The following is a 72,089-nucleotide window of genomic DNA, read 5'->3' on the forward strand; positions in this document are numbered from 1 at the left end:
CTGAGGGATAGTAAGGCTCATCGCTAGCTAGCTTGCCTTCTAAGTTGTTTATATTACCACCTGTAAATTCATCATACCCAACATCTGGCCCTTTTTTTTTATGTTCCTAACTTGACATGATCAGGCAATGGAGCTCTTTCTCCCATTTTCCTTCTCTTTCTTTTACTCCTTTCCTCCCTAAAACTTCTTAGCTCATTATCTACATCACTCCCATTAAATCCCCCATCCAATGATTCTCTATCTGAATCTTGTTCATTAGAAGGAGGACAGGGATATGAATTGGATCAGAGGAAGGATGGACAGGGTCAACAGTTGGATTAGTAGAAGGATGGATAGGGGTTGGAGTTTGATGAGTAGGAGGAGCAGTATTTGGAGCAGTGAAATAGTGTACATGGGAATATGTATTTGAATTGGCAGGGACAGAGTTTGAGACATTTTCTTAGGCCTCATGTGTTGGTTCTAATTCAGCATCAAAAGATGCATTAGGCCTACTGTTTTGAGATACTCCCTCACCTACTCCACTTTCCCCATATTCCAATGAAGGTGGGACCAAAACTGGATCAACGACAAAGTGACACACAAAATAGTCCAAAATATCTCCATGACTCAAACACTTAGCAATTAAAGTAGTATCATAGTCAGATTTAATTTTCTAACATAACAGTACTTCTAGGAAGTTTCACATACATCACACATTGTCCAAGTTCATACCCCAACTCTTTCAGACAATCCCTCAATTCAAAATAAGACAACCTATCTATATCAACATCTAAGAACACATAAACTCCTCCACCATGATATGGTTTCCCCTTGTATCCTTTCTTTCCAATCTTCATAACATCACCGTGGTAAAATCTCAAAGGTATCAATTCAAAAGACATTTTAACCTGAAAATAATGTTAACAGTTGACCCTCAACAACAACGACAAAACACATACAACAACAAAATTCATACAACAACAAAGGGGAATCATGTGAATGAAAAACGACATATAGTAAACTTGAAAAAAAAAAGACGAAATAACCCTAAGCTAAAAAGTATGAACTATGAAGTAACCCTAGAGATGTCTTCAGATATGGAGACGACAACACACTATGAACGATGAACACCTCGATTGTAACCACCAAACCCTAGTAACCACCGATTTGCTTCCACCAAACGATGAACGCCTCGATTGTATACACAAATGTTCTTCAAATATGACATTGAAAACTTGATTAGATGATTAAAACTACAAGGATGCTTCAAAAACACTACAGAATCGAAGAAATCTTTAGCTAAAATTAGGATTTACGGACGAAATTTTCGATTAGGTTTTGGTGTTCTTAGAGAAACGAAATGGGTGGGTGAAATAAATGGACTAGGGTAAAATAAAATGAATTTGGGTGAAAAGAAACAGGTTTGGGTAAAAAGAAACGGGTTTGGGTCAAATCAATCAGGTTGGGGTCTTTTACTACGTGGCTTCACTAGGAGGCGAGTGGCTCTCACTCAATGCATAATGTCCTGGGTTGGGTGATGGAAGGGGGAAATAAATACATTTTTATGTACTTAAGGTGTGTAATAGATTGCCCCATTAGTTAAAGTGTGTAAGTGATTTTTGGGTACAAGTTTAGGGGGCAATTTATGCCTTTTCCCATTAATAATTCAAAGAATTTTTATACATGATTAAAAATACTATTGTTCCCTCAAAGCCTTTTCCACATCCTTTCCATCATAGTTGTGGAGGGTATTTTTGTAAGAAAATATTTTTTGAGAAATTATGCAATGCATGCATGTTATTTTTAATACACCAAACCATCTTAGCATAATGAATGCAAACATTTATAATACACCCTACCAAACAACCCCTTGAGTGACCGGTCAAGGGCAACAAATTATGATAAAGACATTGATGATAATTCTGATACTACCAGGACACAAGTAGATTGGTTTGAACAAGTTAATTTTTTTGATTGCTCCTTAATGAGGCAAGACACACCTCCCTACTCTTCTTTTGTATCTTTTGGATATTAATAAATGAGGTAGGTGTCTATGCCTAACCCCTCATCATCCCAGGATAACTGGACGGATGGTTTTATTAAAAAAAAATGATTGGTTTGAACAAGGGGACTGTAACAACAAATATTTTCACAATTTGATCAAAGAGAAAAGAAACAAGTTGAGTCTCCATATAGAATCAAAAACCAAAGGAAAATGGATTCAAGGGGAGGATAACATACAAAAAACAACCATCAAATATTTTGATTAAAAATCTTTAACCAACAACAAGCTAAATTAGACATGAACTTGATTAACTGCCTTATCAATTGTATCACTAAAGAGTAGGGTATGCATTTTCTGATTAAATTGAAAAATCAAACCAAATCGAACCGAATGTTAATTAATTTGAATTGGTTTTTTTTTTATTATTTTGGTTTTTGTTTGGTTTTGAGTTAAGAATTCAATTACTCTTTTTTGTTTGATTCAGATTTAGAAAAACAAAATTGATAAACCGAAAAAAACAAATTATTTATTTAGTTATATATTATCTCAAAAGTTATTTAGTATCCAACCTCATAACTGAAAATCAAAGTGATTTAATTTTGTGAAAGGAATGTCTATGGGAAAAACTTACCCACACCTGGTATACACCCACCAAATTGAATATCATCCTACTAGAAAGTACTGTTAATGTCATATTGAAGTGAACATATGGGAGAAGAGGTCTGAAAACACTCTATGGGCAGTAATTTTTCCAATAAGAGAGTGTGACAAATCATCACTGACTCCCTACCCTAGAATGAACTTTATAAACCATGTGTGACATAGCAAAGTTTCATTTAATATATCATTCCTCTCTTGGAGATTGTTGAAAAGGAAATTACCTTCTAATGAAATCTAACTAAATTTGGTAAACAAGTGTTAGTAAATGTTATAGTAACGCTTGTCGTGAATCTTTAGAGCATCTATTTGTATAGGCAATTGTGGAGCTTCTTTGGATCACTACTACTAGGAAATGGGAATCAATGCTCCTATGTTAAATACCATATGCACTTTGTAGAATTAGTGGAGGATTAAACCTCTCAATGGGATATACAAAACATAGCTCTTATCATGGTCAACTTGGAGATGTGGAAAAACAAAGAAAAATTGGGGAAAATATGCAACATCAATATTTTTGAAATTTAAATAGAGCAATTGATAATTCAATTTGTCAATGCACTCGCCACAATCAATATATATAGGTAAAAGCTTCCTTACTTATACTAGTAAGTCTAACATATTGGTGTCAACTTTCTAATCAGGCTCTAGGGAAATCTTAATAGTTCAGTTCTATTAAACTAGAACAAACCCAAAACAAATAAGTAAAAATCAAACTGTTTGTTGTCAATGACTATATCTTGAGCTAGGTCATCTCCATTAGCTTCGTCATCCTAATTAAAATTGCACAATATTTTGTTCAAACAACTTTTTTTATTTCCGAAAACGAATAAGGAAAATAACTAAATTAATTGTTATTAATGACCATAGCTTGAGTTTCGGATTCATCGTCATCTCCGCCATCTCCATCTTGAGCTTCGGATACATTGCCATGTCTAGCTTCAAATTCATTGCCATCTCCATTTTCGGATACATTAATTTCCAGCTTGAGATTCATCGCCATTTCCAGCTTCGGATTCATCGCCATTTCCAGCTTCGGATACATCTTCGTATACAACGCAATCTCCAACCTCTAACAACATCTCATCGGAACGCCTATGCACTTCTGTTATCGACACTGTTAAGTGTGTAGTCTCTGGTATAATGATAACATGAAAAATAAACTTCACTCCATCTTCCTCCATATGACTTCCACCATCATCACCCTTCATCTCCACCACTTTCTTCATCTTTCTTCTCACATTGTTCGTCCACTGGCATCTTATACCTATAGATCGGACACGATCCATTTATCCCCAACCACTTGTCAATACAAATCGAATGAAAATGATGTTTACAAGGCATCTCCTTAGCTTCCTCGCTAATTTCAAAACCCGACAAACATATAGAACAATCAATCCCTTCACCTAAAACCTTAACCATCGGTATCGCTTCAATGGAAAATCTTGATGCAGGTACAACCTCTTCCAAAATAGGTTCTACATTAATAGGACGAACTTGGATGAAGGAGATTGAGTTGTTTATTGCATTCACCAGTACCACAACAGTATGTACAAATTCATGTCGTGAATTAGAGATGGCGAATCGGAAAATATAAGGAAGATTCATTGCTCTGGCTTCAGTTGGGGTTAGCCCTTCGACAGATGGAAATAACTCCGATGTCACCTCCATATTCGTACCTATAGTTTACTGAAAGTTGACGAGAGAGAGGAAATTTTTTTGTAGAAGGATGGTGTTTAATTTATAGGTTGTATTGTTAGCTTTGTGAGGAAGTTTCCAGAGCTTGGGACTAGGGCCCACATTGAGGCTTGATTTGGTCGTATTTACAGTGTAGGTTCATTTAAGGGGTAAATGCGTAAAAAACTCGTGAATCTCTTGTTTTATAGTAGGTTGTTTTGTTAGTTGTATGGGGATGGTTCCACATTCAAGCTCGATTAGTTTGTATTTACATGTCGGTTCATTTAAGGGGAAAATGAGTAAAAGTTTCACGAGGCACGTGTTTTATAGGTTGTATTGTTAGTTGTGTGTGGCCGATTCTACAGCTTGGACGTGGCTTGCATTGAGGCTAGATTAGTTCGTATTTGCATCACATAAGTCAATTTTAGGGGTAAATGTGTAAAAGTTTCACAAGGCACCTATTTTGTAGGTTGTATTGTTACCTGTGTACGGAAAGTTCTAGAATTTGGACCAAGCCCCACATAGAGGCTCTATTAGTTGGTATTTGTATTGTGTTGATCAAAATTAAGGGGCTAATATGTAGAAGTTTCACGAGGCACCTGCTTTGTAGGTTGTATTGTTACCTGTGTGCAGAAAGTTCTAGAACTTGGACCAAGCCCAACATTGAGGCTTAATTAGTTCGTATTTGTATTGTGTAGGTCAATTTAAGAGGCAAATATATATATATATATATATATAAAAGTTTCACAAGGCAGCTATTTTGAAATTGTCATTTAAGTTGTATCCAATTTTAGAATTGTTTAACGGGCACCCTCTTTTAACAAGCTTCAGAAAAAACTACTCCTTTAGCAACACCACCATTGCAACCACCCGTCGTCATATATGTTTGAATTAGGTCAACTGACAAAAAATAATCATTTATAGATAATCCATAAACGTAAAGTTAATACTTTTATCTAAATTCAGATACCCAAACAAAATATTATGTGCACTATTTAGATTTGGTAAAAAAATTTACAGAATTAGAAAATCAATCTACTTAATTAAAATTTGCACAAAACTTTTAGCGCTTTTTTTTTTTTTTTTGCTTCAATTGGCTTATTGAATTTCGATCACATGTGTATGAATTTGGGGCAAATACATGCCCTGACCTTATGCCAAAATATCTAAATTTGGCTTTCATTCAAGGGACATACTTCAGTAAAAATGTCTGGAACTAATCTTTACAAGCCATTATATATGTGAAGTCTTGCTAAGGTAATAACCTCAATCAAACATATTCGAAGTTTGATCTTCTCAGGTCCATAATTTAGTAAAAAAATCTCCACTGACCTCGTCAAGGACACAGCTTCGGTCAAAAATATCTAAAGTTAAGAATCACCCCATAACTCTAGAAAAGATCTCAAATTGGACTTGACAACTCATACCAAATTAAACTTCAGGAAAAAATGCTCAATGCTTGTCCTTCACAAGATCATAATTTAGACAAAAATATCTAAATTCATATGCGATCTTTTCAACCTAAATCACGTACGAGTGATGTTGGGTCTAAAGCGAACAAAGTTGCAAAACAATAAACCAACATTGAGTATAAATTAAATTGGGGGGCTAAGAATAGGTATTTTTCACTCACAGTATGTATGTTGTCAATTAGACAAGATTACTAAGTGATAAGATTAGGAAGGAAGATATTTGGGATAAGATGTGTGTGGCCTCTGTGGTGGATAAGATGAGGAGAGCGAGGCTTAGATGGTTCTTGTATATAAAGGCTTAAATGCAAGAGGTTAATTGTAGTGGATTTTATAAGATATAGGGATAGGCCGAAGAAGTATTGAGAAGACTTGAAACACTCATAGCTTACCGCGGACATAACTCTAGATAGGAGGATATGGAGGTCGAGAATTAGAGTAGAAGGTTAGTAGGTATGTAGTCTCACACTATAGTTTCTCTTATCAGTGATATAATTTTTTTTTTCCAACTTTCTTGTACTTTGATTCTATTATTACCAATTGTTTTCTTTGCTTGATTAGGGTAGCTCTTTCTACATTCTTTGGGAAATGCACACCCGTTTTACCCATTTTGAAATGAGATGGAGAACTCTTTTGTTCTTTAGAATTGTCTGGTTTTGGTTTTTGTAATGGTATTGTTTGGTTGATATCAAACTGTAAGATCTTTATTCTTTCTTCTAGTAAGGGGACATGTTGGGTCAATCTTTCCTTTTCTTTTTCAAGTCTGTCAATATTTTGATTTTGTCTTCTAAAACCTTCTGTCATCGAAGAACAATTATCAAAAAATATGATTTTGTCCGTGTCTTTCTTGATATTCTATTGTATAAAGGGACTTGTGGTTTGTCTTAATGCTGGACTTATGAAGTAATTTGGCCCCAAAGTTCCTCTTGCATAGTCTAAGGCTTCGTTTAAATCATCGAACCCTTTGAAGAGGGGGGTTGGGAAATATTTTATCGAGTCTATTACCTCAGTCCATGTCGAAAAAATACCTTCTAATCTTCCTTGAACCACCACATCGAATTTGAACTTTTTATTCTCAGTTTTTCGGTAAAATAATGGCATAGTGAATTTAGTACGGAAATGAAATAGTTATTGTCTCGTGGTATTTTATTGCAAGCTATCCATAGGTTATCTATTAAATATCTTTGAGGTCTATCTATTTTTGTTTCTGGTTTTACTCGAAAACTTAGGTTAGATGGGGGATAGAATATCAAATTTTGTTTTCCAAAATATAATCTTTCTATGCTTGGGGTATTTAGTCTTGCTTCTTCCAATTTTGTCTGTGGCTTAAACAAAGTGTTTCTCAACAGAGTCTGTAAATATAAGTCTTTGTCCTTTGGGTTGTAGCACTGCTTGAGCTTGAAGCTCTTGCTTTGTCTTTTCCTGTATTCATGCTGAAACCAAATAGTTAGTTTTTATAAGCCTGCTAAGTTGATCTGCTAAAGAATTATCCTTTCCTTTTATATGTTCTAGAGTAATATTATTTATTGAAGTAGCGTCTAGAAAGTTTAACCATCATCTCTTACTACTACTTTTCCCATTTACTTTTTGGTGAAACTTTACAATGGCCTCGCAAACAGTTCGTACTAGGATTTCTTTTTTATTTATAATGTATATTTTAAAACTGTTTAGACCGTAAATTATCGCTAGTATCTGCGTCTATACTGCTCATATTTCCATTTTCTTTGTATTTTCCGCTTTGATAAGCGCAGATTTTTTCATCTTTTTTGTCTTCATATTTATTTTTCTTTGTTTTTAATACCGCTCCCCATCCTTTTAAACTTCCATATGTTTCTACTATTGGATAGTCTGTTTCTGATGGGAGAGATAGATCTGGTATGTTTTTAACCATTTGTTTTAATTTTTGAACTAATCTTATATCTTCAGTATTGAAAGTCTTTTGTCCATGCGCTATTTTTTACTATAGAGGTCATGCTATCTTTCCTAGGTCTTTTATGAAGTTTCTTGCATAATTTAAGATTCCTAGAAATTTTTGTAATTCTTTAGTGTTGTCTAATTTATCTGGCATATCTAAGACTTTTTGGCTATATGAGGTTGTAATTTTATTTTTCCATTTCCAATTTCTAGCCCTAAAAATTTTATGAGGCTTTTCCATAACTCCAACTTTTTCTTACTAATGATTATTCCATTGTCTACTAATAGTTTAAATACTGTTTGTAAATGTCCTAAGTGTTCATTAATAGTATGACTAAATACTAAGATATCATCTACGTATACTAGAGTAAAATTTTTATATTCCCTAAAAATATTATCCATTTTTCTCTGGAAAATTGGAGGGGCTATTTTTAATCCAAATGGCATCACTAACAATTCGAAGTGTCCTTCTGGGCAAGTAAGCAGTCCATTCTATGTTGTCTTCATGCATTTTAACTTGCCAATATTCAAATTTACAATCAAACTTGCTAAAAAAAATTATTCCTTGTATTCGATTTATTAGTTTTGATTTATCTGGTAGCTTATAGCCATCCATTCTAGTATTGTCATTAAGTCTCTTATAATTTATTACCATTCTAGCCTTTCCTCTGACTATTTCGCTATGATTTCTTACCATAAATGTTGCTGACCTATGTCTTGAAGTTGATCTTCTTATTACTCCTAATTTTAATAATTCTTTTATCTGGTCTTCGAACTCTTTCAGGTCTGCATTCGTTGATTCTATCGAGGCCGTTTTAACAGTGTATTCTGGGTTAATGATGTCAAGTTTGCAAGTTATATGATTAGCTTCCCAGTGCTTCAGGGGTCTGTCTCCAATTATTTCTAACTTATCTAGAATGAAAATTACTTTATCTAGATCTTTCTGATTTTTTGTTACTCATATATGTTGTAAACCTCTTTTGAAATTGTAAAGTTCTGTATTTATTTCTATTAAATTATATCTTTTTTCTATATGTGCATCTAAAAGGCTCATCTCTAATAATTCGATTTCTTCAATTTTTTCTTTCTCATCTATAATATGTATCTTAATACAAGTGTATTCTTCTCCTTTAGTGCATTTCGAGGAATTTGTGTTAGGCTTATTTTCAAGATACCTAGATCTTGTTGGAATGGATTCCGTTGGTATTGCGGTCTGAGTAGTATTTTTAGAGAAGATTACTCCATCTCTAGTAAGGAGACAATCCATTGTTATGTAACAAGAAGTCTAATTCTAAGACAAAGTCTACTCTAATATTTAAATCTCTAACCCATATATATCTTTTCCAACTTATACGTGAGTTATAAAAGTCTGCACATGTGTTTAAAAAATTTATTTGTGCATTATTAGCATAATGCTTATATACATTTGAGGATCCATCCATTTGCATGGCGCTTTGTGGTTCTGAAAATTCTTTTATTACATCTAGATGCAGGATACTTCTATTTATTATACTTTTTGTGCATCCTGAGTCTACTAAGGCTAGGGTTTCTATTTCACAATCCTGAATCCTTATTCTAATTAAGATTTTTATGGTATTAATTTTCTTGTCTTCGTTACATATTAATCCTTCAAAAGACTTGTAGTCTTCTTTTTCATTTAGAAGTTCTATTTCTGATTCTGATGTTTTATGATTAATTTGGCTGGTGTCTTCCATGGTTTCTTCTTCCATGGTGTCTTCCAGGCCTTTTCCTATTGCTACATTTCCCCCTTTTTCTAGTTTACTCATTCTTTCTTCTAAATTATCTATTCTATCTTCTAATAATTTTAATGTTTTTTCTTTTGTGATTACTATCTCATCTATGATCTTAATATTGAATATTTTGTCAATGCACCGAATGCAACCTTCTACACAGCAATTTACGCAATTGGCTCTTTTGTCTTTACTTGGCTATCCTGTGCAATTAAAGTATCGTTGACTATCTAATCCTTTCCCTTTGCAAAGTTGATGATCACATTGTATATTAACAAAGGTATAATCTTTTATGTTTAAGTCTATCTTTTTTAATCCTATTTCGTTTATTAAAGTTTCTTCTTCTGAATCAGATAAGATCTTGTCTTCCTCCTTCTACGGCATCTATGCTTATTACCGAATATATACTCTCGTTATCTGACTTATATTCATCTACATTTATCAGGGTCTCTTGGAAGTCTTCTATAAGCTGGGCATTTCGTGTTCTACTGTTATTTCTACCTGGACAAGTACTAGCTAGATGTTCTTCCCTTCCTCATGTAAAACAAGCTAGTCTATTTTTGTAAATTCTATTATTATTATTTTTTCTTACATGTCTATCTTTATTTAGGTAAGGCTTTCTTGCCGTTGATTTCCTTAGATAGTACTTTTTCCTAGGTTTGTATTCTTAGGTATTTTGATATGTTTTTCTGTAATTTCTCTGTGGTTTACTTTGATCATAACTTTGTGTTGTATATATATTCTTACAAAAATCAGTCTCATTCTGTTTTAATTATTTTTGTAATTGTATATTCGTACATTTCTCCTGTAGTATTTCCATAACATGCTGTATTTTATGTCCTATGAACCAGTTTGCATTTGGATTTTGCATTAGACCTTCTCTTTTATTCCATCTTTCTTCTATATCTCTTCCTAAGGCTCCAGAGAGTTTATTGAAAAGCTTTTTTCCTAAACTCTGATCAAATGCATTTCCACTTATGGCATAATAGTAAAAGTAGTCTTTTAAGAAATTTTTTATATGGCTCCAATTAGTTATGCTAAGCTGTTCTAATTTTATTAGCGCATTCTTTTGCAATACTACCAATCCACTATTTGGGTCTGCTCCCGTTATTAAGCTATGTATTTTATTTGTAAAATTATACGTGTTTGGTCTCATGTTTACTAGTTCTTGGAATTATTGAGGGTAAGCTACTTTGTATGCTTCCCACACTTCTTTAATTGATTCTCCTAGAAAGGTCTCCATGTATCTATACATAGTTTACGCATCGGTTTCACTATAATGGTGTATATAGTATGCTACTACTATTCCTTTCCATACATCGTTCCATAATTGAGGGTCATGAGCTGCTATATTTAGTATTTTTCCTCTATCTCCTCCATCTTGGAGTTTGATAGGAGCTTCTATTGGCATTCTTATTCCTATGGGTCTAAATATTTCTGGTTCTGTGGCCGGGTCTTGTCTGAAGACGCGATGTCGTGGTAAATTACCTATAGTATATTCTACTGGTGGTACCAGGGTTGTCTTTTGAAAGGGGCTTGAACTTGTAGAAGCGGTTTCCATTAATTCTTTTAAACTACGTGTTGTTTCATCATCGCTTTCTTCTTGTGCATCTTCTTTTTGTCTATACCCAAAATTGTCTGTTCGAAATTTGCATTCTCTAAAGTGTTGTTCTACTATAGAAAATTATATTCCTCCTAATTTACAACCTTTACATTTAAATAATGTTGTTTTATCTGATTCATGTATTTCTTTGGCCTTTGCTATTGATATATCTACTTCATATTCTTCTTCTTTTATAATGTGAATGTTCATTCCTTTCATATTTATGGTTGTTTCGTTGTCGTCTAAATCTTCATCTATTTCTTTTTGGTCTGTATATTTGTAGTCAGTGAACCTGATTGAGGTTTTTCCTTTATTATTAGTATATGTAAGGTGGTCATTGGGTCTTAATACTTCTTTTTACATAATTTTTCTAAATTTCATTCTCTACCTGCATATTCTTCTGAGTCTATTTTTAAAGGTTTCATTAATTCTATCCCTTTATTTCCCATTAATCCTACTGCATCATCTATTTTAATTTTGAACCTTGAATTGCTATTAGTGGCTAATTATTTCCGCAGTTCATTTCTTCGTAACCTTTAGTCTGAATCCCTATTTTTATATATTTACCAAATTCATTTGAATTTATCATGAAGTTTGGACTACAGTAAAAAATTCCTCCATTGTTGGTCATATCTACTTCTGTTAAACCTATTATGGACCTTTTTGATTCTGACCATCTATTGTCGTATAGAGTAATTAATACTTTAGTACCTAAATTTTTCCTAGTTAATCCCTTAAGTCCTATTACTACCAATCCCATATGCATGAGATTCATTCGTCTTTTTTGTATTTCTTTCATAGATTCTTTGCTACTTAAACATATATTTTCACTATTGTTTTCTGATACACACAATTGTTCTTCCCTATAATGTCTGTATAACTGTGTTGTTGAAGAAAATAGTCATGTATTATACAGTACTTGTGGATTTAGTAGTCTTCATCTATTTTGTTGGAAAATTTCTATCTTTGTCTACGTCTATTATTTCATCTAATTGATGACTACTACTGGGTTTGGATGAATTCATTATTCTAGCTAACATATTGTTTCCTAATTTATCTTGAGAGAAACTGGCCCTTTGTCTTTCTTGGGAACTTCTATTCCTGTTTGAGAAAATGTCCATGATTTATCCTTTTTTGTTATTCTTGGTTTATCTTTTTGTGGAGTTATTTCCATCTTTTAATTTAATTAGTTCTTTTCTAATTTCTCTACTTTCTAATTTAATTATCTTCTAGAATTAACCATTATATCCAACAAATTAGATCAGAACGATACAATAGGAAAGGTAAAACCTTGTACTTAGCATATATATATATATATATATATATATATATATATATATATATATATATATATATATAATGACGCATGATCTATTCGAAATAGCACAATTTTATCTTTCATTTTATTATTTTTGACAAGAAAAATATCGTTGTCTTTAGCCAACTGGTTAAGAAAATGCAACAAAAAACAATGATCTATTTGAAAGAGTTTAGAAATAAAACTATAGTAATTTTAAAAAGTTGTACTGGGATACATGTGCAACGAACGTATTCAGAAATTAGTCTTGAAAATTATGATATTCATTTATATGTAAAAGTAATTTGATTTGATAAAAATATTAATTTTATCATCAATACCATGATATCGCCATATAGGGATGTACAAAATCGAACCGAAAAACGAACCAAACCGCAAATCGAGTCAAACCGGAAAAAAAACCCGACTATATTTGGGTTGGTTTGGTTTTAACTAAAAAAAACCAACGTGAGACGAAACTAACCCGACATTATATATGTAATTTTAAAATTTCATTTTATACATAAAAATATTTACTTTGATATAATTTTAAAATATTTCTTATACTATTTCATAGTTTTTATCTTTTAATATATTATTTCAAGTTTAAAACTTAGAATTCGGAATGGTCCAATAAAGATTATAGTTCATAGATGTTGATAATTATAATAAAACTCAAATCAAAATCAAATTAATACTAAGACAAAAAGAAAATCAATTCAACACTAAGAATGACAATAATATTGAATATTTGTTCTTTAGTTTTACATTGGTTTAAACAATTAAAATACATAATCTAATTTTAATTTTTCTTAAATATTTAGTAATGTAACTAATACTTATTAAACTTATTTTAGCATGATTTAGTACTTTTAAATTATGATCATTTTCATTATGACTTTGCAATATATGATGATTTCATTATTATTTTTTATTGAATATTTTAGTGTCATCAGTACTCATCTCATATTTTGTGTTATTTTCTTAAGAAGCACCTTAGATAATTGTATTTTGGTTGAACTAAAGAAATATTTGGAGTACAAGTTAATTATATGTTTGTATGCAAACTTTACTGAAAAAATCCATAAATCTGAAGAAAAAATTCGAGGTTTATTAGTTTGGTTTGATTTATAAATTTAAAAATTTGACACAATGATTTGGTTTAGTATTTGAAAAACCCAAACCAACCCGAGGTTGAAAAACCCGAAAAAATCTGAATTTTATTAGTTTGGTTTGGTTTATAAATTTAAATTTTTTACACAAATGGTTTGGTTTGATATTTGAAAAACCCGAACCAACCCAATTATGTACACCCCTATCGCCATTCAAGTATAATGCTTTGTTTATATTATAATTTTAAAAATATGTATGTAAAATTTCGTACCCAATCAAATAGCATTATATAAAATGAAATAGAAAGTATTATTTGAGACAATATCAAATATGTGGAACAATAGTTTTGAACGCAAATTTAAAGGGGGGAATATAATTCTCATGAAAGGTAAAATATTCATTTGACCGCATGTTTATTTACTTTGATGCCCACTTAAAATAATTACTTGAAATGTCCATAACACCCTTTTTCAATCAGACGACGACATCGTGATGTGTGCTCTAATGTTGGTGAAGTCACGGAGAGCATGCATGTAATAAGTGTTCCTTCCATTTTCGCAAAATATTCATCTTGACCATGTTTATCTACTTTGAAAATGCACACTCAATATAATTACTTGAAATGTCCATAACACCCTTTTTCTATCTGAGGTCATCATGATATCATAGTGACATGTGCTCTAATTTGTTTGTGAAGTCACATGGAGCGTGAGTATGTTTATTCACTTTGATACATCCAAAATAATTACTTGAAGTGAAAAGGAATAAATTTTCTTTGAACTTGTTTTAAAAAGTCAGTTACAGGCTTAAACTATCATAACGATCTATTACACACTCAATTTTGTTTAAAGTGATATTAATTCCACCTTCGGTAAAGACAATCTTAGTTTTTTGTGTGAAAAAGTGTTATACACACATTTTGACACGCAAATAATATTATTTTAGTTTATTTAAACCTTTTTTTCTTAATATATTCTTAGACTTTTGCAAAAAAGTAGAAACCTATGTATTCTTCCTCTTCTCGCCATACATTAATATTTCTTTCTTCTTTATTCTTCATTATTCATAAATTAAAGGGAAAACAAGAAATTTGAAAAGAGAACAAGAGACAATAAGAAGATTATGAAGTTTAGTGATGTTAACGGCGGTATTAGGTGGTGGGGAACAATATTGTTGCCGGTAAAACAAATAAAAACTTTTAGATTTGTAAAAGTTCTTTTGAAATCTTGATAATTATGGATGAAAATAAAGCATTTCATTGGTATTTTTTGTGTGTAAAATCAAATATACTACTGATGGCTTGAGACAAAAATAACATTGTGATGGTTGTAGGTGGTGCTCCGGCGAGAATAAAGAAGAGAAAGATAGGAAATTATTTTCTTCGATGGATTTTTGAAAAATTTAGACAATGTAATCATGAATTTTATGCATAAATGTCATAAGATTTTCAATAGAAGTCATTATCTTTCTCATATTTTTTCCCGGTGAATCCTCCGGCGAGTTTGAGTAAAAATCATGAACTTTAAGTTAAAATTATTAACTTTCTAGTGGAAATTAACATCTTCCCCACTATTTTTTTAATTTCTTTTTAAGGTAGAGTGATGGATATGCTTCTATGAGGATAAATTGAAGAAATCATCAATGATGACAAAAAATTGTTGAAGAAGAAGAACTCCAAAAAAAAATTAAAAATGTAAAAGCTTTAAAAAAATTGGGGTCACAAATAAAAAGAAAAAATTTTAAAAAAAATTACATAATTAATGTATTAGAAATTATAATTTAATTATATAATGACCAATAAAATAGTGTTACGTGTTAAATTTGTCATTTTACCATAAATTTTCTTTTTCTCATGTACCCTTAAGGAAGGTGAAGACACTCTCTCTGCCATGACACCTTCTAAGAGGGTATTAATATCACTTTGAATAAAATATGGTGTGTAATAGGTCACCACAATAGTTTAAGCATGTAACTGACTTTTCAGGACAGGTTCAGAGGGAAATTTATGCATTTTCCCTTGAAAATTTTAAATTATCTTGATCTGATTTAAATTATTTTGAGCCAATTCATTTAATTTTGGATCGATTAAGCAGGTTTATATTTGGATTTATTTTGATAGTTCTACTTAAAATACCATGACACTCTTTTTGTAGCTGACGTCATTCTGACCTCACCAAAGCACATGTGCCATGATTTTTTAGTGAAGTCACGTGGAGAGTATAGGTAACTAAGGAAAATAGCAAATCATTTTGTTTTGTTTGTTTTTCTTCTTTTTTTAACTTCATTTGTTTACAAATTATCTTTTTTTCCCTCTTTTTGCTTTCTTGGTGACTCAAATCTACAATTTTAAGACTAGAGTTTGGAGGTGGAGGGTGCTTGTCATCTGAGTATCCCTCTTGTCGTTTTCATATTATCTTATTTTTTATTTTTTTTCATAATCTAATTCTACATACTTTTTATCTTCTTTATTTTGATTATTTTCCTTCATCAATTAAAAAAAATAGATGATACAATAATTATAAATTATTTTTTTCGATATTAAATATTAAAAATCAACTTAGTTTAGCATATGGTATATCAAATTAGAAGTAGTGAAAGTGTTTTGTTGCAGTATATCATGATAGCAAATAGTATATATTATATTCTGGCAAAGTATCATAGATAATAAGTTTCTTTCTTTAGCAAGAAAATCACTTGTCAGTACTCTATAATAAACAAATGGTATATATCAAACAATGATGATATCATTAAAAAACTAACAATTTATTCCTTCAGGAAAATTATTTGGTCTTCTATGATACCAACATATTACATATTATATACTGACAAGTTATTATAAATGCCAGATTAATTCCTTCAAAATATCACTCAGTCATCTATGATGTCCACATGAAATACATCACATACTAATTGGGTATCATGAAGGACTGTTGAGGGGCATCATAGATGACTGAGTAGTATTTTTGTACCAATTCGAAAATGATTTGACTAAGAACATGAATAATAGTGAAGAAATCTTGACCACCTAAAACAAGAATCAAGTTCTTGTTGAATTAGCAAAGATAAAAACTCAACAAACTAAACAGAGATTTTATCGTGAAAAACCTTGCTCAAGGGAAGAAAACCCATGACCTACACCTTGTAGGATTTTCACCAAAACTTCACAAACTTAAAAGAGCAACTTTAGATTACAACTCTATAATACTCTAGTACCTCACCTCAACACTCAAACTATTCAACGATTAGCTATAATCATATACTCTACTCTCCAAAAAGCCAAACCCACTTTTTGTTACAAAAACCTCACAAGCACACTTTCACACTTAGGACAATTATCCCTATATAATGATTCTAAGGTGAAACAACACAAACTAAGTTTTAGAAATACAACCCAACTCTAATTCTTCTTTCTTCTGTCCTTCTTTTAATGCCGCACTTGCTCTTGCTACAAAAGTTGTCTCAATTTCTGGATTTGCAAAAGTTGTGGTTCTTTGCCTCGATCATCCTTTATAAGGGTGGATTAAACCCTAGTTGTTATTTATAATTTTATAGCCAAACATCATGAAGATACGAGACTTTGCCTTAATGAACAAGAATCAAAGTTAGAAAAGATATTATGCTATTTCAGTTCATTCCATCAAACCAAGCACCATGAAGATACTTGACTTTGCCTCAATGAAAAAAATCCAAATAAGAAAAGATTGTTAAGCTATGCAATACAAGCATTTTATGCTGGACAGATACCATTGCCTGCCAAAATGGCAAGGAGAACTACAATCCTACTGTTGCTGATTTTTGAATGATCCTTTCACAATCAAACTCCATCTCTTCTGATTGTTCTTATGACAGAAAATTGGATGTGTCAATCACATTATAGGCATCTCCAAAGTTTGTAAAACATCTTTAAACTCGAACTCACTTGTTTCTCTGTTAAAGCGCTCCACTAGTTTGTACCTGACATCATTCAAGTAAAATGATTGTACAGTGTCCAAAAGCCATTTTGCCTCCGAGTCCGTGAGCTTGCTAGTAAAGACAATGTCCCCTCGAACAAGAACTAGATCCTTGCTTTCAGCAAACTCAGTGTAGTAAGAAACTGTGAAGTATGGAGCAGCTTGAGTTCCTCTTGCTTTGTAATCTTCAAGACCTGTGATTAGAATGTGGGGTGCCTGCACTGCATGATGATTTAATGAATAGTCATGAAATGACTGCAGATGATAAACGGAATCTTCTTGTTACTGATGGAGTCTCTCACCCACCTGTCTTGATGTTTACACAGAGCACTAGAACTGATATCACACAGAACAATGGCCACTAAATTATAAGCATAAACAAATTTGATTTATGCAGATTCACCAGAAAAGTAAGGTTCAGTTGGTGAGAACAAATATTCTGTGAAATTCTCCTTCTTTGTCACAACTACTTGTTGATTCAGTTTGGAATGGGGAGGCAAGGTGGGAGGAGTTGATCTCCATACACAGCTTAAAGTTCAAGAAGGAACAAATATGATATTCACAGATGTCCAAAGGAAAGCCAGCTAACTAACCAAATACATGTACAACTAGAGCCATCTATGTTCAGCTGTCATAAAGGTTAGAAAACTAGGTGCAATCCTACACACTACAATAGTACATCTTGTTTTTTTCCTTTTCTAAAGTATGTTATGTAGAAATGATATTGTTAAATTTTGGTTACTTGAAACTTGTACAGGTAATCTATAATTAGTAGAAATTTGTCAAATATCTTGGACTGCAGGCAAAAGTATTGACCTGATATTGGATGACGTACTAATCAGTAAGGACCTGAGTACTAGAAGTACTGAGAAAATAACAACATATCATCGGCTACAGTCTTAAAAAAGCATAGGTATTTTACCTATAAAGAAGCATCAGAACAAGGGATTCCCTACATGGGTCGACCAGCCAAGGAATAGGTAACGAAAACATGAAGAGAAGATTCTTTCCGAAAAAAGTAAACAAGAAAAGTGATCAAAATCCATAACAAGAAAATAAAAGCAAACTAGGGATGGCAATTAGAAGTAATCAACCCGACTGAGAAGTATCAAAAACACTAGGTGAAAGCTAGCCCAAGCTTACTCAATTGAAGAGATCAATGTAAATCAAGTTAAGGAATGGTTTGCAGTTGGAGTCTGTTTTCTGCATATTTAATCAGAGAAACAGCAAGGTAATAGTAGAAGTGAAGCACTAAATAATGAGGTAGGGACACGATGCACGTGAGGAAGTACAACTGTTGGAGGAGGGAACTGATTGTCTAAGAGAATGTTGATGACATAAACAAAGGGCTAAATAAGTCAATGCACCAAAACATTTATACATCAGCTACAGTAAGCTGTTTTTGGGCCCAGATTGCTCCATTTTGAGACATTTACAAAGGTATCCTCCTGGGCCCATATGTCAAAAGGCAAGACACATCTGTCATTTGAGCAAAAGAATTCTAATTTTTTCGTCATCCACAAGAAAGAATTAAAGCCTACTGGACCAGCAAATAATGCACAAAAATAAGGCAAATTGACCAGAATTCCTTCAAATTGGATTTTTTTAAACACGAGTAAACATATCAACAGTGAGGTGCTTAACTCCCACTTGTCTAATAGTAGAAAATATTAACTCAGGATTGAAGATTATAAGACAGGTGAACTATTGGAAATATTGATCTCTATTTTGGTTATTGTTCAATCACCAATAATATGATCTAAGTTGCTCGGACTCGGGTGTGGGTGTCCAATATTGGTACGGATCTAGAGGTCGAATCCTTCATGATCTAATTTTTAAGATTCGGGGATATGGATCCATGTATGGATACGGGTGCAGAGATTCACCTAAAAATAATTAGGATAATATGTTGATACCCCACATATCAAGGCATCTCATTTATTTGGGATAATGGCAGTGCTTAGTTTGACTTGCTACCTCAACTATTTCACGGATGCTGATAACTCTGTCCATCAAGACTAAGAAGATGGGAAGAAATCACCTTAATTTTTTCACCTCTACTGAAATTCCAACCTTGGTTTATATGGTCATTTCAACTTCCTTGACCACTAAACTTTTAAACCCTGTTGTTACGATTCTTCAAACCTGTTGTCGTACCTGTGTTGGATCATCCAAAACGTACACTACTTTTGGAGGATACTACCTGTGAGAAATATATACGAAAAATATTATTGAATTGTGTATCTAAATAGTTACATTGAGACTCTATTTATAGACACTACATTGGAATCCTTTTCCAACTAGGATTCCTATTCCTATTTCTATTCTAAGTAGGAAATACTTATTTCTATTCTAACACTCCCCCTCAAGCTGGTGCATACAAATTATATGTACCTAGCTTGTTACAGATGTAATTAATACGAGGACATGTGAGGGACTTGGTGAAGATATCTGCAAGCTGTTCATTTGACTTCACAAATTTCGTAACAATATCTCCCGAGAGTATCTTTTCTCTGACAAAGTGACAGTCAATCTCAATGTGCTTAGTCCTTTCATGAAACACTGGATTTGATGCGATATGAAGAGCCACTTGATTATCACACACAAGTTCCATCTGATCAACTTTGTCAAATTTTAGTTCTCCCCGCAACTGTTTGATCCAAACTAGCTCACAAGTTGTTGTCGCCATTGCTCGATATTCTGATTCTGCACTAGATCGAGCAACAACATTCTATTTCTTACTCTTCCACGACACCATATTACCTCCTACTAAAACACAATATCCGGATGTCGAATGTCTGTCAAAGGGTGATCCTACCCAATCAGCGTCTGTATATCCAATGATATGCTCATGGCCTTGATCCTCAAAGAGTAGTCCTTTACCGGGAGCTGACTTTATATATCGCAGAATACGAACAACTGCTTCCCAATGACCATCACAAGGGGAAGTCATAAACTGACTTACAACACTCACAGGAAAAAAGATGTCAGGTCTAGTCACTGTGAGATAATTCAACTTTCCAACAAGCCGTCTATACCTTTCAGGATTACTAAGTGGCTCCCCCTGTCCTGGAAGGAGTTTAACATTCGGATCCATAGGAGTGTCAATAGGTCTACATCCCATCATTCTTGTCTCCTCAAGAATGTCTAAGGCATACTTGCGTTGAGAAATAACAATACCTGATCTAGACTGAGCAACCTCAATACCTAGAAAATACTTCAATCTGCCAAGGTCTTTAGTTTGGAAGTGCTTAAAGAGATGTTGCTTCAAATCGGTGATACCATCTTGATCATTACCGGTGATAACAATATCATCAACGTAAACAACCAAATAGATACATCGACTTGGTGTAGAATGCCGATAAAACACAGAGTGATCAGCTCCACTACGAGTCATGCCAAACTCCTGAATTACTGTGCTGAACTTCCCAAACCAAGCTCGAGACTGTTTTAGTCCATAGAGTGACCTGCGCAACAGACATACAAGGCTACTAGACTCCCCCTGAGCAACAAAACCAGGTGGTTGCTCCATATAGACTTCTTCCTCAAGATCACTATGCAGAAAAGCATTCTTAATGTCCAACTGATGAAGAGGCCAATGACGAACGGCAGCCATAGATAGAAAAAGATGAACAAATGCAATTTTAGCCACAGGAGCGAAAGTGTCGCTATAATCTAGCCCAAATATTTGAGTATACCCTTTGGCAACAAGGCGAGCCTTAAGTCGATCAACCTGACCGTCTAGACCAATTTTGATTGCATAAACCCAACGACAACCAACAGTAGATTTACCTGCAGGAAGGGAGACAAGCTCCCAAGTACCACTCTTATGTAAAGCAGACATCTCATCAACCATAGCCTGCCTCCATCCAGAATGAGAAAGTGCTTCACCTGTAGTCTTAGGAATGGAAATAGAGGACAAAGACGACACAAATGCATAATGGGGTGATGATAGACGATGATAACGTAAGAAGGTATAATGTGGGTTAGTATTTTGAGTGGATCGTATACCTTTTAGAAGTGCAAGCGGTTGGCTAGAAGGAGGCAAGTCCGCAGTAGGAGCAGGGTTCGGCGCATGACATGAATCATCTGGGACTAGGGTTGGACGTGGACGGCGATGATAAGTTAGTAGTGGTGGCACTACAACTGGAGATGTAGAAGTAACCGTAGATTCCTCAAAGGTTGGCACAGGTAAAACCTGAGGTATGGGTAAGACCATAGAGACATCAGGATGATCAGAAGATGTATAGTAAGGCTGAGACTCAAAAAATGTAACATCAGCGGACATAAGGTATCGATGAAGATCATGTGAATAACAACGATACCCTTTTTGGACTCGAGAGTAACCAAGAAAGACACATTTGAGGGCACGAGAAACTAATTTATCTTTTCTTGGGGCTAAGTTATGAACAAAGCATGTGCTCCGGGCCTATCTAAATAGATACTATGTTTACATATGGATCCCTACATCGTTACATTCCATTTAGGATTAGGAATACGCGTAATCGGACCTGCTTTTTACATATCTCTATTGGGACCGTATTCACCTCTTTGAGTGAATCGAGAAATAGGTTTGATTGTCCATCTTTTTGATATATATCAGGCATTGCATTCTCCGGATAATTCAAATCGAAGCAATTGGATGTCCAACTCGGGCTCAAAGACACGAGGAGGGATAGGATAGAGATGTGACTGAGGAAACAGTATAGAATGTGGAACCTGATTCTGAATAGAAGAAGAGGGCATTTTATTTATCAAATAACAAGACGTAAGAACTGCATCTCCCTAAAAACACAGTGGAACATTGGATTCAAGGAGAAGAGTACGAGCGGTCTCAATAAGATGCCGATTTTTTCTTTCAGCTACACCGTTTTGTTGAGGGGTGTATGGACAAGTAGTCTAGTGAATAATGCCTTGGTGAGTCATAAACTCCTGAAATTGGGAGGATAAGTATTCTAAGGCATTATCACTACGAAAAGTACGAATAGAAACACCAAACTGATTTTGTATTTCAGCAAAGAAACTTTTGAAAATAGAAAATAACTCAGAACGATCTTTCATTAAGAAAACCCAAGTACATTTTGAATAATCATCAATGAAACTAACAAAACAACGAAATCCTAAGGTGGAACTGACTCTACTAGGACCCCAAATATCATAATGAACTAATGAAAAAATAGACTCAGTACTACGAGAAAACGTAGCACGAGTGTGTTTCCCAAGTTGACACGACTCACAATCTAATGTGGATAAACTAGACAAACTAGGCACCATCTTTTGCAGTTTGGATAGACTCAGATGTCCCAAACGTTTGTGAATTAGATCTGGGGAATCTGTAACGGAGCATGCTGCTAAGGAATTTGAAGAGGTAAGATAGTAAAGGCCTTGTGATTCATGTCCTGTTCCAATCATCTGTCCCGTATTGCGGTCCTGCATGAGAAAAAAATCATCGAAAAAAGTTATGCTACAATGTAGGGCTTTCGTCAAACGACTAACAAATGCTAGATTAAAAGGAGAACCAGGGACATAAAGAACAGAGTCTAGGGTGACAGAAGATAGGGGTTTGGCTTTTCCAACCCCTTTTGGTTTTGTTTGGATCCCATTGGCTAAAGTAATAGCTGGAAGAGATTGTGAATAAACAATATCGGATAAAAGTGATTTATTACCAAAGATATGATCAGAAGCCCCAGAGTACATGACCCATGTTCCAAGAGTACTAGATTGCGACACACAAGCAAAAGAATTACCCGCAACAGAGACATTAGGTTGTGCAACCGAAACTACTTGTGGAGACGTTTGCTTATTTGCACGATACTAAAGGAACTCATCATATTCTGTCTGAGCAATATGAGCATTATTGGATGGTTGATTAGGTTGAGCACCATATGCTACTGGTGGAGATGTCTGTTTACTTGCGCGATTTCGAAGGAACTCATTATATTCCTTTAGAACAATAGGATCATAACTGGGTGGTGGACCATGCAAAATATAACATATATCACGAGTGTGTCCAGGCTTATGACAACGACTACACTTGGATCGAGGTTTCCCAAAACGCCCCCCCCCCTCGCCGATTCTCCATAGATTGATACGTACGTTTTTCAAAGGTTTGAGATGCGAGAATAGATGAGTCAACAGTGGGTGATGAAACTACCTTGTGACTGGGAGGTGCCGCAAGACGAAGGAGACGAGAGAATAATTCATCGATTGTAGGAACTGTAGGGCTCGCTAAAATCTGATCACGTACAGAATCATGATCAGGAGAAAGTCCAGCAAGAGTAAGAACTAGAAACAATGTTTGTCTGTGTTCTTGTTGTTTTTCCACATTCGTAGTAACTGGCATCAATGTGTCAAATTCCTCCATGACTGCCTGTACCTGTCCCAAGTAAGTAGACATATCGGATTCTTGTTTCTTTAAGTTAGTCAATCGAGATATCACATCATAGAATCAAGAATGTCATTAGTGTATAAAGCACGAGCCTTTTCCCAAACTGTATAACACGTCTGGAATGGGCTAAACAAGGGCATCAACTTGGAATCAACAGAACGCCATAGGAGACTACATAATTGAGCATCTACTTTCTCCCATTGTGCTTTGGCTTTTGCATCTCCCTCACTAGTCTTTGCCTTTACATCTACCACATAAGCCTTGTTCGTTAAGTGATCTTGGACACCTTGACCCTTGCACCACAGCTCAACCGAGGAAGCCCAAGATAAATAGTTTGAACTTCCCAATAAAAGTTCTGAAGTGATTATAGGGCTAGAACTTCCAATCCCCATATTTTTAGAACCAAAAACATCACACCCAAAAGACATTATGCTAAATTTGTCTTGGAAACAAAAAAAAAACTTGATTATTGAGATCTGATTGTCGGAAAATTCAAATCTCGAAGAAAAGTCGCCGGAAACTGCCTGGAAATAGCCGGAACCCTAATTCCGGTGATCGGATCTGGTCAAAAACAGTATGGGCCTGGTCGGAATGGCTGGACGACCTCAACTATCAAAAAATATGATCAGAAAAGCCCTCACGCGCCGGAGCGTGAGCCAGATCTCGCCGGAAACTACCACCTCCGATCGGCGCGTGAGAGCGCGTGGGGTGATGTTTTTCGGTGGTTTTGGCTGGGGTTTGGTCGCGAGGGCTTTCCGAGCCTCGTGGTGGTGTTGGTTTTCGCACAACACCCACAGAAAGAAAAAAGAATAACAAAATCAGACCTAACAATTACCGGAAATTGACATAGACATACGGTGACTTGTTTGTTCTCACCAATGCTCTGATACCATGTGAGAAATATATACGAAAAATATTATTGAATTGTGTATCTAAATAGTTACATTGAGACCCTATTTATAGACACTACATTGGAATCCTTTTCCAACTAGGATTCCTATTCTTATTCCTATTCCTATTCCTATTTCTATTCTAAGTAGGAAATACTTATTTCTATTCTAACACTACCCGCGCCCAGCAACATTTTTGGAGAGCCAAGCAAAACATTCTTAATGTAAATAAAGGATAGGAGGACAGAGAAGAGGGAAAAAAGGATCTTTCAAGTGACATTGCCATTGACCCCCTACATAGAAAAAAGAAGTCTACAGCTGCAGACTCTTTCATCAGATAATACGGAGATGGTAGACCATTAAAGTATTATATGTTCCCTTATGTATCCGACTATGAATAGTAATATTATTATCTCAATAACAAGCTCATCCAACAATGAACTTAAAAAAGATGGAAAGCATTTTCTTTTGTGAGAATAAATAAAGCTGCCAGCAGTGACAGCATCAGAACTAGAGAGAGGAACTCTTCGAATAGTTTTTTGATAAGGACTCTAACATATAGTGTCTAAATCATCGTAGTAGGTTTTATAATGCAAATCAGCAGAGATTGTTAAAGAATAAAAGGAGCAAGACAAGACTAACCTTGCACAAACATCGTTGTGTAACCACCTCCCTTCCATAGCGGAATCACAAAATACCGGCTACACATGAAAACAGAAGTAGGATGTCAAAGATAATGATGGAAGAGTGTATTAAACAGAGAAACTAATTATAGTCGAGAAAACAAATGAAAAAGATGAAGCAGCATATTTACCAACTTGAAGCTCTTTGCTCCAAGAGCTTATATAGCTTAGATTTCATTGATGCTGCAATGTGACCTCTTCCCAAGTGGTACTGAGATAACATAATCATGCAATGAAAGGGGAAATGAGACAGAAAGAACAGGATCATTCAAGTATCACCAACACTTTAGGAAAGTAAAAGTTGCGGAACATATACTGCAGAGTGCAGACCATGATCAAAATGTACAAAGTATACAACTTAATAAATAAGCAGACGTAAAGGTACATGGCTGATCGTAGCTAAAAATACTTGAATGGATTGTGTAAACACACATAAAAATAGTCATTTTCTCTAAACTTCATAAAGAATTTTCAAGTCTAACAAGCATTTCAGGAGGCAAGTCCTTTTGCAGGAGATCAGCTCCCAAAAAAAAAAAGATGACAAGGTAATCCATGACCAAAGCATCTCTGAATCATCACATTTTAGAATTGAATGGCTTAAAAACACTAAGTTCCATAAGAAAATCTGTTGAAGGGGTAAATTTAGACCAAAGATCAAAGAATTCATGGGGTCCTCTAATATTTCCAGCAAATCCTCATTCCATTTGCAGCAAAGTGATATTAATAGTAGTCATCTACAAAAAAATATTAATGCAATCATAAAAAACCAGACTGTATATTTTTGGCTGCATGAATTACTTTTACAAGTTTATCAGAAAGATCAGATAAACCTTAGATGACATCAATTTCTAGTGATGTAAGCAAGCTAACCTGCTCATTTCTATGACAAAAGCTTGGTCTATTTGTGTATTGTTCATCATAGTAAGTGACTAATGTAATTTACAACTGTCCAGAATAAGAACTCAAGGCTGAAAACTATCTCAAGAAAGCCAACTATGCATTTGAAATTATCAAAATTTAATAAAGTGTTGAAATATTACATCATCCCAAATGTCAGCTAGCTCTTCAGCTGATTTTTCCTTTGCCCTCTCCATGTCAATAATAGAGTCCAAGGGCTTTTGCTTCAACGGGCTGAAGCCAGAGGCAAATTTTGATGTCCTAATGAAACCAAGCAAGCGCCATTTCAAGAAATCACTAGGAATAGCATTTTGTGGTGACTTGTCAACAATCTGCTGCAGAGTTGAGCTTCTGTATGCTTGTCTTGAAACCATAGAGAAAGAAGAACCATTTCTATAGAAAGCCATGGCAGAAGAGAGTATTCTCTTTGATACACTACTTGACAAATGGTGCATCATGATTATCTGCAATAACACTGAAAATCGCAGACATCAACATCTCATCGCACGCACAGACAAAACCTAGAGATAGAACATGTACATTGAGTCATTGATACATTCATTCACAAATAGACAGCACATATGAACATGAAGCCTCAGGATATGTAATGTGCCTGTAGTAAATCAAAGAGAGAGGTAAATATAATGGCTACTAGGGGGTAACAACCTGAAGATCCTAAGTCTGAATCCCAACTAGGACACTTGGTGTGAGCCCATATGCTCAAACTTCTATGGGCAAGTTTTTCGTCACCTGTGCTTGTAGGCTGTACAAATTGTCTAGTGGATTAATCGAGGTGCATTCATGTAGCCCAAACACCACAGGAATAAAAGAAAAAAATAATTGCACTTAAGGAGCATTAAATATGTCAATTCAACATCAGGGATTATTCAGGACTCAGAAGTAGGCAACATGTATGGTCAGCTTGGTGCTTTTCTAAACTGGTATAGGTCAGGCAGAAGATACAACAACAAAAACAACATACCCAATGAAATCCCACTAAGTGGGGTGTGGGCAGGGTAGAGTGTATGGAGACCTTACCACTACCTCGTAGAGGTAGAGAGGCTGTTTCCAAAAGACCCTCGGCTCAAGTGCATCAAACCCAAGTAATAGAAGAAGAAAACAATGAAGAAAGCATAGCAGTTAATAAACAAACAGTGTAAAGTCCACAAGAAAGAAACAATAACAACAACAAACTAGTGTGATAATCGAAATACAATAAACAACATATGGAAAGAACTACAACAAGGGCATGACGAGTACTACATCAGGCACTAACAAGCCTAAGCAAGACAACAATCTATCTCTACTAACCTTCTACCCTAATACGTGACCTCCCCTCCTTCCTATCTAAAGTCATGTCCTTGGTAATATGAAGTTGCGACATGTCCTGTCTAATCAACTCTCCCCAATACAACGCATAGCAATCACGTGAGTGACAAAAATGCTGAAGATTTGCTAGAACAGAAAAATTGAGGTGCCAAGATCCTTTAAGTCTTCAAATTTTCTCCCATATGCTATTTTTTTTTTTTAAATCACATATGCTATATTTACTGGTTGAAAACCTTCTACATCACCCTTAGCTACTTTTTCTTTTGATTGGTAAAGGGTATTGAATCAAAAGCAGCAAAACTGCTGGCAAGTATTTACATAGGAAAGTCTCATTACAAGTTGTGTAATGAACTCAAAAAGTCAACCACGGCTTCTGTATCATTAGCTATTGCCATGTTGCACCAAAACAACAGAAGAGAAATAAATCTGTGCTTTAGAGTCTAATTACAAATTCTTTACTTTAATAAATTCTCAAATTTCTTTCCTTCCAAATACAGAACCAGATGGCAACAGGCAGTAAGTTCCATGTTCTTAGTTTGACTTTTTCCAGTCCTTTCATGTACCACCATTGCAGTAGCTCGACTATCGTCTTAGGCATCACCCAACTGACCCCCACATTATTTAAGAGAAAATAACAAATTTGTGAGGTGTAGGGGCAATGTAAGAAAAGAAGATTGACACTCTCCCCTTCCTTCTCACACAATGAACATCCCCTGCAGATTGTAGTCCTTCTTTTCTGAAGATTATCACGAGTTAAACATGCCTCGTGCGCCACCAACCACTAAGAACAATTGACCTTCAAGGGTGCCTTACTTCTCCGGAGGATTCTCCAAGGCCAATCAGGAAAGCTGTCTGATAAACTCCTCAATAACGTCTGACCTTGAATTTCCGTTTCGCATCTCTATTCCATATTAAAGAGTCAATTTTGACTGAACCAGACTTTGGCTATGTAGCTAAAGCATTAGAGAGGACATGCTATCAAAATCCCAATCATTTATATTGCGTCTAAGCGAAGTTCTAGCCAAGTTTTGACCAATATTGCGAGATAGTGGCATCACTGTGTTGTGCTATATTGAATAATACTGGGAATTGCTTGTTTAATGGAGAGTGCCTGAGCCAAATATCTGACCGGAACTTTACCTTTTTGCCATTTCCAACTTTGAGAGCTGAATTTGCATAAAAAGAATGCCAATGTGCTCTGATGTGTCGCCATATACCAGATGTACCGGACGAAGATGGTAATTTGGTAGTCCAGGGATTAAGGAGACCGTATTTTGCACTAATAACAGTCCTCCATAATGCTTCCTCCTCTTGACTAAACCTCCAAAGCCACTTATGCATCAAGCTGATGTTATGTATCTTCAGTTTTTTACCCGAGGCCCCCAACTTCCCTGTCTTGGGTTACTCCCCCCCTTTTCACCAGATGAAAATCTTTATGTTCCTCGCTAATTTGCCACAAAAAGCCCTTAAAATTTATCTAGTCTTTTAGCTACATCGGCTGGTAAGGAAACAAGGTCATAGTGTAGGTGGGTAATGAATCGAGCACGCTATTGATCAAAACAAGTCTCCCTCCCTAGGAAAGATACTTCCTTTTCCAGCTAGACAATTTTTTTTCACAGCCTTCTACTATATCATATGGTTGCAGCTTTTGCTTGATCCGAGGGGTAGGCCTAGATATTTAGCTGGAAAGACTCCAACTTTACAACCCATGATGTCTGCAGCTTCCTGAATGTTGTAGATTTCATTGACCGGATAGAGAACACTCTTTTGCATAGTTTATATGGAGCCGTACATGACTTCAAAGAGAAAAAGAATCAGTTAGATTATCAATTTGCTCCCTTTCTGGTTTGCAGAAGATCAAAGAATCATCCCCATATAGAAGATGAGTGATTACCAGCTCCCAATGATTTCTGATACATGGATTAAAACCCTTAATAAACCTATGTTGTTCTGCTGTGGCAAGCATCTTGCTTAAGCCTTCCAGTGAATAAGAAAGGAAACAACATCACCCTGTCTTAAGCCCTTTTGTGTGACAATGATTCGTTTAGGAGAGCCATTTATGTTGATGGATAATTTCACTGTAGATATGCAGTAGAATATCCATTTTATCAATTTCCCACCAAATCCATCAACTTTAGCATGTCTAAGAGGAAATCCCAATGAAGATTGTCGAAGGCTTTCTCGATCTCTAGCTTACATAAGATTCCCAACTTCCGTTGCTTCACTTCGGAGTCTATACAATCATTTGCAATTAATAGGATACTATTTAATTAAGGGTATGTGAGTAAGAAACACTTCTTACTTTCTTACTTTTTAGGAGTGAGTAGATTTCATAAGGGGTTAGCCCAAGCTAAAAACACCATTTAATATGAACCAAAAGGAGTATACTTTAGCAACCTCTGAACTATCATCGATCGTGAAATAATTCTTATTAAAGAAAACTTTTTTTAAAAATAAAGCAGTTGGGCGCATTTGAGTAGTTTTTTTTTTTTTTTTTGAAATTGGTAATTGTATTCATCAGCATTAAAGGTATGCTGGCCTCCTCCAAAAGTGAGCAATTACAAGCTTCCTATTAAATCTACAATCTGATCTACATCTTCTATACAAAGTAGTTTACACCAAAGAAGTAGAGCTTCAATACAATTCCATTTTACTTTATGTATGGAATTGGATCTATCTTTAAAGCATCTCCCAATTCTTTCCTTCCATATTGACCACCATATACATGATGGTATTAATCTCCACCATCTCTTTTGACTTTTACTTCCTCCCCTCCTAATCCAGCAACTCAAAAGATCCGATGTGTGCTTTGGCATTGTCCAGCTAGAGCTTGTAATGTTGAGGAAAAGGTTCCATAGCTGAGTGGTGAACTTGCAATGTAAAAATAGATGCTTATTGGTTTCCCCTATTATGTTGCAAAGAAAACACCTGGGAACCAGTTGTCTACCTTTCTTTTGTAAGACTTCTTGAGTAAGACAAGCTCTCCTAATCACTAACCAAGTAAAACCTTTCACTTTGGCGGGCATGACACTCTTCCAGAAGTACCTCCAAGGATATTGTGTTCCCCTAGTCATCTCATGTAGTCCGCTGTTATATGAACTTTTGACCGAGAAAACCCCATCTGTGCTGAGTTTCCACAAGACCCTGTATGTAGCTGTTGGGGTAATGGAAATTCCACCTAATGTTCCCAACAGTGCTGCCACCCTCTCTATTTCCCAATCATTAAGCATTCTCCTAATGATATGTTCCATCCCTGCTCTGTCCAACAATCACACACTCTATCTTCAGGATTCTCACAAATGAGGAACAGCTCTGGGAAAAGATCCTTGAGAGAGGTTTGATTAACCCATCCATCCTTCCAAAATTTTGTTTTGTTTCCATTCCCCACTTTGAGATATAAATTTGCTTCCATCTGTGGCCAAAGATTTCTGATTCTTCTCCACACACCCACACCATAAGGTTCAGAAACATTCTCTGTACACCAGGGGTTTACTTCACCGTACTTCGCTACTATAACCTCCTTCCATAGAGCTCTTTCCTCACCAGTGTATCTCCACAGCCACTTCATCAGTAGACTCTCATTTTGCAACCTCAAATTTCTTATTCCCAGACCACCTCTTTCTTTGCTGAGAAGCACAGTCTTCCAGTTTACTAGACAATAACCTTTCCCTTCTTTATTTCCATGCCACAGAAAATTCCTCCTTAGCCTGTCTAACTTTTCCACAACTTTTTCTGGGATTGGAAATAAAGACATCACATAGGTGGGTAAGGAATCTAAAACAGAATTTATCAAGACCAGTCTTCCACCTAAAGATAAATACTGAGCTCTCCACCTAGTTAAATTCCTTTCAGTCTTTTTCAGGATACCATCCCAGATGTCCAGTGCATTGTGATTGCTACCCAGAGGCATGCCCAAGTAAGTGGTAGGCATTTGATCAACTCTACATCCCAAAATATTTGCCTAGTTTTGAATCTGCTGGACTTCATTAACAGGAAACAAACTGCTTTTTCCCCAATTTACTCTCAACCCTGATACAGCTGCAAACAAAACCAGAATCACTCTATTGTAGCTAATTTGTTCAGCTACTGGCTCACAGAAAATGAGGGTGTCATCTGCATATAGCAAATGACAGATTTCCTTCTCCTCCCCCACTCTTCCTCCAACTTGGAATCCTCTAATCCACCTGTTTTGTGATGCAATCCTCATCATGCTATCAAAACCTTCCATTGCTAGAATGAAAAGGAAAGGAGAAAGTGGATCACCCTGTCTCAACCCTCTTCTCAACCCTCTTTCTGATGTAAAAATACCCACAGGTTCTCCATTTACTAGAACAGAGAACCTGACTGTTTTGATACAAAATTCAATCCACTTCACCCATTTACTACCAAATCCGATCTGTTGGAGAGTATTCAAAAGGAATGTCCAATTAACATGATCATACGCTTTCTGTATATCCAACTTACACATTATACCAGATGTTCCTCCTTTCGTTCTTGAATCAATGCATTCAGTGGCTATGAGTGCTGCATCCATGATTTGCCTCCCTTTAATAAAAGCCATTTGGTGTTTGTTGATCAATTTACATACAACCTTTTTCAGCCTTTCTGCCAATAATCTGGCAATAATTTTGTATACTCCTCCTACCAAGCTAATTGAAGGAAATCTTTCAACTTTGAGGCTCTTGGTTTCTTAGGAATCAAGGCAATGAAAGTTGCATTAAAACTTTTCTCAAAAGTTTGCTTGGAGTGGAAAACCTTAATGGTATTAATGATGTCTTCCTTCAGAATACCCCAGAATGTCTGAAAGAATACCATAGGAAAACCATCTGGACCTGGTGCCTTCTCCATAGCACACTGTTTAAGGCATTCCATTATCTCTCTCTTCCTCAAAAGGCCTCTGGAGCCATATTTGTTCTACCTCAGTAATCCTTGATACATCGTGAAGTCTCAAACCAGGCCTCCATTGCTCAGTCTCATTATAAAGGCCTTCATAAAATTTCTGCACTGCATTCTTAATAGAATCAGGATCCTTGATGGTAGCTCCATCCACCTCCAACTGTTCCAAGGAATTAAACCTCTTGTGAGAAGTTGCAATTCTATGGAAAAATTTGTGTTTCTGTCCCCATGTTTTAGCCATTGGATCCTTGATCTCTGTTTCCAGGCTATCTCTTCTTTTTTAGTTACCTCTTCAAATTCCATTGCCAGGTGAGTCTTTTGGATCAACTCATTATCTGTGAGTGGTCTCTGTTCTTGGACTGTTTCCCATTTTGAAATCTGGTTAAGAATGTCCTATTTCCTTTGTTTCCAATTCCCTCTATTGACTTTGCTCCACTCCTTGAGCTTTACTTTAAGCGTTTTTAGTTTCTCAGCCAAAATATAGCCTGGCCTGCCATTCACTTGGAAGGATGCCCACCATTCTTTCACCCTATCTTTGAAACCCTCCACTTCAAGCCACCATATCTCAAATTTAAAATAGGATTTCTTCCACTCTTCACCTCCATAGGACAAAATAATAGGATTGTGATCTGATGCCATTTTGGGAAGGCAACTTTGTTTGATATGGGTAAAATTATCCCCCCACTCCGCACAATGTGAAATTCTGTCAATCCTAGATGCACAACTATGATCCTCCCCTCTTCTCCATGTAAAAGATCCTCCCAATAAAGGAGGATCCACCAGCTGTAGTTCTTCAATACATGATGAAAATTCTTCCATAGCACCACTCAGTCTGTGACAATTTGTTCTCTCCGATGGGTATCTGGTGATATTGAAATCACCACACACTATCCATGGCCCATTGAGACTGTTTTTCAATACTAACAGTTCCTGCCATAATGCTCTCCTAGCCACTCTGTTACAATCTGCATAAATTGTGCTAAGATGCCAATAGAAGTCCTCATTTACTCCTGAAAACCTTCCCGTTATACATTGCTCTCCATTCAACACCAACTCCCCATTCCAAACTCTTTTGTCCCATAGAACTAGTATCCCCCCCACTGCTCCCCTGAGCTTCTTTTTGAGTTACCCCCATCCATCTGTTGCTCCATATGCTCTGCAATATGTTATCGACTGATCCCTTGAGTTTTGTCACAACTAAAACTATGACATCACCCCCCATTGATTTAGTAATTTTCTGACGATCTCTCTTTTACTACCCTCATATAACCCCCTTACATTCCAAGAGAGAATCTTAACTCTCATTGATGACTAAGAGATAGAATTCTCCCGCTGGACCTTGGTTCTCCATCCTTGAAATTCATGTCGAAAAATAAGTTTCTGACCTCTTTCAGTACCATATTGCTTGTATTTATGACCATCTGGTTCTCCCCCAATCTCTTATCCTCTTCTCTCCTCTGGTCTAGCGTCATCAACAAAGTATAAGTTTCCCTTTTGCTTCCCTTGAGATCAACTCCGAAGTGCTGACTCAATTTCACCATGTTCGATTGGACCCCATGCAGTTGCACTTGCTGCTAAACTTTCCTCATGTGACCTGCTATCAATCTGTAAAGGTACTGGATCCACCTCAGAGTACATCAATGCTAATGTATCTGAGAAATCTTCTTCCTCCTCTGTCCTATGTTTTTGTTGTTCTGAATCAAGTTGCTCTAACAAATTGAAGAACCATTTGCTCACATTTAAAAAAAAATAATGATGGGGTCTGGGCTGAAAGGCCAAGCATCTCGGTAAATCCACGTCACTTCAACTCTTTGCTATGTCGCCCCCTTGGAGCAACCATCTCCTCACAATTCCACTTAATTTTTTATAGTTGGTACAATTCCACTTAATTGTTTTTAGTTGGTACAACTCCACTTAATTCTAAATAACAAAGTAGAAAACTTTTCTAACATTGGCAAAGGTGGGAGCTGAAGACCATAGAAAAGTTGCAAGGTTTGTTGCAATTTCAGCTTTGGTAAAGAAAGTGCTACCTGAGTGAGGCAAAGTGGCCAGCCTAAGATGCACCTAGCTTCAGGGTTAGGGTGATCCTTGAGCAAGCATAACAAGAATGATTGTTCATATTAGAGATACCATATCATTTGCGACCAACAATTCTGTAACAACACCATTTTAAAACCACTTATATGATACTACTAATATTTCAGCAATGCCTTATACTCTATCATTGATGTGGATACTACCTCTCTAATTGTACACAAATTTATCCCCCCAAAAAAATGCTTCTAGGAGACAGAAACACCCATTTTATGGAACTTATTCGCTGAATTAAGGATTTGAAAGCACAATATTTCTCCCTACGCATCTTTTTTTCCATCAAAAACAGGACGACAAAAGCACCAACTTCCCCCTTTGTGATCAAATTCAGTGTGACCCCAATATCAAAATTTCATTGACAATTTCTTCCTCTTCTCCCAACACTCACCCATTCACTTCTACCTTGTCGATATGAATAGTTCTCTTGAATGCATTAGCCATTTTTGGAGTGAGATTATAGAATTTATAAACCGCAATTAGTATTACCTATACATTTATTTGTCACTAAAAGTTATGAAAAAAGATGAAGTAGGAGTATCAATCAAATTAGATGGGAACAAAAATCTTATTTTAAAAGCTAAAACTGAAAATATGGGATATTAGTAAAGACAAAATATTACATTTTTCAGGGACAAAATTAGAAGCTGAAACCTAAGAATCATCATTAAAATTACATTCACGCAGTTGGACAAAAAAATAAAAAAGGCAAGGAAGCCGAAAAAGGGAAATGAACCATCTTTACATAAGCTATTGCCACTAGCGGATGAAACAGTTGCCCAATCAAATGAAAAATAATTTAAAAAATGAAACAATAAAGAGAAGAATTGATGTATAATAGAAGGCACACCTTATTACAGGGTGAGTAGCAAAGATTGGAGTCGTCAGAGAAGATAGTATCAGAGTCCACAGTTGCTGCAACAGGAAACAGTCATAAAGAAAGTTTTTTTTTGAGAATGGTAAATGTACATACATTTCCTTTTTTAGAAAAATGACCTTTAGATTAATGTCATTAATTCACTTTCTTACGGGGGGTAACACACTCCCGAAAATTCATTTTTTTTGGACCGAAGAGAGTAATAATGATTGAAAAACAAAAAGATAATTTTTAACAAGTCTTCCTCTTAAATTTCTTATACCAAGAAAGTATAATGTATTCTACTTAATTGCTCAATCATTTCATATATGCCGAGTTATTTCATCACTTAGATGCACATATATTAATTTGGGTGAGCTTATTAATTGAAAACAAAAGCTCCAGGACATACGACACCACTCATGTATGTGCACAATAATTCTCTGTATCTTTCTTCCGCCTACATCCATATCTGATTAGCAAAGTGTTCAAATCAAACTGATTACAATCAATATAATTAGCAGGTTGAGATTAACCAAGTGAAGTTTAATACCCTGGTCTCACTCAAAGTTCAACAGAGTCTAGACTGAGGTATTCAGTTCAAAGCTCAAGCATTACATAAGTGGCAAGAGCTAGCATGACAACACAACTTCAAAACAAACTACAATAAGCGAAACATCATGTTTAACTATTTTCAGCAACTGCCTAATCCCACATTTTGGCTTAAGAAATTACCCATAAAGCCTTTAGACTTCACCAAATTTAAGTGTGGCAAATTATCAAATACCTTGTGAGCGCATATCAACAAGTATATTCCCAAATGTGCAGAAAATATAGTTGATAAGCCAACTAGAACAATCATCACTGATAAATACGCAACACACTTCACAAAACAAATCCACCATTGACACTAGAATTTTGCATTCAATTCACATCAGCAAGGGATTGGGGATTTAGGACGGGATCACGAGGGAGAATCATGGCAAGGAGAGACTTACGTGAAGTTAGGCAAACAAGTATCCGATGCCAGAAATCAGCAGAGTGCAGTTAGATCGAATGGGGGAAATAGGACGGGGTTGTGCTTTTTATTTTTTAAGGAAAACTCAAACTCAAATGGGTAAGAGCCTATTTAGATGACTTTTTTTAAAACTATTTTTAAGTCAAAATAGTTTTTAATTATATTTATAGTATTTTGATGTTTTTAAACATTAATTTTAAGTCAAAATAATAAAAAAAATTAAAAGTATTTAGACACACGTAATAATATAAATTAGATGAGAATTGTACGTGTTGAGCACAAGCTCAACAAATTAGATCCTGATTCATTTTATTTTTACCCACTGAAGTAATTTCTTTTTTACTCGAAAAAAAGTAAATGTCACACCCCAATTTAGAAATGTAATTGATCCCTAGTGTCATATTTGATTCTGAATCGCTTCTTGCTTGATAAATAAGTTATTAGTGTAATACTAGTCATAAAATCAAGAAAATAAATAAGTATATATCGACTTAAAATAAACATGTGGCTGACAAGCCCCTATAAACATAATTTGAAGTGAACTCAATGAATACCTTCAATTCATATAGAACATTAACTAAATCTTGTGTGAGTTGTCGAGGCCACCATGATATCTAAAAACATATATACATATACGATTACATGTCATTGTTCTAGAAGGGCAAAATAGCAGGGCCAACACGATCGACAATGCACATATATACAACCCAAAGTCTACAAGCCTCAAGGAGTAATATACTTGGTCAGGACAGGACACCGACCTACTATCAGTTGTACGTCAAAAGATTGTTAAACCTTTGAACATGGTAACTTCGAATGGAGTGAAGCTTACTAATTTACTACAAACTCAACCACACTACCACAAACTTTTTGTACCTTTCTTAAAGAACCTGCAAACAAGTATGCAGCGCTTCCACGCAATGGAACGTTAGTACGAAATAGTGTACTGAATATGCAATATGCAAGAAAACTAAATAACTGGTCATGTATCATGCAATGTTGATAAAAAATCAAAAAAAAAGAGTCGAAGGTGCAGATTAGTACGCTCAGTTTATCTTCGACTCTTTTTTTTTTTTTTGAGAAAAGGGTAACCTTGTATTCACACCAAAAGATTCATCATCCAAAAAATGATGAATTGGAAACTTACATCCCACATAGGGTATTCTTTACAAGTTTCCTATAAAATCAACTAATTCTATTATATCTCCCCTATCAGATTTTGTTTACACCAAAAAAATAAAAGGCTTATACAATTCATCCTAATTTTCTGTAAGTTAGTTTTTTGTCCATCAAAGCACCTTGAGTTCCTTTCTTTCCAAAGAGTCCACCATATGCATGTTGGGATTGTTCTCCACCAGAATTTTTTCTTCCTCTGTTGTCAATACCTTTCCAACTTCTTAGGAGTTCCATTGTCGTGTTAGGCATAACCCACTTAACTCCTAACAAACAAAAGAACATGTTCCATAGGCTCAAAATTGCCTTACAGTGAAGGAATAGATGATCATTGATTTCTTTGTCCTGCTCACACATGACACATCTTGATCAAATCTGCCAGCCCCTTTTCTGTAAAGCCTCATGAGTTAGGCATGCCTTTCTACATACCAACCAAGTAAAACAAGCCACCCTTGGAGGGAATTTGGTCTTCCAAACTAGCTTCCAAGGCCATTTGTCTAGCTTTGTCTGTAGTGTGTTAAGGTTCCAATAACATGATTTCACTGTGAACACCCCCTTGTTGTGTCGTTTTCTTCTAGGTTTGTCATGTCTCACAGATAGAGATGGATGTGAGTTTAGAACTTCCAAGAAATTGTCAACTTCTCCAATTTCCCAGTCATTAAATGCTCTTCTAAATAAGAGATTCCAACCCTGTTGGCTCCAAACTTGGGCTACCTTGGCATTCCTTTGAAGACTTAAGGTATAAAGGTGTGGAAAAGAGTTTCTAAGAGTATCTTCTCCAATCCACACCTCATTCCAAAAGTCAGTTTTTAAACCATTACCCAAAGTGATTGAGATGTTATTGCTGAATTGGGGCCACAGTCTTCTTATGGTTTTCCAGACACTACACCCAATGGTTCCCACAACTTCCTCAGTTGTCCATTGAGTAAATAAACCATAATTCCCTGCTATAAATCTTCTCTAGATGGCTCCCTCTTCTGAGCAGAACCTCCAAAGCCATTTTTGCAAAAGAGAAATGTTCTGTTTTTTGAGGTTCTTCAAACTAAGCCCCTCTTGCTGATGTTGAGGGTCAAAACATCCCATTTCACCAGATTGTAGCCTCTCTTCTCCTTGTTTCCTTGCCATAAATGGACCTTCTCACCCTGTTTAATCTTTTCTCAATGCTCTTTGGTATTGGGAAAAGGCTCATCATGTATGTTGGGAGGCCATCCAGTACTGACTTGATGAGAGTCAATCTACCCCCTAATGATAGACATTGACTTTTCCACCTGGATAATTTTTTCTCACACCTTTCCATCACCCCACTCCACACTTCTAGTTCTTTATTTTTGGCACTTAATGGCAACCCCAAATATTTAGTTGGTAAGGGGTCCACTTGACAACCCAAAATAGCAGCCAACTCTTGCAAATTCCCAACCTGGTTGATAGGGAGGATGTGGCTTTTCAACCCGTTTACATGAAGACCTGAGAGTCATTCAAAAATAGTTAGGATGGCTCTTAGATGCCTGATATGACTTGACTCTGCTTCACAGAAAATTAAGGCATCATCTACATATAACAGATGTGATACTTCCAGATCTTCCCCTCTTCCTGACTGAGCACTGAAACCTTTCACCCATCTATTTGCATTTGCTATCCTGAACATGTGATTTAGACCTTCCATAGCTTGCAAAAATAGGAAAGGTGTCATGGTGTCACGACCCAGACCGTCGTGATTGGCACCCACACTAACCCTCCGGTGGGAGAACCACTAATACAACCCAAACCAAGCAACTAAACAAAAAACTAAAGCATTTAAGGATACGAAAATAGGAATAATACTAAGCAAAGAAATAGGAAGTTTCCATAAACTCCAACAAAAATCTAACAACTAAACAAATGCGGAAGAAATAACCTAGAACCTGAAAGTCAATGTACCAAAACATCTAAAGTTCAACTAGTCTAAACAAGAATAGATACAGCCCCAAACTAATGCACTAATAACTAACTAGAAAGTCTAAGTTCGAAATGGTGGACATAGACGAAAGAGAACCCATGGCAGCCCAGAAGAATTGACTCACCTTTGAATTAAAATGATCAATGATCTTTTAAGTGAGGTGTGTCAATAGCTGCCGGAAGATGCCTTGTACTCAACAAAAATAAGAGAAAGTGCAGTATCATTACACAACCACATTGTTCTGGTAGTATCACGTGGCTATCCCACTAAGTGTAACATAAGCAAGTCAATACAACATTATAAACACATGCATATATCGAACATATACAATATTATCAACATTTATGAACAATGAACAACTTCACATTTCTCAAGTTACACAATTATGGCAAGTCATTGGTCCTCTCAAGGAACCCAAACCCAAACAGTTAGCATACCAAAACGCGGTACCCGATCCAATGTTTATGCCAAAACGTGGCAACCGATCCCAATTAGTTATGCCGAAATGTGGCAACCGATCTATTCAACACACCACAATCACAATCACAAGTATCTTCTCAAGTTCATACAATTTAGTCATGATTCATGGCATTCATCATTCCTTTATCTCATTTACAACAAGCGTGATCAATAATGCAACATTCACATACATACATTTATCATAATGAAGCAAGAACACACATACATCACACAATCATAGAATCACAACCATCACTTACCTCGAAACAAGTTTGAAACCCTAATAAACGTGATCCTTCCCTTTCTGGATTCGTTTCGCTTGTTCTTGGTCTACAAACAATCATAATAACACGGGAATCAATAAACAATCACTAATTACTCGGATTACTAACAATTCTAACAACCCTAGATCATACTCATGATCCCAAGCATCCAAAATAGGGATTTTTCCACCATGGTTTCCAATTTCAAAACCCTCCCCTATCGATAATTACCCATTCCATTATGTTCTACGGATCGAAAAACAGATTCAGGGAGTGAAAAGCTTACCTTTAGCCTCAAGAATGGTGGAAAACTATCAAGAGTCGCCTGGGGTTCGTTCCTTAGCTCTAAAAATTGAAAAGTGCAGATTAAAGTCGTTTAGGGGTTTATTTACGACTTTAAGTCGTGTCTGGCCCACCACATTGACCCTCACCCCGCTTCAACGGCACCGCCAGAGTGACCAAAATCATCGCCAAAGCGGCTTGCACAAAATAGTGAGCTATTTTAATAATTCCAAGACCCACATTTCACAACACAACTTTAATCGACGACACTCAGAAAATATCGTTCACGCTAAGATTTATTTCGGGAGTTCTACTCACCCGAATTCAATTTCGTAAAGTCGTACGAATTCCTTAACGACTTACCTAACTACTCATGCAATCAAAATCATAATTAAATCACCCGATTGCTACTATATTTCCCTACACCTCAACGGCTCTGATTTCGTCCAAATCTGGACTAGGTTGGAAAATTCCAAGTTACTATGAAAAGTTTTCCGACCCAAAATTTTTCCCCGTTAACTTTTCTATAACGACGAAACCCGGTCGTTACAATAGATACCAATTTACCCATCATTCGTCTCTGAGCGACAAACTTAGGAAAATAGGCTAAGGAAGGAATGAAGTAGTACCTGAATCGACGAACAATTGAGGATACTTGTCTCGCATGTCCCTTTCGGTTTCCCAAATAGCTTCCTCAACTGGACGATGCTTCCATTGAACTTTCACGGACTTAATCTCTTTGATCCTCAACTTACGCACATCACGATTACGAATTGCAATCGGTTCCTCCTCATATTGGAGGTCTTTGTCTAACACAATTGAGTCCCATTTAATGATGTAATCCTCGTCACCATGATATCTCTTCAACATGGAGACATGAAATACCGGATAAACACCCGATAAATTAGGAGGTAAAGCCAATCTATATGCTACCGGTCCCACACACTCGAGAACCTTAAAGGGATCAATGTATCGCAGACTTAGCTTACCTTTCTTGCCGAATCTGATCACCCCTTTCATGGGTGATACCTTAAGAAGAACATTTTCACCGATTTGAAATGTCATGTCTCTTACCTTATGATCTGCATACTTCTTATGTCTACTATGGGCTACTAGAACCTTAGCTTGAATACTCATCACCTTATCTTGAGCATCCTTCATTAAATCAACCCCCAAAGGTTTCACATCCCCAACCTAGAACCATCCTATGGGTGATCTACATCCCCTCCCATAGAGTGCCTCAAATGGTGCCATATCAATGCCGGAGTGATAACTATTATTATAAGAGAATTCACACAAAGGTAAGAACTTATCCCAATGCCCTCCAAAATCAATCACATATGCCCTCAACATGTCTTTTAACACTTGAATAGTCCTCTCTGACTACCCGTCTCTCTGTGGATGGAAAGTTGTACTAAAATTGAGTTGTGTGCCCAATTCATCATGTAACTTCCTCCAAAACTTGGATGTGAATTGGGTGCCACGGTCTAAGATGATAGAGAGGGGCACCCCATGCAACCTCACTATCTCTTTCACATACACCTTAGCCAATTGTTCAGTATTATAATCTATTCTTATTGGAATAAAATGGGCTGACTTAGTCAATCTATCAACCACTACCCAAATAGAATCAAACTTCCCCAAAAGTCTTGGGAAGACCTACCACAAAATCCATGGCCATCCTTTCCCACTTCCATTCCAGAATTGACATTCTTTTAGCAAACTTGCAGGCCTTTGATGTTCATACTTCACTTGTTGGCAATTGATAACGTTCAAATATACTTCTTGAAAAGAAATATAAACGATCGTATGCAATATATTTACCCAACTATGAGTCGGGGTCGATCCCACAGAGAATATGGAAGAATATTATCAATAGTAAATATTTAACTCGATAGTCGTTATAAAAATGGGGGATTTAAATTGAAATAAAATAAAATAAAAATAATAAAAAGATAGCTTTGAACTAAGTATTTATTTATATTCAGATTATGAAAAGTAACTACGATTGTGTTCCCCATAAGCTCATAACGCAGTAATTCTAATAATAGTAATCCTTTTCTAGTGTATTACATGCAAAGTGATAAGTTAGGTATCTCTAAATCCTTGGTCCGACATCTAGAGAATTTCACCCCGCACCTTGGTCCGGCTACGTGTGTATAATTTACTAACCCTTACCTTTACCTCATATTAGACATCATAATCGATGTTTGGCTTAGTTATTACTTCGCACCAATCGACACTAGCCTATTAGATAGTATCACACTAAATCTATGTTGATAATTCTTTTCTTGTTAATTACCTCCTTGGTCCGGCAAGTAGTAACAAGGCGAGTTCTAACGTTGGCCATCGTTAAAAAGACTTCTAAACGAAAGAATTATCAATGCATGCAAAATACTAGTCAAGAATTGCTTATTTACTATTCATACTTTGTTAATCGCTCATGGTTCCCACAACCCTAGTTATGAAAGTTAGCTACTCATTATCTCAAAAAACACAATCAAAATTTATTAAAATAAATATGTTTGTGTTAATCATAAAAAGTTAAGAACAATAGCTAAACTATATTTTATTAATCACGAATACAAATAAATAATAAAGGAGAAGAAAGAATAAACCACAATTCTCCGGCCTCCACGGCGGCTCTTCCAAAGTTCCTAAGCTAGAAGAAAATTTATATTGTATCTTGTATCTTGGTTCTTGGTTCTTGGCTCCCTCAAGAATAACTTTTCATGCCCTATTTATAGATATAGAAACCCTAAATAAAATAATTGAGTCCATCTTAAATTAGGAAATCAAAACCAAAAGGAATCGAATTCCTTTTTATTTTCGGTGAAGCTGTCCGCGTCAATTTTCTTTTGCTGTTGTAGCCTTCCATTGTGAGACGTGTACAGTAGAGGTAAATTGAAAATTTCCAATTGCTGCCGCCTTTCCTTATATACATAAATATATTATTTTATTCAATTTAATCCATTAAGTTGTCTGCTTGATTTCCTTCTTCAACCTTCCATCTTTAATTCGTTTTAGCTCCAAATTTCTTTAGTTTTCCACCAATTTAATCCTACAAATAAAATATACCATTTAACACAATTCATAAAATTCATGCTCATAAAGGACATATATAAATAATAAATGTGAGGAAATAATGATTAAAAATATGTATTTTTAGTCTCACATCAACACCCACACTTAAACTTTTGTTCGTCCTCGAGCAAACACTAAAACTCATCCCAAAAAAAAATCATACTAGCAATGTCATCACTTTGGTTAATACAAACAATTATGTCATATACCAATTTCAAAATATCAAGTAGACTTCTCAATCATTATGCAAGTCATCCAAATAAACAACAAACCTCCTAACCTCCTAACTTCGAGGAAGGACTTTGAACTCATCAAATTTAAGTTTTCTCTCCTACTCTCATCAAAGAAAGTTAATAACATCACCTATCTATCATGAAACAAGTGCCCTCACAAGAAGAAATAGTCCACACACTTGAATCAACAGATTGAATATAAATTAAGGACTTGGCATCAAAGAACACTCTCACACTCACAAAGAAAATTCACATGTATGCACAAAGAACCATATGCTTGCCCATTATGTACATCTCCACTAATTAAGCATGCTTGAATAGAATCAAATAGGACTTTAATGGATTGTACTGTAGGCTAGGGGATGGGTAGGAAAACTATATAATAGTGACTTACACTTCCTTAAGCACTTTGCAATTTTAGACTTCATAACCCATTATTTTCTTCTCTTTATTTTCAGCCCTCTCTTCAACAATTATTTCACAAGTAATTCTCATCCTCTCAAAAATGTTTTAATCCTTTTTTTTAAAAAAAGAAAAAGTTTCCCTTCATAATAGTCACCCTCAACTTACGTATTTTACATGCGTTAAGGTGCACAATATCCTTGGAAGGACCAGGGCCATCATCAAAGTAACTTTTTTTTTTCGTGTCACATTTTTTTTTTTTTTTTTTTTTCAAAGAGGGCTTATGCACTTTGTAGCTATCATTGATTACTCAATCATCCCTTTTTCTCATAATTGATAATTAGAATAAGTCTATGCTATAATGCTCAAGGAAGCAAGGTGCAAAAACTAGGGATTCAACAAAATAGTTAAGGGCAAAATATGGCTACCAATAAAAGGCTACAGGCTCAAAAGGGCTAACTAGTGATAAAATATCTGAAAAGGCAAAACTTTACTAGACAAATCAAAGAAAGCCTATTATCATCTCCTAAACAAAGCAACACTTTTTATTTCGTTTCAATGACATGCAGGGCAAGTTCTAGACTAAGATGCAAAACATAGAATAAACAAAGTCTCACCACACATGGCATAAGTATCAATCAAGATGGATCAATTCCACTTCTAAGAGAGACAGGATCGTAACAAACTACAAAATAAAATAAGCTATATACAAAGTCACAACCATGAGCTTAGATATCAAAGAGTCTGTATTTTTTTTTAATCAAGCATTCACAAGAAAGTACTACTAAAAAATTAGGCCTAAATAGTAAGTATCACATAACTCAAAAGGGTCTTTTCTTTTCTCTCCAAAATAAAAAAATAAAAAAAAATTAAAAATAAAATTTATTCCTTAAAAAAAAAAAAAAACACTCGATTCAAAGGGACTATCCTCAGGAAAAGAACAGAAAACAAAAGCCAAGGAACCCATCCTAAAAAAAAAAAAAACTCAATAAAACGGTAAAAACTAGGAATTCATCCCTCCACCCCACACTTAAAAAGATGCTATGTCCCCAAAGCATTAGATAAAATTTAAAACAAGGGTTAGGAAAACTCCCTGAGGCCTTAGGCCTAGCTAGTAGCATGTTCTCTTAATTTTCATCAAGGGTCGTCACCCCACACTTAAGCTCAAACATGCTCCCTCTTTTTTTTTTTTTTTTTTTTTGATACTCAAACTTCCCCTAATTTGCAAAAAAAAAACAAGAAAAAAGAAAAAAAAAATGATACTAATAAAATAAAATAAGAAGTTACACTAATAATTGGGTTGCCTCCCAATAAGCGCTTAATTTAACGTCGCGGCTCGACACCATCAATTTTACTATTTTTCCTTCCACTTTGAAGATATGAATTGCACCCCTAATTTTACATCAATTTTTCTATTACGCTCAAGGGGTGGTGGTACAAAAATAAAGGTCTCAAGCAATAGATATCGCATTATGCACTTCTTGGATCCTAAGTGAGGAATGTAATTCTCCGAATAATAAATTCAAGAATATAGACACATTGTTCCTCCTCCATACACTCTTCTATAGGCTCAGATGGCTCGATTAATTTCTCATCATCTAAACATAATGTAGAAAAATGATTGGAATGAGGTCCAATGCGCCCTACCTTATGAATTGCATTATTTTTTACATCCTCATATTTACACATACTAGAGTTTTTAAAAATAATATTATCTACTTCATTACATAACTCTAGTGCACTCTTCTCAACAGTGACAACATCAATAACAGTATAATCAAGCAATTGCCCCTCCACTCTTAGCTCTTCAAGTTGACTTATAAGTATTTTTTCTTCCTCACACATATTATTACTAAATTGTTGGGTTTCATATGATTTAATCTTTGCACTCAACTCAATATCTAAATAATAGAGATTAAATTCAAATTTATATTCAGAATTGCGCTTACATATTGATTTATAACAAAGTATTAACAAATCTTCCATGTCCCCATACAACTCATCTAGTTGATAAAAAAAAACTAACTTATACGAACCCATAAAATCAGAAGGGCGAGAATTGCAAGAACACTTTTCACTACATATTTTTTTAGATGACATCTCAAGAAGAGCAAAAGAAATATGATAATAATAATTTAAAAAAAAATAAAAATTTTAAACTAATCCTAAGAAACAAAAAAGGACTACAAGTCAAAATAAATACTAAAGACAATTTCTAAGCCATATTCCCCGGCAGCGGCACCATTTTTGATAACGTTTAAATATACTTCTTGAAAAGAAATATAAACGATCGTATGCAATATATTTTATCCAACTATGAGTCGGGGTCGATCCCACAGAGAATATGGAAGAATATTATCAATAGTAAATATTTAACTCGATAGTCGTTATAAAAATGGGGGATTTAAATTGAAATAAAATAAAATAAAAATAATAAAAAGATAGCTTTGAACTAAGTATTTATTTATATTCAGATTATGAAAAGTAACTACGATTGTGTTCCCCATAAGCTCATAACGCAGTAATTCTAATAATAGTAATCCTTTTCTAGTGTATTACATGCAAAGTGATAAGTTAGGTATCTCTAAATCCTTGGTCCGACATCTAGAGAATTTCACCCCGCACCTTGGTCCGGCTACGTGTGTATAATTTACTAACCCTTACCTTTACCTCATATTAGACATCATAATCGATGTTTGGCTTAGTTATTACTTCGCACCAATCGACACTAGCCTATTAGATAGTATCACACTAAATCTATGTTGATAATTCTTTTCTTGTTAATTACCTCCTTGGTCCGGCAAGTAGTAACAAGGCGAGTTCTAACGTTGGCCATCGTTAAAAAGACTTCTAAACGAAAGAATTATCAATGCATGCAAAATACTAGTCAAGAATTGCTTATTTACTATTCATACTTTGTTAATCGCTCATGGTTCCCACAACCCTAGTTATGAAAGTTAGCTACTCATTATCTAAAAAAACACAATCAAAATTTATTAAAATAAATATGTTTGTGTTAATCATAAAAAGTTAAGAACAATAGCTAAACTATATTTTATTAATCACGAATACAAATAAATAATAAAGGAGAAGAAAGAATAAACCACAATTCTCCGGCCTCCACGGCGGCTCTTCCAAAGTTCCTAAGCTAGAAGAAAATTTATATTGTATCTTGTATCTTGGTTCTTGGTTCTTGGCTCCCTCAAGAATAACTTTTCATGCCCTATTTATAGATATAGAAACCCTAAATAAAATAATTGAGTCCATCTTAAATTAGGAAATCAAAACCAAAAGGAATCGAATTCCTTTTTATTTTCGGTGAAGCTGTCCGCGTCAATTTTCTTTTGCTGTTGTAGCCTTCCATTGTGAGACGTGTACAGTAGAGGTAAATTGAAAATTTCCAATTGCTGCCGCCTTTCCTTATATACATAAATATATTATTTTATTCAATTTAATCCATTAAGTTGTCTGCTTGATTTCCTTCTTCAACCTTCCATCTTTAATTCGTTTTAGCTCCAAACTTCTTTATTTTCCCACCAATTTAATCCTACAAATAAAATATACCATTTAGCACAATTCATAAAATTCATGCTCATAAAGGACATATATAAATAATAAATGTGAGGAAATAATGATTAAAAATATGTATTTTTAGTCTCACATCAGCAATTCTGACACTTAGCCATAAATTCCGCTATATCTTTCTTCATGCTCGACCACCAATAAATTCGCTTTAAATCTCGATACATCTTGGTCACTCCCAGATGGATAGAATATTGCAAACAATGAGACTCTATCAATAACTTTTGAATCAAATCATCAACTCGGGGAACACAAATTATTCCTTTGAAACTAAGTACACCTTCCGTATCAAGAGTGGTCTCTTGTGCCTTACCAATCGCAGTCTTCTTTCTAAGCTCCTTCAAATTTTCGTATTCAAATTATTTGTCCTTGATCTCCTCAATGAATGTGGCCCTCGCTTCAATGCTAGCTAACACCCCACCTCTTTCTGAGATACCCAACTGCATGAACTTAGATTCTAAGGTTTGAATTTCCTTAGCCAAAGATCGCTTGGATACACTCAAGCAAGCTAAACTACCATACTCACCGCTTTTCGACTCAAAGTGTCTTTTACCACATTAGCCTTGCCCGGATGATATTGAATGGTCACATCATAATCCTTGAGTAAATCCATCCACCTTCTTTGTCTCAAATTCAGATCCTTTTGAGTGAACACATGCTGCAAACTATGATGATCAGTAAACACTTCACACTTAACACCATAGAGGTAATGCCGCCAGATCTTAAGAGCAAACACTACCGTTGCCAACTCCAAATCATGTGTTAGGTAATTCCTCTTGTGCACCTTTAATTGACGCGAGGCTTAAGCTATAACATTCTTATCCTGCATCAACACAACACCCAAACCAGAATGTGAAGCATCATAACAAACAATAAAATCTTTACATTCAACTGGTAATGCTAGAATAGGCGCGGTGGTCAAGAGAGTCTTGAGATTTTGAAAGTTCTCCTCACATTTTCCAGTCCATTCAAATGGTATCTCCTTTTTGGTCAAATTAGTCAAATAGGTGGCAATCTAAGCAAAGTTCTTCACAAATCGACGATAATAGCTAGAGAGCCCCACAAAACTCCTAACTTCCATCACAGAACTTGGTCGAACCCAATTCTTAACCGCCTCAATCTTTTGAGGATCTACTATTACTCTTTCTTTCGAAACTACATGCCCCAAGAATGCAACCGAAGTCAACCAAAATTCATACTTAGAGAACTTAGCATACAATTTTTTTTTCCCAAGAACACCTAAAATAATACAAAGATGGTTGGTATGCTCTTCCTCACTTTTCGAATAGACCAAAATATCATCAATAAAGACTATGACAAAAGAATCAAGAAATGGCTTGAACACCCCATTCATCAAACTCATGAAAGCTGAAGGCGCATTGGTCAAACCAATAGACATAACCAAAAACTCAAAGTGCCCATAGCGAGTTCTAAACGCCGTTTTGGGCACATCCTCAGGCCTAATTTTCAATTGATGGTAGCCAGACCTTAGATCAATCTTAGAGAAAACTGATGCCCCTTGCAATTAGTCAAAAAGATCATCTATTCAAGGCAAGGGATACTTGTTTCGAATAGTGATCCTATTCAATTGCCGGTAATCTATACACATTCTCATACTACCATTTTTTTTTCTTAACAAACAAAACTGGAGCACTCCATGGGGAAGCACTAGAACGAATAAATCCTTTATCAAGAAGCTATCGGATTTGCGCCTTAAGCTCTCTTAATTTTGCTGGAGCCATGCGATATGGAGGGATAGAAATGGGACAAGTACGAGGTTCTAAATCAATGTAGAAGTCTATATCTTTATCCGGAGGCATACAAGGCAAATCATTAGGAAATATTTCTCTAAGTTCTAACACCACATGAATAGACTCAATAGATGGAGTCTCAACCTCAACATCCCTAATATGAGCCAAATAAGCCAAACAACCCTGCCCTACCAATTTCCTAGCCCGAATGGAAGATATGATCTTAGCTTGCTTAGGCTTGTACACCCTTTCCTACTCTAATTTTTCCCTTCCCGAAATTTCTAGAGTTACAGACTTAGTATTACAATTAAGCACAACATAATAGGGGGACAACCAAGTCATGCCTAAGATTATATCAAAATCAGTCATATCCAAAATCACCAAATCAGCCCAGGTCTGAAAACCCATAAACAAAATAGGACAAGCACGATAGACATGGGTGACTATGACTGACTCTCCAACTGGGGTAGAATGAATGGATAAGGGCATCGAGTATATCACAAATCATATCAAACTTTGAGGCAAATCTCACGGATACATATGAAGAAGTAGAACCCGAATTAAATAACACATTAGCTATCCAGTCACAGATAAAAATAGTACCTGTGATCACTGCGTCAGACACCTCTGCCTCATTCTTGCCCAGAAATGCATAACACTGAGCCCTATCATCTTGACGAGCCACTTCTCTGCCTGGTTGCACGTTACCCCTGCCTGTAATACCATTTCCTCTACCTCCACGACCTCGTTGATTACCTCCTCGTCCACCTTGTGGACGCCCTCGACCATTATTACCATTTCCCACGGGTACCACTGCTCTAGTCTGCTGCTACGCAGAATCTTATACACATGGATATGGACAATCTCTCCTCATATGCCCAGGTTCACCACAATTGTAACATATATGATCAAAAGATGGCATGCTGCCCGCTGAAGGTGCGACTCTCTGGCTATCCTGAATCAAATTATGAGGTGGGGTTCCCGAGTAATTACCTGTAGATGCGGGCATAGCAGACTGAATTGGCTTGGCTGCAAGCGTTGGCCTCCCTGAACCTCTGGAATAAGAACCTTGAAAGTTCTTGGACCTTTTTGCCAATGTCTTAGCCTAACCGTCTTGCCTCACCCCCTCTACTTTCTTAACATAGTCTGTTACCTCATTAAAGCTCCTCTCTGCAGAAGTCATATGAACAAATAATACTTGCAACTCAGAATTTAGTCCCCTAATAATTAAATAATTGGATTCTCTCTTCCTCAGTAGTCACCAATTGAGTATCATATCTAGACAAAGCATTGAACTTGGCCTCATAAGCAGCCACAGTCATACCACCTTGCTCCAAAGCCATGAACTCATCCTTTTTGCGATCCTTCAAAGTCCTAGGCACATATTTCTCCAAAAATAGGTCATGAAATTAGGTCCAAGTAAGTGGAGGTAAAGTAGAAGATCTGCATTCCATATAAGCTCTCCACCACTTCTTAGCCTCACCTTGGAGTTGAATGGACACAAACTCAACCCTATGCTGATGGACAATTCCCAACTTATGAAGCCTCTCATAACAATCTAAGATGAACTCATAAGCATCCTTATTCTTAGAACTAAGAAACACGGGAGGCTTTAGTCTTAGTCAACATTTCAAGCTCATTACCAGTCATAAAAGAACCTAACAAAGGATGAAATAAAGCATCGTTACCTCCCGTTCCACCCGTCTTGGGCGCAGTGCTAGCAACAGGGGGATTAGCGGGAGCTTGAGTTGCTTGAACAGAAGGAAGCACTCCAGGACCAACCAACCCTTTCAAGAATGACATGATCTATCGAGCTAACACTGGGTCTATGGGAGGAACATCGGTAGTCTCAGTCTACACCTCTTCCTCTTGTAACAAATCCTCAACATTCTCCTCTATCTCTTCATCATGCGCATGAGGGTTCTCATTCACAAGAGCATTCTCAACAGGAGCTGCATTCCCAACAGGCGCTACTCTTCCACGGCCTCTACCCCTAGCTCTTCATCTACCCCTGCCTCAACCGCGACCTCTCGCTATAGATTCCTTAGCTAGAGCATTAACGGGAGCTACGAGTCTGACGCCGTTGAATCTAGTATTAACCATTTGCGGATAGAATAGTGAAGGAGGTTAGATAGCAATTTGAATCGCCAGATACCAATTAGAATCAAGTCATAGCACGAAAGGAGACAAGAGAAAACAAAGAGATTTCCTAAAGTTCTATAGCCTTTCGAAGAAAAGTAAAGGTGTCCCCACACCATTCCACAAGACTCTACTAGACTTGTTTTGTTACATCGAGATCAAAGAACCTAGGCTCTGATACCAACTTTGTCAAGGCCCAGACCGTTGTGATTGACACCCACACTAACCCTCCGGTAGGAGAACCACTACTACAACCCAAACCAAGCAACTAAACCAAAACTAAAGCATGTAAGGATACGAAAACAAGAATAATACTAAGGAAAAAAATAGGGAGTTCCCATAAACTCCAACAAAACTCTAACAACTAAACAAATGTGGAAGAAATAACCTAGAACCTGAAAGTCAATGTACCAAAAGATCTAAAGTTCAACAAGTCTAAACAAGAAGAGATACATCCCCAAACTAATAACTAACTAGAAAGTCTAAGTCCGAAATGATGGACATCGACGAAATAGAACCCATGGCAGCCTGGAAGAATTGGCTCACCCTTGAATTCGAACGATCACTGATCTTCTAAGCTAGGTCTGTCAATAGCTGCGGGAAGATGCCCTGTATTCAACAAAAATAAGAGCAAGTGCAGTATCAGTACACAACCACAATGTACTGGTAGGATCACGTGGCTATCCCACTAAGTGTAACATAAGCAAGTCAATATAACATTATAAACACATGCATATATCGAACATATACAATATTATCAACATTTATGAACAACGAACAACTTCACATTTCTCAAGATACACAATTATGACAAGTCATTGGTCCTCTCATGGAACCCAAACCCAAACAATTAGCATATTGAAACGTGGTACCCACTCCAATATTTATGCTAAAACTTGTCAATCAATCCCATAATTATGCCGAAACGTGGCAACCGATCCCAATTAGTTATGCCGAAACGTGTCAATCGATCCATTCAACACACCACAATCACAATCACAAGTATCTTCTCAAGTTCATACAATTTAGTCATGATTCATGACATTCATCACTCCTCTATCTCATTTACAACAAGCGTGATCAATAATGCAACATTCACATACATACAAGTGTCATAATAATGCAAGAACACACATACATCACACAATCATAGAATCACAACCATCACCTACCTCGAAACAAGTTTGAAACCCTAATAAACGTGATCCTTCCCTTTTTGGATTCGTTCCGCTTGTTCTTGGTCTACAAACAATCATAATAACACGGGAATCAATAAACAATCACTAATTACTCGGATTACTAACAATTCTAACAACCCTAGATCATACTCATGATCCCAAGCATCCAAAATAGGGATTTTTCCACCATGGTTTCCAATTCAAAACCCTCCCCTATCGATAATTACTCATTCCATTATGTTCTACGGATCGAAAAATAGATTCAGGGAGTGAAAAACTTACCTTTAGCCTCAAGAATGGTGGAAAACTGTCAAGAGTCGCCTGGGGTTCGTTCCTTAGCTCTAAAAATCGAAAAGTGCAGATTAAAGTCGTTTACGGGTTTATTTACGACTTTAAGTCGTGTCTAGCCCACCACATTGACCCTCACCCCGATTCAACGGCACCGCCAGAGTGACCAAAATCATCGCCAAAGCGGCTTGCACAAAATAGTGAGCTATTTTAATAATTCCAAGACCCACATTTCACAACACACCTTTAATCGACGATACTTAGAAAATATCGTTCACGCTAAGATTTATTCCGGGAGTTCTACTCACCCGAATTTAATTCTGTAAAGTATCTAACTGCTTATGTAATCAAAATTATAATTAAATCACCCGATTGCTACCAGATTTCCCTACACCTCTACGACTCCGATTTCATCCAAATCTGGACTAGGTTGGGCAATTCCAAGTTACTACGAAAAAGTTTTCCGACCCAATCGTTACACATAGGGTCCCCTTGCCTAATACCCATGTGAGATTGAAAGAAACCTTCTGTGTTGCCATTTATTATAAGGGAAAACTTCACACTAGACATACAAAAACTGATCCATTTGATCCACCTAATACCAAAACCTATGTCTTTCAAAATTTTAAGGAGAAAATTACAATTGACATAGTCGTAGGCCTTTTCAACATTCATTTTGCATATGATCCCTAGTTTTTTCTGTTTAACCCTTGAGTCAACCAGTTCATTGGCTAACAAGGATGCATCAAGAATTTGTTTCCCTGTCAAGAATGCCATTTGGTGTCCATCTACTAGTTTCCCAATAACTGTTCTAAGTCTTTCAGTTATCAGTTTAGAGATAATTTTGTAAACCCCCCATCCAAGCTTATAGGTATGAAGTCCTTTAGTTCCACATCCCAGGTTTCTTTGGGATCAATGCTATAAGGGTCGTATTGAAAGATTTTTCAAAGATTCCCCTTTGGTGAAAATTATGAATAGTTAGCATCAGATTTTCCTTCAATGTATCCCAACATACCTTGAAAAAGCTCATAGTGAAACCATCAGGGCTAAGGGCTTTGTCTCCATCACATTGTTTGATAATTTGCAACACTTCTGATTCTGTGAAAGGTCTTTGAAGCTAATCATTCTCCTCTATGGAAACTGTAGGACATCATGTCAAAACAAAAGTAGGTCTCCATGGCTCTGGCTTAGTGTATAAATTGGAGTAGAAATCTATCATAGCTTTTTTTATTTCTTCTCGTTCTTGTACTTACTCGCCCCTTATCACCAATCTATCTATTGTATTGTACCCTCTATGTGATGTTGCCAATCTTTGGAAGAATATGATGTTCTTATCCTCTTGTTTCAACCATAGTGCTCTAGATTTTTTCCTCCATTTTTCTTCTTCATGTTTGGCCAGTACTTCAAGTTCCACAAATATTGTTGCCCTAACCATCATTTCTTCTTGTGATAGTTCTTTGCAAAACAGCCAATTCTTCAAGAAGACTGTTTTTCCTGCTAGACATTTCGGAGAAGGTCTTCCTACTCCACTCTTTCAATTTTTATTTCAGCAAAATCAATTTTGTGCACAATTTATAGTCTGGGCACCCTTCAACTATGAAGTCATTCCACCATTCCTGGACCATCTCATTAAATCCCTCCATTTTCAGCCACCAATTCTCAAATTTAAAATAGGAGTGCCATTGTTCCCAGTCACCACACTGCAAAATGATAAGACTATGATCAGAGGCTACTCTAGGCAGAATCCTTTGTCTAATGTTCTTGAAGCTTTCCTCCCATTCCATAGAGTATAGAAATCTATCCAACCTTGCATTACTCTAATGATTGAGCCCTCTGAACCAAGTGTATTTACCCATAATCAAAATAGGGTCATGAAGCTCCAAATCTTCAATCCATTTGGAAAAGTCAGTCATTACATTAGTTGTTTTGTAACATCCCCTTCTTTCCACTATATGTCTAATCGTGTTAAAATCTCCCCAGTTACCCATGGCCCTTCACTCAGTTCCTTCATTGCAGTTATTTCCTCCCAACATTCAAGTTTCTCCTTTCTGGTGTGAGGAGCATATACACCAGTAAAGGACAAACATAAAGATTCTTGTAGAGCTTCAAATTTATATGTGATTGAGAAGTTGCCTTCCTCCACTTTGGTACACCCTCCATACTCTGTTGTCCCATATTAAAAGGATACCCTATTTGCTACCATTTGACTCTCTTATTTGATTTTATATCAACATTGCATGATACATGACCAGTTGTTAGTTGTCTTGAATATTCGGTACACTATTTCATACTAATGTTTCATTGCATGGAAGCACTACATTCTTGTTTGCAGAATTAGGAGCAAATGAATGTATAGACTCCGGAGTGAAGCAAGGAAAGTTGGGAATCTTATGTAAACTAGAGATCGAGAAAGACTTCGACAATCTTCATTGGGATTTCCTCTTAGACATGCTAAAGTTGAAGCATTTTAGTGGGAAATTGATAAAATGGATATTCTATTGCATATTTACATTGAAATTATCCATCAACATAAATGGCTCTCCTAAAGGAATCATTGCTACACAAAAGGGCTTAAGACAGGGTGACCCGTTATTTCCCTTCTTATTCACTGGAAGGCTTAAGCAAGATGCTTGCCACAACAGAACAACATAGGTGGATTAAGGGTTTAATCCAAGTATCAGAAATCATTGGGAACTGGTAATCACCATATTATATATAGGGATGATTCTTTGATCTTCTGCGAACCAGAAAGGGAGCAAATTGATAAACTAATTGATTTTTTTCTCTTTGAAGTCATGTACGACTCCACATAAACTATGCAAAATCGTGTCCTCTATCCGGTCAATGAAATCTATAACATTCAGGAAGCTGCTGACATCATGGGTTGTAAAGTTGGAGTCTTTCCAGCTAAATATCTAGGCCTACCCCTCGAATCAAACAAAAGTTTCAACCATATGATATAGTAGAAGATTGTAAAAAAAATTGTCTAGATGGAAAAATAAGTATCTTTCTTTGGGAGGCAGACTTGTTTTGATCAATATCGTGCTTGATTCATTACCCACCTACACTATGTTCTTCTTTCCTTACCAGCCGATGTGGCTATTAGACTAGATAAATTTTAAAGGATTTTTGTGGCAAGTTAGCAAGGAACATAAAGATTTTCATTGTGCTGAATAGGGGGGCAGTACCCAATACAGGGAAGCTGGGGCCTCGGGTAAAAAATATGAAGATTCATAACATCAGCTTGATGCATAAGTGGCTTTGGAGGTTTAGTCAAGAGGAGGAAGCATTATGGAGGACTGTTATTAGTGAAAAATACGGTCTCCTTAATCCCTGGACTACCAAATTACCATCTTCGGGTATATGGCGACACATTAGAGCACACTGGCATTCTTTTTATGCAAATTCAGCTCTCAAAGTTGGAAATGGCAAAAATGTAAAGTTCCGGTCAGATATTTGGCTCAGGCACTCTCCAATAAACAAGCAAATTCCAATATTATTCAATATAGAACAACACAGCGATGCCACTATCTCGTAATATTGGTCAAAACTTGTTTGGAACTTTACTTAGTCACAATATAAATGATTGGTATTTTGATAGCATGTCTTCTCTAATGCTTTAGCTACATAGCCAAAGTCTGGTTTAGTCAAAACTGACACTTTAAGATGGAATAGAGATGCAAAAGGGAAATTCAAGGTCAGACGTTATTGAAGAATATTAACTCTAACTAGTTTTGAATTAATTCAACCAATTAAATCCACCAACTAAACCACATTATTTATTTGAACTTATTTCAACAACTAAACAACTTTTTAACTCTAATTAGTTTTGACTTAATTCCAACAACTAAATCTACCAACTAAACCACATTATTTATTTGAACTTATTTAAACAACTTTAACTCTAACTAGTTTTGACTTAATTCCAACAATTAAATCCACCAACTAAATCATATTATTTATGTGGACTTATTTCAACAACTAAACAATTTTTCAACTCTAACTAGTTTTGACTTAATTCCAACAACTAAATCCACCAACTAAACCACATTATTTTAAATAATGAGTCAAACTAGCTAGCGGTTAATTAAACTTTATTTGAACTTATTTCAACAACTAAACAACATTAACTCTAACTAGTTTTAAATTAATTCCAACAACTAAATCCACCAACTAATAGGATCAACTAGTGTTGGTACTTATGCTTAACAAACACATTATTCCAAAATTTAAAGCTAAGTGTCAAACACTAGATGGACACAAATTGATCTTGCAAGGAAATCAATTTTGTCATCAATGGGATCAACTAGTGTTGGTACGTATGCTTATCAAACACATTATTTCTAAATTAAAGCTTAATATCAACACTAGATGGACACAAATTGATCTTGCAAGAAAATCAATTTTGTCATCAATAGGATCAACTAGTGTTGGTACTTATGCTTAACAAACACATTATTCCTAAATTAACACTTAGTATCAACTCTAGATGGACACAAATCAATCTTGCAAGAAAATCAATTTTGTCATCAATAGGATCAACTAGTGTTGGTACTTATGCTTAACAAACACATTATTCCTAAATTAAAGCTTAGTATCAATACTAGATGAACACAAACTGATATAGAAAGAACATCAATTTTGTCATCAATAGGATCAACTAGTGTTGATACTTATGCTTAACAAATATATTATTTCTAGATTTAAAGCTAAGTGTCAACACAAGATGGACACAAATCGATCTTGCAAGAAAATCAATTTTGTCATTAATAGGATCAACTAGTGTTGGTACTTGGGCTAAACAAACACATTATCACCTAATTTAAAGCTAAGTGTCAACACTCGATGGACACAAATAAATTATCACAAAATTAAAGCTAAGTATCAATACCAGATGGACACAAACACATTATAAAAACAATTGTATTTTAACTTTAGAAATTTAGAAATACCAAACCTTATCTCTTACTTTGATGAAAGAATTTTTGTACTATATGCATTTGCATTTTTATTCCATTTTTATCTATCTGTATTCCTAGGAATTCTATTTGGCTTTTCATTATGTCTGCTTTCTTTTTACTTAGGCTTATGCCTGAATATTCTATAATATGTATGAATTTTTCAAATAATCTTATGTGTTCATCTTGGGTTTTAGAATATAGTAATATATCATCAATATATACTACACAATTTTCTAGTTGTTTAAAGTAGTTATCCATAAAGTGTTGATATCTACCTGGTGCGTTTTAATATCCAAATGGTAATACATTCCATTCATAAAATCCTTGTGGTACTGTAAATGCTGTAAGTTTTTTAGATTCTTCTTCTAACTTTAAGTGGTAAAATCCTGATTTGCAGTCAAATTTACTAAAGTAATTATATCCTTGTATTTGTCTTATTTTTAATATTTTATTTGGTATTGGTAATTATATGAACCAAATTGGGGTGTTGTTTTATTTTTGCAACATGCTAGGTTTTTTACTAATATCTTTTCTATGGATGAAAAGAAATAAAAGAAGAAACATATAGGTAGAAAGTTAAGAAAAATAAGAAGAAAATTAAACAAATTATATCTAGAATATAAACAACTTAATATCACAAAAACTGATAACGACAAATTAGATCAATTAATAAATAATATATCTAAAATAGAATATAAATATATTCAATATTTAAAGATACAATGAATAACACGAATAATGAATATAGACAAAAACTTACTAAAATAATTATAGCAAAAAGACAAGAATTGAGACATAGGCAAAATAGACTTAACAGTAATATATTTGCAGGAATTTGTAAAAAATCTATAGTAGCACAAACAAAAACTATTTTATATCTACAAATACAAATAGAAAACTTAGCATATAAACTACAACACAATTTATAAATGAATAAAAAAGAATACGCAATAGATGAAATAAATTTGTCAGAGCATCTTAGAACGCATTAGATATAGTATCTTTTAACCGCATCCACATTAACAATCATGCCTGTGATTTTTACCTCCACATTAGTAAGGTGCAAGGCTCCTTTGGACAACGCTTCCTTGATAAGATATGGACCTTGCCAATTTGGGGAAAACTTTCCCTTGACTTCTTTTTGGTGCGGGAGAATGGGCTTTAAGACCAATTGACCTACTTTAAAATGTCTTGGGTACACCTTTTTGTTGTATGCATGAGCCATCCTTTGCTGATAAAGCTAACCAAAACAGACGGACGCCAATCGTTTGTCATCTATTAATGTGAACTGCTCTAGTCGGGTTTTGACCCATTTAGTATCCTCAATTTCTGCCTTGACAATAATTCGAAGAGATGGGATTTCGACTTCCGCTAGTATCACAACCTCTGTCCCATACACCAGTAAATAAAGAGTTGCACCAATCAAAGTGCGCACTATTGTGCGATATCCCAAAAATGCAAAAGGCAGTTTCTCATGCATTGTCTTGTGCCTTGAACCATCCTCCTGAGAATCTTTTTGATATTCTTGTTGGCAGCCTCCACAGTTTCGTTGGCTTTCGGTCCGTATGGAGTAGAATTGTGATGCACAATTTTGAATTGCTCACATACTTCTTTCATCAAATTGTTATTAAGGTTTGCAGCGTTATCTGTCATTATGATTCTTGAAATACCAAAATGATAAATGATGTTTGAATGGACAAAATCCATGACCTCTTTCTTAGTGACTGCTTTGAAAGTGATTTCCTCCACCCATTTGGAAAAGTAACCAATTGCGACCAAAATGAATCGATGTCCATTAGAAGTTTTTGGTTCAATTGGTCCGATGACATCCATTCCCTATGCAACAAAGGGCCAAGGAGCGGCCATGGGGTGCACCTCTAAAAGAGGTGAATGAATTAGGTCATCGTGAATTTGGCACTGATAACATTTTTTGACTAAGCGAAAGCAATCCCGTTCCATGGTAAACCAGTAATACCCTACTCGAAGTATCTTTTTTGCAAAGACATATCCATTCATGTGTGGTCCACATACCCTAGCATGTACTTCATTCATGATCTTCTTGGCTTCTTTAGCATTCACACATCTTAACAAGTTCAGATCCGGGATTCTTTTATATAAAATTTCCCCGCTAAAAAAGAAACTATTGGCCAGACGTCTAATAGTTCTTTTTTGGCTTCTATTGGCATGTTCGGGACATTTCCCTGTCTGGAAGAAATTCTTGATGTCTAGGTACCATGGTTCACCATTCGATTCTGCCTTCACTGTGTTACAATAGCCATGTTGGTACCGAACTTGAATCTTCAAGGGAGTGATGCAAGTGTTTCCAGAATATGGAAGCATTGAGAACAAAATAGCCAAGACATCTGCCAATTCATTATGAAACCTGGGGATGTATCTAAACTCGATGGATCTAAAAGAATTTCTAAGATCTTCCACACATTGTTTGTATGGAAGAAACTTGAGGTCTCGAGTTTTCCATTCACCTTGAGCTTGTCGAATAAGTAAATCAGAATCTCCCAACACAATCAATTCTTGAACACCCAAATCTATTGCCATATTTATACCCATGATGCACGTTTCATACTCTGTTGTATTATTTGTACAGAAGAAACGAAGTCGAGCTGTTGCAGGGTAATGCTGCCATGTGGGTGATATGAGAATTGCCCCAATCCTTGTGCCTTTTGCGTTGATTTCTCCATTAAAGTATAATTACCAGACCTGATTTTCATCTGGATGTACTTCTTCAACTGAGTTAATCTCTTCATCTGGGAAATATGTATCCAATGGTTCATAGTCGCCATCGACTAGATGCTCTGCCAACTGGTCAGCAAAAGATTGAGCTTTCATTGTAGTTCAAGTGACATATATAATGTCAATTTCAGTGAGCAAGATTTGCCATTTCGCGAGTCTATGAGTTGGCATTGTCTTCTGGAAGATATACTTCAAAGGGTCCATCCTAGATATGATATAAGTTGTGTAAGACAAAAGGTAATGCCTTAACTTTTGAGCTACCCAAGTTAGGGCACAATATGTCCTTTCTAAGAGTGTGTACTTGACCTCATAACTAGTGAATTTATTTCTCAAGTAGTAGATAGCTTGCTCCTGAACACAAATGAATCATGTTGATCGAGAAAACACCCAAAGGAATTATCTGAAATATATAGAAAAAGAGGCCTATCAGGTTCAGGCGGGACCATACGGGAGGGTTGGATAGATACTCCTTGATATTTTCAAAAGCTTGTTGACAATCCTCCGTCCATCTGAAAACAACGTCCTTTTTTAAAAGTCTGAAAATGGGCTCACAAGTGGTTGTGAGTTGAGCAATAAACCTGCTGATGTAGTTCAACCTCCTAAGTAGACTCATGATTTCGGTCTTATTTTTCAGAGGTGGAAAATCTCGAATGACTTTTATTTTGGAAGGATCCAATTCGATTCCCCTTCTACTGATCATAAAACGCAAAAGTTTTCCAGATGGAACTCCAAATGCATATTTTGCTGGATTAAGCTTGAGATCATATCTTCACACTCTTTCAAAGAATTTTCTCAGATCTTTCACATGGTCAACTTGTGTTTTAGACTTGATGATTACGTCATTGACGTATATTTCAATTTCTTTGTGCATCATGTCATGAAGCATGGTGGTCATAGCCCTCATGTAAGTTTTCCCATCATTTTAAAGATCAAATGGCATGAGCCTGTAGCAATAGGTCCCCCATGGAGTTGTGAAAGCAATTTTCTCAGCGTCCTCTTCGTCTATCAAGATTCGATGATACCCCGCAATGCAGTCTACAAAAGATTGAATTTCGTGTTTGGCACAATTATGAACTAGAATGTAGATATTGGGCAAGGGAAAGTTGTCTTTTGGACTAGCTTTGTTCAAATCCCGATAGTCAACACAAAATCTTGTCTTTCCATCCTTTTTCGGCACAGGAACAATAATTGACAAACAAGTAGTGTAACGAATGGCTTGGATCATAGTTGTATTTAGTTGTTTCACGATTTCTTCCTTGATTTTTTCACTCACGTCCGGTTTGAAATTTCTTCTTTTCTGTTAGACGGGTGGAAAATTAGGATGAGTGGGCAACTTTTGGACCACTAAATCAACACTTAAACCTGGCATGCCATCATAAGACCAAGAAAACACATCTTTGTATCCAAACAAAAGTTTTATTATGGCATCCCTAATTTCCTTCTTGACATGAAGACTTATTTTTATTTCTTTGACTTCCGCAGTACTTCCCAAATTGATTACCTCGGTTTCACTAAGATTAGGCTTAGGTTTGTGCTCAACTGTTCCAATTACCTATTAATTTCCCTAAAAGCCTCTTCTTCATCATATTCAACCTCTTGGCTCGATGATTCAAGAATAAACAACTCTTTGAGATCTGGGAGTGAATTCCGCATGATGTCATGTTATCAAAGCCGGCATATAGAGAACTGAAAAATGGAGAATAAGAATTAGGGGAGTGGAAAAGACAAAGACTTACTATGAAATTGGAATTTCATTTAATTGGAATTGAAAAAGGATAGAAGGATTGACACTAATACAAAATATTTTTAAATATTTGGATCACAACCCTGACAACAACAAAATACAAAAGAGTAGCAAAACAAACTCCCAAGATACCTTCCTTATGGGGAAATGAGTGGCTTCCCAATTGTTTAGCTCAACACCTAAGCCCACAAGATGCACATCGGCATGACTTGTACCTTCACCAACTTGGACCATGTTTACTGCACAAAACAACTGACTGAGATCCTGATTAACTTCTTCAATGTCTTCATGAGTAAATGAAGTTTCCATTTCTGGTCCTAAGGCTTGATAAAGGAATGAGAAATATGGGGAATCGCTTGTGGAAGCGCCCAATCAGTCCTTTTTTGGTTCTTAGCCTTATCTTTATTTCTCTTGCTTTGTTTGTATCCAAGGCCAGAACTACCTTGGTTTCCTAAAAGAGTAATGGGATCCGCGATTCCTTACGAACATAGTCTCAAACCTTTACTAGGTTGATAACCATATTTGAGCATTGTCGTTGCTACCATTGAAGAGGAAGAAGAGAGACAAGGTTGGATGATGAGGTCTCCTTCTTTAAAGCGATCGACTGATAGTACCTCAAAAGACTGGTAAACAACGAAATCACATCCTTCTTTTGCCTCAATGTATGGAATGGATGGATCTATGTAAATAGGTAAATCATCTTCCCCATGCACAATGATTTCCTGATGGTCGTATTCAATCTTAACAACTTGATGTAGAGTTGATGGGACTGCCTGAGCTATGTGGATCCATGGCCTTCCCAATAGAAAATTATAAGATGTGTCCATGTCCATTACTTGGAAAACAATCATAAAGTCCACCGGTCCAATTGTCATGTTTAACTTGATTTCACCAATGGTATCCCGCCTGGAGCCGTCATAAGCTCGAACAAATACATTGTTGGGGCAAATTATGTCAGGGTTAATTTTCAAGCTTTGTAGCGTATAGTGAGGAAATATGTCTACCCTCTTTACATAGTGCCCTTCACATTTTACTATAAGATGCAAAGCTCTGTTGTGTCCAGCTCCCTCCGCAGGAAACTCATCATCAGTGAAAGTGATGGTGTTTGATTAAAAGATGTGGTTGTCCATTTTTTCTAATTGATTTATCGTGGTCTTCTTCGATACATGTGTTTCATTCAAAATCTTACTCTTATGAGTGCAAGAGAATAAACAACGGTGAGATTTGTGCAAGGATTTTCTTCAATTCTTCCACAACAGAGTAATCTGGAACCTTAATCTTTATTATAAATTCTTCTACTTCTTCCTCAGTAACTGCTTTGTTCAGTGGTACTTGTATATTTTGGCCCATCTTCCCTTTTCTTAACTCTTCTGGAGAATAACATCTTCCAGAGCGTGTCAGCCCTCATGCTTCATCAACCTCTTCGACAATCTCCTTTCCTCGGTAGACCACAACGATTTTGTTATAGTTCCAAGGAATAACCTTTGAATCAATTACCGGGAGCTGCTCGACGGGCTTAACAAAGATAGGTTCTTTTAACTTTGCCAAGCAACTTTGGTCCTATTGTGTTAATGAAAAGCCTTTTGATACATACAAATTCGGCATACCCACTCAAACTTCAATCCACTTTGAAACTCCCGGGACACACAAAATTTTGGTATCAAGATTGACACCTTTCACACTCAAAGATTCGACTGGTTCTAAATTCTTTAACAACTTGTCTTTCTCTCTGATCTTCCTAAACAACTTTCCCATTTTGCCAAGGAGTTTGTACTATTGATCATTACAGATCATACCCACTAAATTGTTTTGAGCTGGAAGTGTGTTATTAGTTACATTGGAGTGTTTTGATCATCTGTCACAACGACTACTCCATGATCGATTAGCTTTTCTGTTGCCCCTTTCAAGGTCCAACAATTATTAGTGTTGTGTCCTGGGGTTCCCTGAATGATACTCACATCTTTCATTGGCTTGGAAACCTGGAGCATTTGGATTCAGAAGATGTGGTGGGATAGACTCAATCACTCCTATCTTCCTTAACTTTTGAAATAAGATGGAGTATGACTCTCCCAATGGAGTTAATTTCCTTTTATTTCCCTTCTCTTGAGCATAATTTTTCATAAGAGAAGGTTTGTAAGGGACTTCATAGGGTGGCCGTTGTGGCTGAAGGTTTGCTTGAGTTGGGGCCCGAAATTGTGGGCGATTGGGAGGATTTACATATGGCTGAGCATTGAAGACTGTGTATGGAGATGGAGATACTGAATATTGAGGGACATAAGGGTAGTAATGTTTAGGATAACTAGATTGTCCCTGAATTGGCGGGTAAGGACAATCAGACTTCCTTTGAGAACCCTTTGACTTGTACGCTAGCGAAGAAACTTCCTTTTTCATTTTACGATTCCCAAAACTGCCTGAACCACCCTGAATGGCCTGTGTGGTAGCTTTGATTGCTATATGGCTCATGATCCTTCCTGTTTTGAGACCACTTTCGACCATTTCTCCAATTTTGATTGTTGTGTTAAACAGTCTTCCCATTGTGGTTGTTAGGTGGTGCAAGTAATCAGGATCTTGAGCCTTTATGAAGATGTAAACCAATTCTTGTTCATCTAATGGTGGTTTGACCCGAGCTGCTTGTTCTCTCCACTTGATAGCATATTCTCTGAAGCTTTCATTTAGCTTTTTTTCTCATATTAAAGAGTGTATTGCGATATGGCATAATATCGACATTGTATTGAAATTGTCTAACAAAATCTTGAGTCATATTATCCCAGATGTGCTCGTGGGAGATCTCTTTGTCTATGAACCACTCTAAGGCAACACCAATCAGACTCTCACCCAAGTAAGCCATGAGTAGTTTCTCTTTACCTCATGCACCCCTAAGTTGATTGCACTATCTCTTGAGGTGAGCTATGGGATTACAATGCCCGTCATACTTATCAAACTTAGGGGTTTTGAATCCAGGTGGAAGGTGGACATTTGGGAACATACACAAGTCTTTGAACATGACACTTTTGTGCCCACCTAGCCCTTGCATACTTTTCATATGTTGCTCAATGCTTTTCATTTTTTTTAACATTTCCTCTTGCTCTGAGCCTTGAGTAGGCCTTTTAACATCAACAGGGGAACCAAATTGTACAGAATTAAGGCCCCTGAATGCTATCCTAGGAGTATAGTACTGCTCTGGCTGGGCGGTGAACCGTCCCTCTTGAGCTGCTCTTTGCGTCATAGTTAGTTATGGGAGAGTACATACCAGTGCAATTGTCGTGAAAGTGGAATTGATCCTGAATGGCATGTCTTGAGGGCATCTTATTGATGGTTTGGCCCCACAATTATCAAATGGACCATACCCTAGAGGGAAGAAAGGATCTGATATAGGGACCTGAGAAGATGAGGATTAGATACTTGTGATCTCAGGAAAACTAGGAATAAACGTTGGTGGTTCTTGGCCATTGGCCCAAGCTTGCCACAACTGTGCCATAACATGTCTCAATGTCCTATTTTCTTCGACAGTGGCCGACTCTCTTGTAGTTAAATAAACTGGAGTATCCCTCTGATTCACTGCAGTTTCAGTATTTGTTGTCATTGACGCTCTTGCCTTAGACCTAGTAAAGTACGGGTGTTCTGCCACTTTACCACAAACCAACCACTGGAAGCTTACTAAACTAAAGAGAATGAACAAACTTGTTAAGGGTTAGACAATTTACACATCAATCACACATTTGTTAAACACCTAAAAATATGAGTTCAGAAGGCCATTGTCTCATCCCAGCTTTGCTTTGTTCATTGTCTTCCTTTTTTTCCATAATAAAAAGTTTTGATCGAACCTTTTGGAGGTTGCCTACGTATGATGTCGCCGCATGAATCAGATCATTACATAGTTCAGAAATTTAGACAACTCAACAACATTAATTTAGAAAAGCAAAAGAAAACCCTTTCATTCATTTCCAAAAGACTTTAAACAAAACGACAAAACCAAGGGGTTTAAACACATCTATGATCAACATGATCTCTTTGAACACCAAAACTTTAAACTAAAACATTGAGTCTTAAACAAAACAAGATGAAACAAACAAACAAAAACATTTGAACTCTTCTTCAATCTTCATCATCTTGCTAGGGACTTCGTTGTCCTCCCAAGGTCTCATACAGATTTAACAACAACTTTGGCAGATAGGAAACAATGCCACGTGCTTGCTCAGCGACTTCTGTGTCATTCATACGACGATGATTTTTTAATAACATATGAGGTTTGTTCCTCCAACTGTTGAACTTGTCGTCTAGCCCTTCCCATATTTCCATGGTAGTTATTCAACCACGCCCGATGATCACCAAGATTGTTCCTTAAGAGGGCCTCTCACTCCTCTGATGCTTCAAGTTGATTACGAAGTGTTGCTCTCTCAATGATCATTTGTTTTTGCTCCACTTCGATATTGACATAATGGTTGATTTTCTTCTTCTGTTCTTCTAACTGTGTTTTAAGTAGATCATGTAAGTGCATCCAACATGACCTTTCTTTCTTAAATATCTCCTTCTGCCGCTTAAGCTCTCCCTTTTAGTAGTGCACGACCTCTCCAGATGTCACCAAGTCCCTTTTCAATTGGGAAATCTCAAAGCTCTGCTCTCTTTTTATCTATCGGGCCAAATGAATTCTACTATCCAGCCCCTCCTCTAATCGAGCTAATTTCCCATCTGTATGCTTCAATTCCCCCTCACATCTTGTAACTCCAACTAGTGATTCCTTCCTATTTGGACTTGAACTTTTTGTCGAGCTATGGTAGCTTTGGCTTTCTCCAACTCTTTTTCCAACTGTTTTATGGTGTGTTGGTCTTTTATTTTTCTGTTGGATCCTTCGGGAGTGTCACCAAATGTTATTGGATCACGAAACCACGATAGGTACCCAGGAACCACTTTTCCTTTATCTTTCTCCACAACCATTTCACTTTGGTCATAAATTATACTCATGAACCAGATTTTCAGAATATCTTGGCTATCAAAGGCAAAACCTGGTGGGGTGTCAAATACAAATCTACTCATTTAATCATTTGGTGGGACTTCTTGAACTCTAGCTAGCTAACGCATAACCCGAAGTGGGGCATAGGGTTGAACACCTCTAATCCCTATTAACAAAATAAACGAGATACCAGTAGACATGCAAATGACATCCTTAGCTTAGAACCAGTAATAATTCCATACTATTTCATCAGACGTGATTACCAAGAGTTTCTCTTCACATGCTAAAATACCTTTTGGAAAATCGATAATTACACCAGTCTGTTGTGAACCTGGGCGCACGAATGATCATGGTGATAAAGATGTTCCAAAAACCAAATTTGCAGCAAGATGTTGCAACCTTCAAAGTACATTTCTCCATTTATGCATTTAGTCAATGCACGAAACATATCTGCCAGGACCATATGAATAATGGTAGGACTTTCCATTGTGGTCAACGCCTTCACCATCCCAGCCAAACGAATGTCAATATGCTTGTCCCATATAGAAAGTCCAATAAGACCCACCCATTTTTCATACTCTCATTCTCTATTTGGTTGATCTTGAGAAGGTCTAGGAACTTTTTGGCATCAACGTCTTTTGGGATTATAGGTTTTTTATTGCGGAGATCAGTACCCCGAACACTGGACCCTTTCCCATGAAGTAGGCGATTTCTTCCAGAGTTAGTGTCATTTCAAAGTCAGAAAGTTAAAACACGTTACTTTTTGGATCCAAAAAAAGAATCAATGCCTCGATCACATCTATTCTTGGTCAATCTCCATCAGATGCACAAGATGTCCCAAATGTTCTTTTACTCTCATTTGCTCATAACTCTCCATGAATGTCCACAATCACAATAGATCCTTGAGTATTGTGTCAACGATCATGAATTCTGGAATCCCTTCACTTCTAGGTCTTTTGGAACCCCGTCATTTGGTCGAAGGTGCCATTTGTACCTTTGAATAGAATCTAATTAAAGTTTTATCACAAATTCTAATCGAGGGAGGAAATAAAGATAAAAAATGATTTTTATTATTTTTTTAAAAAGAAGACAAAATACCCCTTTTCTACAAACACTGAACCCGAGAAGGGATTCCTACGTATCTCATTTTAGTGAAAATCAGGTATGCGTAGTTCATAAAAAAAAATGACTGGCACTTGAAATACCCCTTCTATTTCAACCTTTTTTATGTTTTTTTTTTTTGAAAATAAAATTGAAAGATAAAGTTTTTGTAAAGTTGGTCAACAAGGTAAAGACCTTCTGAATAATTATTTTCACATAGCACATAAAATTAACATTTTGATCTAGTGTAGATACCTATCTTAGATGGCCCTGACACTTGTGTTAGTTTCCCTATGTTAAATGCACACGATGCAAATAAACGTAGCCTATTAGGGATAATTTTTGTGGATTATTTTGCTAGGTTTAACACTCTAGATGGAAGGTGTCTAGATTGACTTTACTCGAGCAGACAACCCGAGCCGGGGAGGGTCAGAGGACCAGTAGTAGAGCTATTTCGGCTTAACTGGTTGTCCAACCCCACCAAATATGTGTGACAAATCTTGAATCAGGAGCGTATTCGCACACTGGCTCATTCTAGACGAAAGTCCTGTGGGGCGTATCAGCACAAACAGTGTATAACAAAAATTATAGAGACTCAGAAGGTGTGCGAGAGAAGACAATTTATATACATTCACACAATATCAAAGCAATGAATCATCAAAATAACACAATTAGCCAACAAACACAAAATTTATCCAAATAATCAAAATATTCTAATATAGTCAATATACAAAGCTCGAATTTTAAAAATTTCTCCAGCAGAGTCGCCAGATTTGTCACATCTCTTACATTTTTACAATTGTTAAGAAATATGATAGATTTCTTTAAAAATAAAATAAAAGAAACATGATTTTTTTTAGTTGTCACTTGGAATTGAGTTTTTAATTAGATGTTCCAATCACCTGCTAATTCCTAATTTAAAAGGAAAAGACTCTTTATTTTTTAGTTTACAAATACCAAAATTGGATAAGGAGTTTTATTGGTCGGGGGAAGGTGTGAGGCACCCCCCGAGTCCCGTAGTTCTAGCACGGTTGCTTTATTAACACATGTTTGACTAAAAATATTTTTTTGGATAAAAATGTAAGTTTGTGTTAGTCACTAATTTTTGTTTAAAAATAATTTGTCTAGGAGCATAGCCGCGCACAAGACCTTTTTTTTCTTTTTAAAAAAAACGAACACCAAGGATCGTAACAAAACACATGGTGGTATTTAGTAAATTTTATTTATTAAATAAAACTAATAATTAATGACTTAATTATTTTAATAATGATTAAAAAAAATAATGAATTATTGAACTTGTTGCAACATGAAGACATGAAAATAATTTATTTTTTGTTGGCAAAATAATTATTTTTTGAAAAGAAAAACATATATATATATCACTACTTAACAACAACAACAAAAGAAAAAAAAGTTTTCTTCAAATAATAACTATGCCTCTTTAAAAAATAAGTAGTGAAAGATTAATTTTATTTTTTTTAAAATATTGATACAATTTCAAAAATGACCATTTCAGTAAAAAATTCAATTTTACCCAAAGTGGTCACATGACTATTTTGAAAATAGATTGCAAAAATAACAAATTTTATCTAATAGTTAAATTACTAACAAAAAATGAAACCGAATTTGCATTTTTCTTTCAATAACCCCTCTCATATGTTTATTTAAGAGAGGAGAAAAAATTCTATATAATTTTTTTTATTTAAAGGATGACCAGATTTATATTTATTGCAAAAAATGTCCGGTTTTTTGCAAAAGCAAAAAACCTCTTCTTTTTTTTTCTTAAAATGATCAGAAATTAAAATACATAAAAAAAGACTTTGTGATTATTATTTTTTCTTTAACAAAACACAAGTTTATTTGTCAATTTCATGATGCCGTAAAATTAAACTAAACACCACATTAATAATGAACACATTTGTACATAATATCAAACATAATCATATCAAATATCACAATAGATTTAGCTAAATCAAACAAACTTAATATGAACAACTTAATCAAAAATATAAAAGAAACATGATATATTAATGTAAGATTACGATGTGAAATGTTAAAAAGAAATACCTAAAGGTGATAACAAACAATGGTGGAACCAATACTAGTTGAACCCACAAATCAACAACAAGAAGAAATTCTTTTTTTTCTTTATATTCTAAAACATTTCTTTCTTTCTCTCTTATTTTCTTTGGAAGACTTTAGTACTCTCTCCTCTCCTTTCTAATTTTCTTCCTCCTCTCTTCTTTTTTCTTGTTCTTGTTCTTTTTTATTTTGTTCACTACAATGAGCCATCCAAAAGAACCAATGAAAATTATTGTTTTTCTTTCCCTAAGAAAAGATTATGGAAAATGACTTCAAATGTACTCCGCAAAGTTCATATATGTAATTAACAACAATTTCGCCCATAGTTTGGGTGTGTGTTGAACCTTTTTCCCTATAATATAAGACTAATTAAATACGTCAAAAATTAGGTGTTCACATACAACATTCAAAATTTGATAGTGAAACCTATTGATAATCTAAAACAAGGATAATGTTCATACTGTTGGATTTTTTTTTCTAAGGATTAGCACCTAAGGTAGATTCAAAAGCAAACACAATATCACATACAACTTGACATATCAATTAATTCCTAAGATTCCGAAACTATTGGAAAACGACATGAACAATGATATACCAATTGAAAACACCTGATGCTCGAACTCAGTTCAACAGGTTAATGACTATAACCATGTCCACAAGTCAACACCATGACAAACCAAATGGAGCTCTAAAAGAGTAAACAATGATACATCAATATTATTTTGAAGCAATGAGGTTAAAAGGGAAGCAAATATGAACATGGAGAAACCAACTTACACTAGCTACTTGCATATCACATAGCCATAAACGAAAATTAAAAGAGCATTTGAGTGAACAAACCATTCACACTACCGATTTATTATCAACAAACAGTCCAAATATTCTCAAAATCTAACATTTAAACGACTCACAACCAACATATGAAGAGAAAAAGAGGCATGAACCAAAATGAGGATTACCTTTTGGAGTACAGCAAAACTAGGACAACAACGAGCTTGAGAGGGGTGATTCTTTTACCACGAACTTCAAATACAAACGACAAGCTAAGAAAATCCGAGCGTCGATCTTCTCGGAACTTAGAAACAGAAAGTTAGATATAATTTTTTTAAGTGTAGAAGTGACTATTGCCTTAGAACCAAACTCAAAACGTGTCCTGTACAGGTGGGGTCGATACGCATATGTACTGTACGCTATATGTATTGTTGGGTTATTGAATTGTTTTTAGTGGGCTGAAAGTTCTGAGGACAAGGAGAAAATTGGGCCGAT

General features: G+C 35.8%; 2 protein-coding genes and 1 pseudogene across 9 annotated transcripts; all 3 read right to left on the minus strand.

The window, feature by feature from the left end:
- Positions 1 to 439: 439 nt before the first annotated feature.
- On the minus strand, positions 440 to 4,312 carry LOC125832767 (RING-H2 finger protein ATL3-like; annotated as a pseudogene).
- Positions 4,313 to 17,061: 12,749 nt separating this feature from the next.
- Positions 17,062 to 36,465, minus strand: LOC125832749 (uncharacterized). 8 transcript variants are annotated; one of them, XM_049511947.1, is made up of 5 exons: positions 36,444 to 36,465; positions 26,417 to 26,737; positions 25,508 to 25,587; positions 25,336 to 25,394; positions 17,062 to 17,636 (listed from the first exon to the last, which is right to left on the minus strand). In XM_049511947.1, the coding sequence occupies exons 2-5, from the start codon at positions 26,729 to 26,731 to the stop codon at positions 17,332 to 17,334; spliced, it is 759 nt and encodes a 252-aa protein (XP_049367904.1). In that variant the 5' UTR covers positions 26,732 to 26,737; positions 36,444 to 36,465; the 3' UTR covers positions 17,062 to 17,331. The 8 variants fall into 8 exon arrangements, with proteins under 8 accessions (XP_049367904.1, XP_049367901.1, XP_049367902.1 ...); XM_049511944.1 differs by having other exon boundaries at positions 26,417 to 26,748; positions 36,444 to 36,452; XM_049511945.1 differs by lacking the exon at positions 36,444 to 36,465 and adding an exon at positions 35,440 to 35,518.
- A 2,255-nt stretch (positions 36,466 to 38,720) lies between these two features.
- LOC125832768 (uncharacterized) lies at positions 38,721 to 39,299 on the minus strand. The gene is made up of 2 exons (XM_049511964.1): positions 39,152 to 39,299; positions 38,721 to 39,100 (listed from the first exon to the last, which is right to left on the minus strand). The coding sequence occupies exons 1-2, from the start codon at positions 39,297 to 39,299 to the stop codon at positions 38,721 to 38,723; spliced, it is 528 nt and encodes a 175-aa protein (XP_049367921.1).
- Between the last annotated feature and the right edge of the window lie 32,790 nt (positions 39,300 to 72,089).

The sequence above is a fragment of the Solanum verrucosum genome, unplaced genomic scaffold, assembly GCF_900185275.1.
Source record: "Solanum verrucosum unplaced genomic scaffold, falcon-dt-bn FXZP01000081.1, whole genome shotgun sequence".
Classification (NCBI taxonomy): domain Eukaryota; kingdom Viridiplantae; phylum Streptophyta; class Magnoliopsida; order Solanales; family Solanaceae; genus Solanum; species Solanum verrucosum.

Coding starts and splice junctions, on each gene's coding strand:
- LOC125832749 (XM_049511941.1), bottom strand. CDS start 26,835: ATGAATGTATCAATGACTCAAT. Junction 26,749..26,813: donor GAATGTATCAATGACTCAAT/GTACATGTTCTA, acceptor TGCGATTTTCAG/TGTTATTGCAGATAATCATG. Junction 25,395..25,507: donor GAGCAAAGAGCTTCAAGTTG/GTAAATATGCTG, acceptor TTTCATGTGTAG/CCGGTATTTTGTGATTCCGC.
- LOC125832768 (XM_049511964.1), bottom strand. CDS start 39,299: ATGGAAGGTCTAAATCACATGTTCAGGATAGCAAATGCAAATAGATGG. Junction 39,101..39,151: donor TTTCTGTGAAGCAGAGTCAA/GTCATATCAGGC, acceptor AATGACTCTCAG/GTCTTCATGTAAACGGGTTG.